Source organism: Lactuca sativa, chromosome 3, assembly GCF_002870075.4.
Source record: "Lactuca sativa cultivar Salinas chromosome 3, Lsat_Salinas_v11, whole genome shotgun sequence".
Taxonomy (NCBI): domain Eukaryota; kingdom Viridiplantae; phylum Streptophyta; class Magnoliopsida; order Asterales; family Asteraceae; genus Lactuca; species Lactuca sativa.
In genome coordinates, this window is record NC_056625.2 from 48,960,940 (window position 1) to 49,033,028 (window position 72,089).

Here is a 72,089-nt window from a genome sequence, read left to right on the forward strand (position 1 = left end):
TAACTCTGCTAAGTTTCTATTCTGAGATTCTTGATACATGATGTGACTGGGTCACATGGTGATGTTTTAAGAAACAAAGAAAAGTGAAGAAACTTAAAGAAAGAATATGCTGAATCTGATCGCGTAGATGGATTTCTATCGCGTAGTTTGTAGATCGGATTCTTGAGCTACTTCTTAGGAGTTATGAGATATTGCTTAGGAATAGATAACAACAAGTTTTCATATGGATTGTAAGGATAAGTTTTTCCGCAAAGTTTTAAAATAAAAGGAAATTTTTTGATTTTATTTATTTTAAAATATCCTTACAATGGCATTTGAGAAAAAATTGTTGCTTATATGATTCCATTAATAGCAAGAGTGGAAATATGAAATTGATTCTTTCAATTCGTTTGTGGTAATGTCTAAATTTACCAAATAAGGAAAGATTCTCATCACCCAAGTTTCAATAGGACCGGAACTTGGAATCATGCAAGTTGTATAGCATGATGAATGAGAACTTTCAAGTATTGGAAAATTAAGACTAATTACTTGTTCACATGGATGTGTGAGTCAAGTAAAGGACTAAGCGATCGAGTACACATCCTTGTGCACTGATTAAGTCCACCACAATAGATCAATAAGATTATTCGTCATAATTTACTAAAGCTCAGTAAATATGATTATACTTACAAGCTTAAGTGTAACTCTGAGACATTGAAAAAGGTTCCAATGTATGACAGAGAGAATAAGAAGAATCAAATTAGGCAGAAGGATAAAAGTTTCTCAAATCTGAAAAGATGGGAGAGTACTTTAGTATCAGTTTTTATGATCATCTTAATGATTAAGAAACCATATCAAAATTAGTTCTCTAAGGAAATCTTAGTGCATTCTAATGACTAAGAAGAGGAACTTGAATTGTTGAAATGGTTAAATCAAGAAGATGAGTCATACTTCGTTCTAAAACAATTCTTAGAGTCATACTCCAAGATTGTAACTTGAGTGACATGTCTTAAAGAAGGTTTAAAACACTTGTCAAATGTAAGAGTAAAAGTTTCCTACTCTTGTACATTTGAAATTGGTAAGTTGTGATGTTTTGGGTAAAACAAAGACCAACTTAGGCCAATTGTGTGAAGTGTTTGTCTTGATTAGAATCCACACTATCTTTTGAATATCTGACAAGAGAGTCTTATATGTCAAGAGGACAGTGGGAGTCTTAAAGGTCTTGAAAGTCTCAAGAACTAATCAAGAATAGAACCTGAAGTTCTTCACTAGCACACGAATTGAGGTTTATAACCTATCGTCTTGACATATTTTGTGCCCATTCCAGTTAAAGTTGGCTTTGCATATATCAGTTCTTAGAGTTCTCAATTTGTTGCACAACAACTTGGAAGCAATGGCAGGCCCTTGAGCTGCCAGGTGGCAAGAAATTAAGATTGAGTTCAATACCATATGAGTTTGGATTTGTCATTATCCTTGTCTTGTGACTATGGTTTTGACAATTCACATGGGTAAGAACACGTACACCATTAAATCTAAGTGTCATAAGGTTTCTCTCCGATTCATGAAAATGACGGTGAGGAAACACTTTCACTAAGTAGATTTTAGCTAGATAGCAATTGTGATATTTGCATTCTCAAAGTCGTTAGTGGAGCGTGTGTGGTTTACCGGCACACTAACCTGGACTTGTGAGAAGTGGCAAAAAGGTCTAACCATTATGATTACGGCATCCCTCTTCATAATTGTTTAGACACACAAGTGTGCTATCTAAGGGAAGGTGTATGATTTTGATAAAGTCTTATCAAAACAATCTAGTATCAGAAATCTGAACTTTGGTAAGAAAGTCAGCTGATTTCTGAATACATGTCAGAGCTAGTGGGAGCATAAGTGTTATGCTAATAATAATCATGTTAGTGGGAGCATGATAATTATGATAAGTATTGCAAGCTAGCAATGTTAATTATAGAAAACAAAAGTTTCAATTGGGAAAAAGTTATTTTGCTATAATTAAGGGAGAGGAAATTATACTTCATCTCAAATCTATAAGCTTAGAACGTGAGGTTTTAATCATTTAGTCAAGGAAATATATATGAATTTCATGTTGGAATGGCTCAACATAAGGAAATTTTGTATATGGGTCCATTTTTTGTGTTCTAAAATTCGATTATGATTACGGCATCCCTTTTCATAATCTGAATTATGAGAACTTGGCAAATTGAAATGGAAATATAGCAAAAGACTGGTTTAGTCTTTATGTGAGACATCATGAATCGTGTCTCATATGCTTCGGATATAGGATCGATTACATGTGCTATATTCATCCTTTCTAAAATTTTCCAAATGCCTGGGGCATTAAGAAGGGAAAAGGTTTAGAACTAGATATGACTAAAAGGATTAAACAATTGTCGAGGACAATCTAAGGTTTTCCAAAGATTGGTTGCTCAAGGACAGTTGGAAGTATAGTGATAATTCTGGAAGGACCATATTGACATAGTCTGTAAGGAGGCAACTCTTGTTCAGAAGTGATAGTCAAAATGGAATCTGGAAATGTTTCAAAGTTAGAATTTTCAATCTGTTTAAGATAAGGAAACTTAATGCAAGAAGGATGTTTCCAAGGAGCTGATCTCCTTTGGAATACTCTGTAATGGTTGTTGCCAAGTCTTTGTGACTTTGTGCATAATCATTACAAGAGGATCAATGCATATAAGTTTAGAATCTAACTGATTTCAGTAAATGGCATGAATTTGGAATTCTTGCATTTGCAGTAAGGATTTGGGAGTGTGAAAAGAGAATCATTGAAGTTATGTTCAATTGATCTAGTTCACAAAATAAAGATCATAGACAAACATAGTATGCATACTTGGTGTATGGCATGACTAGTGTTTAGAAAACATAGTATACATGCTTGGAGCATGAGACAACTATTGTTTTAAATTCAAGAATAAAGTTGATAGCTAAAACAGTATACAATGAATAATGTGTAATCATATGGTGATAAATAAAAGGTGTTTTATTTATGTTCATAGGTTTTGATACCATATTGGATTCAATTATTATTGTGTTTCACTTTGCATGTTTTGACTTCCCGAATAAACTAGGTTATTCTTCCGGAATGACTAAGTTATTCAAACCATCCACAGTCGGTCATATGTTGGAAGTAGATATGATTTAAGATTGTCATGGGTTGGATTGTAGAGGTCTAAGGTGTTGGACAAAGGGCTACAACACTCATGAGTGCTCATAAGTTCTGAGTATTGGATTCAACCCGCGCTCATTGGAATCACTTCATGGATTTTATCACGAGTGATCATGAGACGACAATATCTTATATTTTTCAAACCTAGAGATATGAGTTGTTACTATGAGTTGATAGTACATTGATTGCACGAAAACGCATTTGGTAACTCGGTGCTATAAAACGTGCCTTTGTGTATGATTCAACGAGTAGTAGAACAAGCCATATGAGTCGAAGTTTATCCATTCCTTTTACCTTCGGGATAAAAGCGATATCTTTGGGCCCCTCGATGATTTGATGATGACAAATGGAAGTGCTCGGCCGGGCCAGGACTGATTTGATTTGTTCAATTAGGCAGTCGTCATAAATTGGAAATCGGAAAACAACAAATGGACAAAGAGAATGATTATAATCCATGTCTCAGTCCATATGATATCTAGAATGGAGGAATGTATGATCCCTTATCTAATGGACAAGTCATTGACAAAGGTCAGAGTTCATCTACAAGGTCAGAGTTCGACAGAAGCTTTTGAGAGCTACGATTGCCAGTTGGTTCCTGAAGTCATACGCAATAATAGTTTTAGACTTATCCAAGTGGGAGACTGTTGGATTAATGTCTAAGTCCATAACTATAATTGGTAAGACTTGACCCGACCCGGCATGGTCCATTTGGGTTGCATACCATCATGCACTTGGATAGACTATAATGAGAGAAATAAGACACTTATGGTTATTAATATATTATAAGTTCTAATATATTAATAATAAGAATAATAAGATTATTTAATTAGTATTGATCAAGAATTAATCTAGGATTAATTAAGTGATCAAAAGAAGACTAACTAAATATATGGGTTGATTGTGTAAATCATCCATACTTGTATAGTGGGCTAATGCTCCATGGATAATCAAGTTGGGCTAAAACCCATAGGATGGTCCATGAATGCTCCATGGTGTATTTGTACCCATGGATCATGGAAATGAAAGGCCATGTCAATTAGGGTTTACATGGTGTAACCCTAACTATATAAGCATCTTATTCTTGACCAAAATCGGCCACTAGTGTGTGAAGTAAAAAGGGCTAGCGGATTTCATGAAATGTAGAATTATTTCAAGTTATTCTAAGTGTTTTGGTGAATTGTGATTCCATTTGAGGCTTCCACACTATTGGGGCTAGGCACTCAAGCTTCATGAAGACTTTCTACATCAAAGAGGTATGTATTCTATCTTGTTACACTCATTGTTTTGTATGCTAGATTAGGATTATACCTTGGATGTTCTTATTTGTATGTATAATAGAGAAAACATAGATCCAAGGTATTTAGGGTTGCATGTACACTTAGGAGTGTTAGAATGCTCAAAACCCAACACCTTCAACTCTCCGAGTCCAAGGCAAAATGCATTATTTTAAAAATATTAATTACAAGGAGTACGTACCAGGAACCAGGTGCTACAGCTCGGGTGGGCAAGGTAGCATATAGGCTGAATCTGTCAGCCGAGCTTAGCCAGATTCACAATACTTTTCACGTCTCCCAGCTACGGAAGTGTCTGGTCGATGACTCCGTGTTGGTGTCATTAGAGGACATTCAGGTGGATGATAGCCTGAACTACATTGAGCGATCAGTAGCTATCCTCGACAGGAAGTCAAAGGACTTGAGGAACAAGCGGGTGGAGCTGCTAAAGGTGCAATGGCAGCACCGCAAGGGCTCGGAATGTACTTGGGAGCTGGAGGACGAGATAAGAGAGCACTACCCCGAGCTTTTTCTGGATGCAGCAGCCGACTTCGAGGACGAAGTGTGAAATAAGTGGGAGAGTGTTGTAATACCCGGTTCCCGGTACGTATCTAAATTTAATTAATTGTATGTTTTTACACTGGGACTCGCACGGGTTTTAAGTAACCTACTCGACGAGTCGGAGAGCCCGACTCAACGAGTAGGACTGTTTGGATGAAACCTTAATATTTAGGGGTTTCACCCTATTTAAACACCTTATCTTGTGCCAACCCAGCCTCCATTGTCCCTCCCAGTCTAGAAAAGCCCTAACTCAAAACCCTAATCATTTATTGATTGTTCTTGAGCTTTTTGGTGCCATTTATGTGTATTTGAAGTTTAAGAAGGAGCAGGAAGCTTGGGAGATCAAGAGGAAGCAAGAAGATCCAGAGGTTTTGGCATATTTCCAGCTCATTTGAGGTATAAAGTTGAAACCTTCGCCATCTATCTCTTAGATCTTTATTTAGGGTTCATTTATACCATTTCTAACCCTTAGAAGTGCCATATTTGGGATTTTGTGATTATAAAGGGGTATGACTTCAGATCTGGAACCACTGAGGGTTCCTATGGCATAAAGGTGCCAACTTTATTGCCATAAGGGCCCCATGCATCTTGTAGACTCCATTTTAGGGCCATTTGAGACAAATACCCCATGCATGAATGTCAAGTTTGTAACTTTACATGTATTATGGACCTAGGAGGCTAGATCTATGTTTTGGATGTGTTAAATGTTGGATTAGTGTCTAAGTCCATAACTATTTTGGTATGTACTTGACCCGATGGTGCATGGTCCTTTTGGGTTGCCTTCACCAAAGCAACTTGATAGGATGAATTATGGAGAGAAAAGATTAAATCTGATTTATTAATATATTATGGGAATAATATATTAAAGGAGAAATCATATTGTTTAATTAATATTAGTCAAGAATTAATTGGTAATTAGTTTTGTGACTAAAAGAGATTAATTAAACTTAAGGAACTGGAATTATAAATATAAGATAATTGCAATTGGGCCATGGATTTCCTTATATTAAGGAATGGATGAATTATATGGGGAAGCCCATATGAAATCGTCCAAGGCCTTGAGGAAAGGGCTCCATGGGTTGCTTAGGGCTTAAGCATCCAAATTAGGGTTTCCTTGTTAGATAACCCTAATTGCCTCACTATATATATAGATCCCTTAAGGACCAAAAACGTGGATAAGCTTCTTGCTAGGGTTTCACACGAGTTTTGGTAGCCTCCATCCTCTCTCCTCTTCATCCTCTTGCTTATGGTGTTTGTGAACCATTAGAGGAGTGACACTTGTGACTCTAAGCCTTCCAAAGTCAATTCAAGGAGGAATTGGGATTGTTATTGCTACATAACAATCAAGGTAACATTATAAACTTATTCTCATGTTAATATGATTACTTGAATGCTAGAATTAGGGTTTATAGTCTTGGATAACTTGCATGTACAATAGAGAAACCTAGATCCAAGCATTAGGGTTTGTATGAGCTCATAGGATGTCTTATTACCAAAACCCATCAATGGTATCAGAGCCTAGACTGGTTTCTATTGTATTGATGCTTGATATGTTTGAAAAATTCGTTTTTTGGTTTCTGGAGGCTGGACTCGCCGAGTCCATAGCTGGACTCGCCGAATCCATGCAGACTCGACGAGTCCAAGCTTAACTCGACGAGTCAACTCGTCAGATGGAGCATATCTCGGGATTTCTTGCTGTTTTTGCTTTGGGATAGTTGCCTTATCATATTAGATCAATATAAATCCGATTTTATGATATATTTGACTATATTCTTGATCTAATTGAAGATATTTATCAATTAATAAGATAATTGTTTCTTTATGTGATAATTGATTAATTGTTTTGACTAAATTGATAAATTGTTTTGCAAGAAATCATTAAATAAATCAAATATGGATAATTATGTGATTAATTGTTAATTTAGATTATTTGTTATTTGATCCTTATGTTATGAAATGTTTCATATTTTCCCCTTTAGGTTTTATAGTTTAAATTTGAACCCAAAAGTTTTGTTGTTTTGAAATTTAAATAGTTAAAACCCTAATGTTTTGAAAAAGGTTTCAAAACTTGCCCTCAAGTTTTGGAATTTAAAATTTTGGATTAATAGTTTAATTTGATGTATATTTAAATTCTAAACCCTAATGTTTTGAAATGTTTCAAAACTTTCCCTCAAATTTTGGAATTTAAAAGTTGATTAAAAGTTTAATTAGAAATGTTAAATTCTAAAACCCTAGTATTGTTTTGAAAAGATTCAAATCACACCCTTATGGTTTCATTAATTAATTAAGGTGTATAATTAAAAGAAGTTTAATAAATCCATAAAAGTTTAGGTTTACAATTTAATTGAATTAAAGGTATAATTGTTAAATTTAACCACATAGTATTTTAAAAGTGTTAAAATACACCCTATACTATATATATATATATATATATATATATATATATATATATAGATATATATATATATATATATATATATATATATATATAACATTAAAAGTCTAACATTATATATATGTATGAGTAAAAGTCAATCTTACCGTTAGTAGGCCTCATTCACGAAGCTGGTCTATAAGGGGTGTTTAAGGAAATTGCCTATAAAATGGTGATTGAATGGGTATCCTGATGTGTGCAAACTCACTTAGTTTTAAACCTACTTTTAATTATCAAATAACACACAAAAGACAGTGAACCTATCAATTGTGGTATAGCTAAATAAGCAGGGTATCGAACACAGGGAACGGCAAATTAAACTAAAAACTAATTTAATCTAAGTTAATTAAGAAGTAGGGGTTTTTCTCTAGTTTTACAAGACTGGAAACTTACTAACTATTACTAATTTAAGACTAGAAAATAACGATTTAACTAGATTCAATAATTGGAAAGGAACTTCTGTTTAGTTCAACTTGGTTAACTTTATGGTTGATTTCAAGGTAATAGTGCAATGGATTAATTCTTTCGTTGGTTACCGATTCAAGTGATTAGATTCGTGTTCACTACCCTAATCCTTAGAAAATAAACTAACTCAAACAGTGGCCAATTGTCTAATTTAATTATATTCACTAGATTAATTATTCGGGTTAAGTTAGACTTGCAATAGTTAACTAATTTATTCTTTTTAATTAACCTCTTGTTTGATAGTCATCTTACAAGCTTGCACATGAATTTACTCAATTTTCTTATTAATTCTAGTTTCATATTCATTAATCCTAGACATATAGCATAGTGATCACATAGCATATGAGGTCAATAATCAATAGATGTTCATGCTAATCAATTATCTTCCTATTAACAGAAAATTAATTATTATTCACACACAAGGTTCTTTAGCAAGCTAAAATAACAAAAATTCACCAACTTGGAATTAATCCTACCAATCAATCAAGCCATATTGTCAACTTTGTATCCCCAAACAGAAGTCTAAAGGTTTTAGCTCATAATTAAAGTAAATAACAGCAAACATACAAAGTCAAGTTGCTTAATCATAATGAATAAACAAAAGAATAAGTGGAATGATGAAATTTTGCCTTAATTACTCTCCGGAATTGAATTCTAGCTTCCTTCGTCGTCTTCTAGGGTTTTTCTGGCTTCTCAATCGTAGCAAAGCACTTCTGAATCGTCCCAGAACTCCCCTCAATCGATCTGTGGAATTATCTTTAAATATACGAATCGACTCGTCGAGTCAAGTGGTGACTCGTCGAGTCCCTCTCACATTCCCCGTATTGCGATAACTCTCTGGGATCCCGAGTCATTATCTTCTCGATTCTTCGATTGGACTCGCTGAGTAGTCGATATGACTCACCGAGTAGGTGCCTTTTATAGTGTTTTTCATCTTTATTCCATTCTCGATCTTCTAACTGTTTCTCCCGCTTCCTTTCGCTTCTAAGCTTCATCTTTGGACTGAAAAACATAATTTAACACTTTCAAGTACCTTTTGTCCATAATATGCGATAATTAAGCTAATAAATGAATAAAAATGTATACTTAATATGAACTAATTATGCACATATCATATCCACTCTTACCCACCGCACTCTTGACTAGTGGAGGGTCGTTAGCCGAACGGGTAGGATGGGACAAAACCTTCCATTATAAGTATAATGAAGTATAAAAGTAACTAAATGTTTTCATAAAATTCCCAATCTTAGTTACTTAGGAAAAAGTGAATTGATGCAATTCCATGAAATTACACTTTGTGCCCTTGCGAAGACGTTAGTGGAGCGTGTGTGGTTTACCGGCACACTAAATGGTTCTAAGCAAAGGTAGCAAAGCGTGACTCAATGTTTGTCATAGTTCGGTGGAGCGTGTGTGGTTTACTGGCACATCGAATAGGTGACTGTAACATGTGGGGGCACCATGTAGTTTGCATGGTTATTCACACCCGCTTTATGATCCTCGACATCCCAGTCACAAACAAGAGGGACATATCGAGATTTAAACATGCTATTGAAAGTTCAATGAATCTCAAAGGATCTAGGAGTTTTCATAGATTTAAAACTTAAATTTCTTTTTCGTTTTTCGTGGTGGAAATTAGTGAATCGTCATTCACTTACCTTCAAATATTCTGCAATTAGGGTTACGGCATCCCTCTCCCGAGTTGTAGAATATTATGTTGGGTCCTAGCCTTAGTATTTCATTTGGGTGATTTACTAAGGACTCAATCTATCAACTAACTTGAATTCGTTTTTCTCCCATTTTGTAGATGTCAAAGTTCGACAACTATGGTTTTCCCAAATCCCGTGGAACAAGCTTTCCACATGAAGATGATATTCCACGATTCGATCGAGGAACAAGAAATCATGCTTCACTTCCTCCACCTCCTTCAATTATTCTCCCTAACCCACAAGTTCGAAGGCTTGAAAAGTTCAAGCTCACTCAAGCCCTTTTGGCAAGTAAACATAAAGAAGGAGAGTCGGTGTGTGCACACGTCCTAGGGATTAAGTCACACATTGATAGGTTAAGAATGTTGGGATCCGTTGTCTGTGAAGAGATGGCTGTTGATTGGGTTCTTCAGTCACTTCCTAACTCATATAGTGAGTTCGTAAGAGAGTACTATATGATGAACTGCGACGCGACCCTTATAGATCTAACCTATATGCTTATTGCTGTTGAATCAGCAATGGTTTGGCGCAATAGAAAAGCAAAGTTGATTGGTGAATCTGCCTTCAAGAGCTCTTTGGATATAGACAATGGCAACGAAAGACATGCTATGATCGAAAAGTTTGATCATAAAAGAATGGGAATGTCTGAAGTAGTTCCACGTCCTGTCCCAAAAGAGTCAATTTTCTTTTATTGCCAAGAGAAGGGGCATTGGAGACGAAGCTGCCATATTTACCTAAGAGATCTAAGAGATGGAAGAGTCAGAACGTATGGCTTTGCTTTAAGTAAAATCCATTGACTAGCTCTTTTAAGCTTCTATTCTAGATTCTTCATAAATAATGTGATAAGATTACAATTGATGTTTTGTAGGATCGAAGAAAAGAAAGGAAGCTTAAGGGAAGAAGTGAGCAGAATCTAACCGTGAAGAAATGGATTTCGATCGCATTACTTGAATATTAGATTCTCGAGCCACTACTTAGAGTTAGAACTAGATTGCTAAGAAAGATGTATTAGCATAGTTTTTCAATGAATTTCATTGTAAGGACAAAATTTTTCCGCAATAAAATAAATTTTGATTTTATTTATTTATCCTTACAATGGCGTATATGAAAAATTGATGTTTGAATGTCTCTATTATTAGCAATAATGGATTTGATTCTTATTATGTTATTTATGGAAAGTCGAGAATTTACCAAATAGGGAGAGTTTCTCATCGCCCAAGTTTCAATTGGACAGAAACTTGAAATCATGCAACTTGATTGCACGATGAATGAGAAATTTCATATTTGGAAATTAGACTAATTCATTGACAAAGTGTCAAGTGAAGTACTAGGAGATCGAGTACACAAAGTTGTGTGTTGATCAAAGTCCACCATAAGAGTAACAAAGATATTCGTCATGATTTACTAAAGGTTTAGTAAATATGATTATACTTATAAGATTAAGTGTAATTCTGAATTGATTGAAAAGGTTTAAATCAATAGCAGAACGAATAAGAAGAATCAAGAAGGTAGAAAGATAAAAGTTTCTCCATTCTAAGAAGAAGGGAGAGTAGCTTTTATGCTTTATGATAGGTCTTAATGATTAAGAACCATATCTCAATTGATCCTCTAAGTGAGTCTTAGTACAATTGTATGTTTAAGAAGAGGAATCAAGAATTGAAGAAATGGTTAAATCAAAAAGTCAATCATACTTCGTTCCAAAACAAGTCTCAGAGTTAAGATTGTGACATTGAGTGATAAGTATAAAGAAGGTTTATAACAATCATCAAATGTGGAAAGTTTTGATGTCTTGGATAAGACAAAGACCAACTAGGACCAATTTATGAAGTGTTTTGATAAAAGCTACACTATCTCTTGAATATTTGTTTGTCAAGAAATGGTTATTGACAAGAGAATCTTATATGTCAAGGAGTCAATGGGAGTCTTAATGGTCTTGAAATGTTTCAAGAACAAATCAAATAAACCTTATCGATCATCACTAGCACACGAGTTAAGGTTTACAACCTATCATGTTGACATTATTTTGTTTCTGTGCCAATCCAATCGAGTTAATTATGCATGTGAGTCCTATGAGTTCTTATTTGAATGCATAAAAGGCAAGGACCTTGATCAATGGAAAGTACATTGATAAGAAAATGTGAGCTGCTTAACTACTTGGAAGACATGGTGGGCAGCTGTGCTACCATAAGGCAAGAAATCGAGATTAAGAAAGTTCGATCCACATGAGTTTCAATTTGTCGTAAACTTTGGTTTTAACAAATTCACATGGATAGGAACACATACACCATTTAAATCTAAGTGTCATAAGATTTCCTCCTTCATGAAAATGATTGTGAGGAAATGCTTTCACTAAGAAAGATTTTAAGAAGATAGTGATTGTAAAATTGCATTCTCGAATTCGATTATGGTTACGGTATCCCTTTCCATGATTTGAATTGAGAGGTTTGGCAATTAGTCTTAATTGTTTAGACACACATATGAACTATCTAAGGCAAAGGTGTATAAGTTCAAGAAGCCTTGATAAAAGATTATCAAAGCACTAAGTATTAGAAACATGAACTTAAGAAATTCAATAACCATTGTTTTTCTGAAAGTTAAGCTGTTTCTGAATACATGTCAAAGCTAGTGGGAGCATAAGTGTTATGTTTATAATAATCATCATGATAGTGGGAGCATAAATGTTATGATTGTATGATTATTAAGGCACATATTGCAAGTTGGCAATATTAATTATAGAAAACAAGAGTTATACCTTGCAAAGTAGTAAGGGTTATAAAGTTGTTTTGCTATAATTAAGGGAGAGAATATTATGCTTCATTTCAAATCTAAAGGCTTAGGTTGAGAAATGTTAATAAATTTAGTCAAAGGTACATAGTGTGTTCTTAAAATTTTGATTATGTTACGGCATTCCTCTTCACAATTCGAATTTTGAGAACATAGCAAATAAAACATCATGCGTCGTGTCCCATACGCTTCGGGTATAGGATCGATTGCAAATGCCTTAATGTTTGACCATTCTAAAATTTTCCAAATGTCTAGCGCATTTAGAGGGAAAAAGGACTAGAATCGGTTTTGACTAAAATAATTAAACAACTATCAAAGGACAATCCAAAGTTCGACGAGGATTGGTCGCTTGTGAGTAGTTGGAAGTATAGTATTGGAAAATATGGAAATGTTTCCATATTGGATGGACCATATCGACATTATTATGAATAGATAAGATTCTATTAAGAATGAGTTGTCATATGGAAAATATGGAAACGTGTCCATATGGGGAATTGAATATTGAAAATCTATGCCTAGATTAGAAACTTTTATGCAAAAGGATGTTCAAAGGAATGTACTTTGAGTGAGAGACATCATATCTAATGAATTGTCTTGTAACAATCTCCGATAGAGGACTTTGTAATATCATTGGCAATAGTCTTTGTGACTTTGGTGCAGTGAAATTACGAAAGGATCATTGCATAAAATGTTAGAATCTAGCATATTCTATAAGTAGCAAGAATTTGATATTCTTTCACTTATGGAAAAAGGATTTGGGGTTGTGAAATGAGAATGATTGGAAATGTGCTCAATTTGGTCTATTTCACAAAGTAAGAACCATAGGAAAACATTGTGTGCATGCTAAGAGCATGGGACAAGTGTAATAATTCAAGTAAGAAGTTGATTACCCGAAACGACAAATAATGAATAATCGATATGGTGATAAATAAAAGGAGTTTTATTTATGCTCAAAGGTTTGAGGCCATATGTGATTAGTATTATTCTTGTGTTTCACCTTGCATGTTTTGACTTCCAGAATAATTGAGTTCATTAAGAATAATCGAATTATTCGAACGGGCCACAGTCGTTCATATGTTGGAAGTAGATATGAAAGAAGACGGTCGTGAATTGGTGTGTGGATTGTCTAAAGAGCATTAGACATAAGCAAATGTTTGCTGCAACGTTCATGAGTGCTTATGAATATGAATTTGAGCATTGGATTAAACCCACGCTCACTTGGATCACTCCATGAATTGTATCACGAGTGATTGGTGAGACGATAACATCTTATATTCTTGAAACCGAGATGTGTGAGTTGTATCTTGCAAATCGGTTGCACATTGATAATATGTAAACGCACTAGTAACTTGGTGTTATAAAACATATTGTTGTGTGTGATTCGGTGAGTGAGTGCAAGTAAGCATTGTATCAAAGTTTATCTGTTCCTTTTATCCAAAGTAGGATAAAAGCGATATCTTTGGGCCCCTCGATGATTTAGTGATGACAAACGTAAATGCTCAGTCGGGCTAGGGCTAATTTGATTTGTTCAATTAGTCAGTCGTCATAAATCAAAAATCGAGATATAGTACAAAGAGAATGATTTGAAATCATATCTCATACGATATCTAGAATGGAGGAATATATGATCCCTTATCTAAGGACATGCGTATCTGATATGATCAGAGTTGACAGCGGCTTTGGAAAGCTACGATTGCAGATCAGGATCTGAAGTCATACGCATAATAGTTATTAGACGTATCCAAGTGGGAGACTGTTGGATTAGTGTCTAAGTCCATAACTATTTTGGTATGTACTTGACCCGATGGTGCATGGTCCTTTTGGGTTGCCTTCACCAAAGCAACTTGATAGGATGAATTATGGAGAGAAAGGATTAAATATGATTTATTAATATATTATGGGAATAATATATTAAAGGAGAAATCATATTGTTTAATTAATATTAGTCAAGAATTAATTGGTAATTAGTTTTGTGACTAAAAGAGATTAATTAAACTTAAGGGACTGGAATTGTAATTATAAGATAATTGCAATTGGGCCATGGATTGCCTTATATTAAGGAATGGACGAATTCTATGGGGAAGCCCATATGAAATCGTCCAAGGCCTTGAGGAAAGGGCTCCATGGGTTGCTTAGGGCTTAAGCATCCAAATTAGGGTTTCCTTGTTAGATAACCCTAATTGCCTCACTATATATAGATCCCTTAAGGACAAAAAACGTGGCTAAGCTTCTTGCTAGGGTTTCACACGAGTTTTGGTAGCCTCCATCCTCTCTCCTCTTCATCCTCTTGCTTATGGTGTTTGTGAACCATTAGAGGAGTGACACTTGTGACTCTAAGCCTTCCAAAGTCAATTCCACTACTAGAAAAAAGGCCTTTTACGACGCTCATTGCGCGTCGTAAAATGCTCAGACGACGCGCAAATGCGTGTCAAGGAAGGCCCTGTCATAAAGAGAGACGACGCGCTTTTGCGCGTCGTCTATAGACGACGCGCATTTATGACGCGCATTTACGACGCGCGGTTATGACACGCAATGCGTATCAAGGAAGGCCCTGTCATAAAGGAAGACGACACACATTTGCGTGTCGTAACCTTACGACGCGCGTGTTTATGACACGCAATGCGTATCAAGGAAGCCCCTGTCAAGAAAGGCCATGTCATAAATGAAGATGACACACATTTTTGCGTATCATAATTTTAAATGTTCTAAAAAAATAGTTATATATTTATTAATTTTTAAATTAAATTTGCATTTAATGTCTCATAATAGAAATAAAATATCATATACAAAAAATACAATCCATTGCATAAAATTTAATGTCATACAATTCTATCTTTTACAATATCTAAATTTGCATCTAATCTACTCTCTACATCAAATTCCAACTAAGTAAAGTTGCATCTTGCCTTTCATAATTCTTTAAGACTAATGCTCCAAACAGATGTTATATGGATAAGAAGTTTACATTGGCCCATCTACTCTGTGTTTCATACTAACAATTGAAATGAAGAATGCAACACTTGCATTTGCAGCATCTTATCTCTTTCGGCTTGAGCTTTCTTTTCCTCTTTTCCTCTTGCAACAAAAAATTACCAAAATCAGAATCACATAGAAAAGGCATATTGTGATTTCTTGCATTAAACACCAAAATCATAACTTTTGTGTGCAAGTTACTTATTATATCAAAGATAAAACAAGATTTTTGATTTTTGACATACAGTAGAAGCAAGTTTAGTTTTAAAATAATTACCAGGAATTGCTTTGGTTTGTGCAGCAACAACTTCCATGGTGGTTCCAGCTTCTCGTTGCTCAAGAGTCTCCCCAACACAAGCAATAACCTTCAAACCTTGAGATAGTGCGTATGCAACCTTGTCTCCAACAAACTGAATGAAACATGAAAAAGAAAAAAAACTTTTTCAGTAACTTGCATACAACACTGATTAAGATGTTCACAAGGAAAAGTGTGAATTGATTTGAATAGGCTGAGTAAAATCTACACAAGGAAAAGGGTACCTCATTAGTTTCATTCAATAGGGCTCTCCTTTCAGAGTGACCTAGGATGACCCAAGGGACACCCAAATTGGCAAGCATCTCAGCACTGTAAATATAGAAAACCAACTTCAGTATTTAGAAAGAATCAAGAAGAAGAAATCAGACATAGGAAATTGAAAAGTTTTAGAAAAAAAAAGGATGGTAATTTGATAAATGACACTTTGAAACATACCTAACCTCACCGGTGAATGCACCACCCTTCTTAACCCAACAATTTTGAGCTGCAACTTGGATTTCAGGCCTCAATTCACTTTTAACAGAGGTAAGAAACACAAAAGGAGGGCTCACCACCACCTCTGGTATGAAAAGTACTCAAAGGGCATTTACGTAATTTCACTTATTTATGGTCTCTTTATTTTACCCTTTGAAATTATGATGATATTTCAGGAAGTCATAACAGGAGCTGGCCACTCCAGTGCTATTGATTGGTGGGCAGTGGGTAAGCTTATTAATTTTCATGAATTAAAATTTTTCTTTAAAATATACACCATTTATTTGAATTACCTTCTTTTACCCATTTCAATACTTTAACTAATTTTTTATTATATTCTTTTTTTTATTTCATGTATTTTATTATATGAGATGTTGTATGTGTTGGATTAATGTCTAAGTCCATAACTATATTTGGTAAGACTTGACCCGACCCGGCATGGTCCATTTGGGTTGCATACCATCATGCACTTGGATGAGAGAAATAAGACACTTATGGTTATTAATATATTATAAGTTCTAGTATATTAATAATAAGAATAATAAGATTATTTAATTAGTATTGATCAAGAATTAATCTAGGATTAATTAAGTGATCAAAAGAAGACTAATTAAATATATGGGTTGATTGTGTAAATCATCCATACTTGTATAGTGGGCTATTGCTCCATGGATAATCAAGTTGGGCTAAAACCCATAGGATGGTCCATGGATGCTCCATGGTGTATTTGTACCCATGGATCCAAGGAAATGGAAAGTCATGACAATTAGGGTTTGCCCTAATTGTAACACTATATAAGCATCATATTATTCACCAAAATCGGCACTAGTGGGTGTACTAGAAGGGCTAGCCGATTTCATGAAGTGTGGGTTTTCTCTCAAGTCATTCCATGTGTTTTGATGATTGTGATTCCATTTGAGGTGTCACACTTGGGGCACTAAGCACTCAAGCTTCATGAAGACTTTCTACATCAAAGAGGTATGTATTCTATCTTGCTATAGTTAGTGTTTTGTATGCTAGATTAGGATAATACCTTGGAAGTTCTTATTTGCATGTATAATAGAGAAAAACATAGATCCAAGGTATTTAGGGTTGCATGTACACTTAGGGGTGTTAGAATGCTCAAAACGCAACAGTGGTATCAGAGCCTAGGCTTGTTTTCTTGTTATACCTGCAATAGAAGCTGAAAAAACGAATCTGGTGCTGTCTGGCCATCAGACTCGGCGAGTCCATGCCTAAAAAGTGATGAATTCGATCCAACTCGCCGAGTTGGTTCATGCACTCGACGAGTTGGACCCCCAGACAGCATATTTTCGAGTTTTTTGGCTAGAAATGGACTAGGAACATTACCCTAAGTTGTTTTTGATCTTATAAACTTGTTTTTGATGTGGTAATGTTCATGCTAATCCATTTTCAAAGATAATTGTCAATAGATTCATGTTTTGTATTAGTTTAAGGTTTAGACTAATTACATGAAAAAGTTTGATTTGAATTATCTTGTTCTTATGAGTTGCTTAGATTAAAAGAAATGTTGAGTGAAATAGTTGTTTTCAATCCATTTTAATCTAAGAGTTGAGTATAAAATGTGTTTGTGTAACTTGTCCTCAAGTTACATGAAGAGTCACATTAAAGACTCATAAAACTCATAAAGGTTGGCAATGGTTACAAAATGAAGAGTCTTGTGTCATTGAATAACTTTTTATGACTCCATAACTTGTCCTCAAGTTATGGAAGTTCAAGAGTCACTTCATTAAAAGGAAAAAATATGTAACCATAATTAAATCCATAAGTTATAAAATAAAGAAAAAGTTAGTTCTTTTATTAGTTTAAAGTCTTCCATAACTTGTCCTCAAGTTATGGAACTTGAAGAGTTTTTGGATTAAAACTACTTTAAACACATAAGTTATGGAATTAATTAGTTTTGAATAGTTTCAAAACTTGCCCTCAAGTTTTGGAATTTGTAAAGTTTTCAAGTATGAATACTTTAATTCCAAGTTAGCCCTAAGAATTTTAAAAGTTAAAATTCAACCCTTATACTTTATAATATTATAAGTTAATAATATATATATGTATAAGAGTAAAGTCAGTCTTACCGCTAGTACGCCTCATTCACGAAGCCGGTCTATAAGGTGGGTATAAGGTTGTTGCCTATAAAATGGCAACTTAATGGGTGTCCACTCTCACCCACCGCTTGCTTGACTGGTGGAGGGTCGTTAGCCGAACGGGTTTGACAGGACTAGAATTCTCCCTTCATTAAAAGTATTAATGAAAAAATACTAAGTAACTAAACTCTTAATAATACCCAATCTTAGTTACTTAGGAAAAATGTGAATAAGGTGCTAATCCATGAAATTGCACTTTACACTTTGTCTAAGTCGTTAGTGGAGCGTGTGTGGTTAACCGACACACTAACTTGGACTTAACAAGGTAGGTAAAGGGTGACTTAATATTTATCATAGTATCGATGGAGCGTGTGTGGTTAACCGGCACATCGATTGAGGGGTAATTTATTAAGGGTACCAAGTGATTTGCATGGTTACTTCACACCTCGTTTTGTGATCCTCGGCATCCCAGTCACAAAACTTGGAGGGCACACTCGAGATTGAAACATGCCATTGAACAGTTCAATGAATCTCAAAGATCTAGGAGTTTCAAATCCAATTAAAACCTAATTATACATTTCGTTTATCTTGGTGGAAATTGGTGAATCGTCATTCACCTACCTTCAAATATTTTATAGCTTGGATTACGGCATACCTCTTCTAAGTTATAAAATAGTTTGTTGGGTCCTAGCCTTAATATTTCATATTGGGTGTCATATTAAGGACTTAAAATCAACTATCTTGAATATCTCCCAAAACATGTCTGGTTTAGACATTTATGATCTTCCCAAATCTCTTGAAACAAGCTTTCCTAATGAAGATGATGTCCCATGGATATCATACTTCTTTCTCCTCCTCGAATTATTCTCCCTAACCCACAAGCTCTTGAAAAGTTTAAGGTCACTCAAGCCCTATTGGCAAGGCAAGGTCTAGGTGTGATCACATATTGGAGATGTAGTCACATATTGACAAGCCGGGAGAGTTGGGTGTCAAAGTCTTAAGAAAGTTAGTGGTTCAACTACTTTCTAAGTCACATAGTGAGTTCTTTTGGAACACCTATGAAAAAGACTATGACAAGACCCTTAATGATCTTATCTATTTGTTAAGATTAACTTCCTAAAACTTTATGGACATTGACAATGATGACATTGGATATCCAGTAAAGCATTCTCTTCCCAATGGAAAGGGATCGGCTATAGTCAACTCGGTTGACCAAATGGTAAAGAGAAAAGCTAAGTCTGTGATAGTCCTGTGTACCATTATCAAAGGGTCCATATGTTTGTATTGCCAAAGAAAGGGCATTGGTTGCGAAGCTGCCAAATTTACCTAAGGATGTTAAAGTCAATAAGTTTGACTCTACTTCAGGTAAAATCCACTATCTAACTCTGTTAAGTTTCTATTCTGAGATTCCTGATACATGATGTGACTGGGTCACATGGTGATGTTTTAAGAATCAAAGAAAAGTGAAGAAACTTAAAGAAAGAATATGCTGAATCTGATGGCGTAGATGGATTTCTATCGCATAGTTTGAAGATCGGATTCTTGAGCAACTTCTTAGGAGTTATGAGATATTGCTTAGGAATAGATAACAACAAGTTTTCATATGGATTGTAAGGATAGTTTTTCCGCAAAGTTTTAAAATAAAAGGAAATTTTTGATTTTATTTATTTTAAAATATCCTTACAATGGCATCTGTGGAAATTTTTGTTGCTTATAAGATTCCATTAGTAGCAAGAGTGGAAGTATGAAATTGATTCTTTCATTTGTGGTAATGTCTAAATTTACCAAATAAGGAAAGATTCTCATCACCCAAGTTTCAATTGGACCGGAACTTGGAATCATGCAAGTTGTATAGCATGATGAATGAGAACTTTCAAGTTTTGGAAAATTAAGACTAATTACTTGTTCACATGGATGTGTGAGTCAAGTAAAGGACTTAGGGATCGAGTACACATTCTTGTGCACTGATTAAGTCCACCACTAAAGATCGATAAGAAGAATCAAATAAGGCAGAAGGATAAAAGTTTCTCAAATCTGAAAAGATGGGAGAGTACTTTAGTATCAGTTTTTGTGATCATCTTAATGATTAAGAAACCATAGCACAATTAGTTCTCTAAGGAAATCTTAGTGCATTCTTATGACTAAGAAGAGGGATCTTGAATTGTTGAAGTGGTTAAATCAAGAAGATGAGTCATACTTCGTTCCAATACAAGTCTTAGAGTCATACTCCAAGATTGTAATTTGAGTGACATGTCTTAAAGAAGGTTTAAAACACTTGTCAAATGTAAGAGTAAAAGTTTTCTACTCTTGTACATTTGAAATTGGTAAGTTGTGATGTTTTGGATAAAACAAAGACCAACTTAGGCCAATTGTGTGAAGTGTTTGTCTTGATTAGAATCCGCACTATCTCTTGGATATTTGACAAGGGAGTCTTATATGTCAAGAGGACAGTGGGAGTCTTAAAGGTCTTGAAAGTCTCAAGAAATAATCAAGAGTAAAACCTGAAGTTCTTCGCTAGCACACGACTTGAGGTTTATAACCTATTGTGTTGACATATCTGTGCCCATTCCAGTTAAAGTTGGCTTTGCATATGAGTTCTTAGAGTTCTCAGTTTGTTGCATAACAACTTGGAAGCAATGGCAGGCCCTTGAGCTGCCAGGTGGCAAGAAGTTAAGATTGAGTTCAATCCATATGGTTTTGGATTTGTCATTATCTTTGTCTTGTGATTATGGTTTGACAAATTCATATGGGTAGGAACTCATACACCATATAAATCTAAGTGTCATAAGGTTTCTCTCCGATTCATGAAAATGATGGTGAGGAAACACTTTCACTAAGTAGATTTTAGCTAGATAGCAATTGTGATATTTGCATTCTCAAAGTCGTTAGTGGAGCGCGTGTGGTTAACCGGCACACTAACCTGGACTTGTGAGAAGTGGCAAAAAGGTCTAAACATTATGATTACGGCATCCCTCTTCATAATTGTTTAGATACACAAGTGTGCTATCTAAGGGAAGGTGTATGATTTTGATAAAGACTTATCAAAACAATCTAGTATCAGAAATCTGAACTTTGGTAAGAAAGTCAATGAAGTATTGATTTCTAGAAGTCCAACTGATTTCTGAGAACATGTCAAAGCTAGTGGGAGCATAAGTGTTATGCTAATAATCATCATGTTAGTGGGAGCATGATAATTATGATAAGTATTGCAAGTTAGCAATGTTAATTATAGAAAACAAAAGTTTCAATTGGGAAAAAGTTGTTTTGCTATAATTAAGGGAGAGGAAATTATGCTTCATCTCAAATCTATAAGCTTAGATCGTGAGGTTTTATCATTTAGTCAAGGATATATATGAATTTCAAGTTGGAATGGCTCAACATAAGGAAATTTTGTATATGGGTCCATTATTTGCGTTCTAAAATTCGATTATGATTACGGCATCCCTTTTCATAATCTGAATTATGAGAACTTGGCAAATTGAAATGGACATATTATAGCAAAAGGCTGGTTTAGTCTTTATGTGAGACATCATGAATCGTGTCCCATATGCTTCGGATATAGGATCGATTACATGTGCTATAATCATCCGTTCTAAAATTTTTCAAATGCCTAGGGCATTAAGAAGGGAAAAGGTTTAGAACTGGATATGACTAAAAGGATTAAACAATTGTCGAGGACAATCTAAGGTTTACCAAAGATTGGTTGCTCAAGGACAGTTGGAAGTATAGTGATAATTCTGGAAGGACCATATTGACATAATCTGTAAGGAGGCAACTCTTGTTCAGAAGTGATAGTCAAAATGGAATCTGGAAATGTTTCAAAGTTAGAAATTATTCAATCTGTGTAAGATTAAGGAAACTTAATGCAAGAAGGATGTTTCCAAGGAGATGATCTCCTTTGGAATGCTCTGTAATGGTTGTTGTCAAGTCTTTATGACTTTGTGCATAATCATTACAAGAGGATCAATGCATATAAGTTTAGAATCTGACAGATTTCAGTAAATGGCATGAATTTGGAATTCTTGCATTTGCAGTAAGGATTTGGGAGTGTGAAAAGAGAATCATTGAAGTTATGTTCAATGGATCTAGTTCACAAAGTAAAGATCATAGACAAACATAGTATGCATACTTGGTGTATGGCATGACTAGTGTTTAGAAAACATAGTGTACATGCTTGGAGCATGGGACAACTATTGTTTTAAATTCAAGAATAAAGTTGATAGCTGAAACAGTATACAATGAATAATGTGTAATCATATGGTGATAAATAAAAGGTGTTTTATTTATGTTCAAAGGGTTGATACCATATTGGATTCTATTATTATTGTGTTTCACTTTGCATGTTTTGACTTCCCGAATAAACTGGGTTATTCTTCCGGAATGACTAAGTTATTCAAACCATCCACAGTCGGTCATATGTTGGAAGTAGATATGAATTAAGACTGTCATGGGTTGGCTTGTAGAGGTCTAAGGTGTTGGACAAGGCTACAACACTCATGAGTGCTCATAAGTTCTGAGTATTGGATTCAACCCGCGCTCATTGGAATCACTTCATGGATTTTATCACGAGTGATCATGAGACGATAATATCTTATATTCTTCAAACCTAGAGATATGAGTTGTTACTATGAGTTGATAGTACATTGATTGCACGAAACCGCATTTGGTAACTCTGTGCTATAAAACGTGCCTTTGTGTATGATTCAACAAGTAGTAGAACAAGCCATATGAGTCGAAGTTTATCCGTTCCTTTTACCTTCGGGATAAAAGCGATATCTGTGGGCCCCTCGATGATTTGATGATGACAAATGGAAGTGCTCGGCCGGGCCAGGACTGATTTGATTTGTTCAATTAGTCAGTTGTCATAAATCGGAAATCGGGAAACAACAAATGGACAGAGAGAATGATTATAATCCATGTCTCAGTCCATATGATATCTAGAATGGAGGAATATATGATCCCTTATCTAATGGACAAGTCACTGACAAAGGTCAGAGTTCATCGACAAGGTCAGAGTTCGACAGAAGCTTTTGAGAGCTACGATTGCCAGTTGGTTCCTGAAGTCATACGCAATAATAGTTTTAGACTTATCCAAGTGGGAGACTGTTGGATTAATGTCTAAGTCCATAACTATATTTGGTAAGACTTGACCCGACCCGGCATGGTCCATTTGGGTTGCATACCATCATGCACTTGGATGAGAGAAATAAGACACTTATGGTTATTAATATATTATAAGTTCTAGTATATTAATAATAAGAATAATAAGATTATTTAATTAGTATTGATCAAGAATTAATCTAGGATTAATTAAGTGATCAAAAGAAGACTAATTAAATATATGGGTTGATTGTGTAAATCATCCATACTTGTATAGTGGGCTATTGCTCCATGGATAATCAAGTTGGGCTAAAACCCATAGGATGGTCCATGGATGCTCCATGGTGTATTTGTACCCATGGATCCAAGGAAATGGAAAGTCATGACAATTAGGGTTTGCCCTAATTGTAACACTATATAAGCATCATATTATTCACCAAAATCGGCACTAGTGGGTGTACTAGAAGGGCTAGCCGATTTCATGAAGTGTGGGTTTTCTCTCAAGTCATTCCATGTGTTTTGATGATTGTGATTCCATTTGAGGTGTCACACTTGGGGCACTAAGCACTCAAGCTTCATGAAGACTTTCTACATCAAAGAGGTATGTATTCTATCTTGCTATAGTTAGTGTTTTGTATGCTAGATTAGGATAATACCTTGGAAGTTCTTATTTGCATGTATAATAGAGAAAAACATAGATCCAAGGTATTTAGGTTGCATGTACACTTAGGGGTGTTAGAATGCTCAAAACGCAACAGTATGGTGGTACACCATTTAGAGGAAAGAATAGGCAGAAGACATTTGCTGATGCAGTGGAATCCCCTCTATGTCCTGAATCTTTGACTTCACAGTATCCATGTTCTTTGAGCTCTCCACCTCCAACTTTATTGTCTTCCCTGTCAAAGTCTTAACAAAAACTTGCATATACGATTCAACAACTGACAATCAGCTAAATTTTCAGTCAATAAATAGGAATTTAGGAAAATACAGAGCTTAAGTTAATAGTGTGTAATATGAATGAACAAAACCTAAGAAACTCTGGTGTAAACTAATACGGACACACAAAGATCAGTCAATTATGTGTGATCAAATGAAAATCAAGCCAATTGACACATGTATTTGTGTAGAACAATTGAAATGAGAAGTGATCGAATAAGATTCGAATCATGATCGATGTAGATACCTGTAGGAGACATCGGCTTGGGACATGATAGGGTGATCGTACACAACAACTTTATGGTCCTCCCAAACTCACAACCAACTCCAATCTAGATCCAATTCAGATGTGATGATCTGCTAAAGTCTTACCATCCTCGAGGATCTTTCCATCAATGATCAAAATCTGTTGATGCCATGGAATCCCCTCTTTCTTCTGAATCTTTGCCTTCACATCACAAATGAAAGGTCATATATGATTCAACAACTGACAAATAGCTACAATCTGTTAAAAAGGGTTAGGTCGTATGTGTCTAAATTCCAAATTTTATCCCTGAACCATATTTCTTAGATGAGATAATATGAGATTCAGTTGTTAAGATCAAATGGCCAACATGGGGAATCAACAACGATGAATAACAAAAGCAGCCACAGCCAAAAGGTCACAAACATTTGGAAGAAGAAACTTGAGGAGTGGATTCATGGATGACGGCTTCTGATAATAGCACTTAACTTGAATTTAGATACAATAAGTGTTAGGTCAGAATGACATTGTGAGATTTTTCTGTCAACAACTCAACATCAATGGACAACATGCAGAGACAACAACCATGAATAACAAGGTAACACAGTAGTTAAGAATGAGGTGGCAACTTCTGATAACAGCAACTAAGCACAAAGAAGGAGCCACATCAACAAAGGATGCGATTACAGACAGTGAGATGAAATGATAGGAACCTACTGAACCATGAATTAAACAAAAGAAGGAGCCACATCAGCAATAGATGCAATTAAGGCTTACATGATCATACACATATACCATGAACTTGTATTTATCTCTTAAAACAAAGTATTATTGATTAATAAGACATAATAAGAAAAAGAGTAAATTAAAATACACAAGTACCTTTGGTGGAAGACTATTCTAGCCACTAATCCTACTCCCAAGAACATTTTTGACATAACATTTGAAGATGCCATGGGACTTGGACTTCATGGCGCAATCTATCAAGCTCATTAAACCCTTGATTTGGCAGCATACTTGAAACCCTCACAATATCTGAAAAAATAAAAGGATTTGAAGCAATTAGTTAAAAAGTGGTAGCATGAAATGATTTAAGTTTCATCTGATTCATGAAATACTTCATCAATTCAACTTCAATGATGAGGATGAAGAGGGTGACTTGTTCCAGATCTTGTGCAAAAGACATGATTGCCCTTGGGTTTAAGCCAGGAGCAGTTTCAGGGAAGGCAGCAGCTGCCTTTGCCTTTGGGTTGAAGGCAGAGGATGGAGGGTGACTTGTTCCAGATCCAAGCAAGAGAGACTCTACAGTTGCCATATAGCTCGCTGCTACAACTCATACACATAAAATCGTTGTCATATATGAATCCAATCGTTGGGTGATTGAAGGCGACGAGGCTGCGTTTGCTTCTTAGAGGGAGGGGGGAGAGAAAGTAAAAACAAATCTCACAAATTAGAGAGGTTATCGAAGCCAGTAAGGGGAACACCAATGAAAAATCCAAGGGATTATTGAGAGAAAAACTGAGTTTTTTTTTGTTTAAAAGCTATCGAAGTATCATTGAATTTCCAATATAGGAGAATTCAGAAAGCAGAGAGATAGGTACCTGATTTGACTGGAGAGATTATTAGGAACAAAGGGAAGCCAGCGCGTATACGGAGGTGATGACAATAAATCGATTGACTGATAATTTGAGAGAGAAAGAGAAGACCCACTTGCTAGCGATTTAGATGAATAGCTGGCTTAGACTAAGGTATTTGAGGCTGTCGATCAGTTTTAGGAGAGAGACTATGAACGATATCTATGGTATAGAAGAAGAAGAAGACGGCGACGACTTGACTTTCTTGTTCACAAGATCATGAAATTAAGTTTTACCTAGTATTTTTTGGAGAGAATCGCTTGAATGTGGGGTGAGAGAATCATGAAGGCGAACCTTCGGAGAAGATGGAGGAGTGTAGGAGAATGGGGGAGAGACGAAGCATCGAATGGCTGAAAACCATAGTAATAGTTATAATTCTTAGGGCACGCTATTAGGGAAATAAAGATGACCCAAGGGCAGAAATTTGTGGAGAAAAGAATGTTGACCTCCGTATGGCTGCCATCTAGTAACAACGCTATTGATGTCATTCCTTCCATTTTCGACTGTTCATCCTCCACTTCCTCTACTGCTACTTCTTCACCATCTTCTATTTTTTCTGTATTTAGACTTGAGAGTATAATTAGGGCTTTTTCTAACAATTTCAACATCGAGTGGGAGATATGGTGGTTCCAGTAGGTAGAAGTGAGGGAAGAAGTAGGCAGCAGTCAATGTCGGGAGGGGGAAGGAAGGAGCGTCCATAATTTGGGCAAGAGGGAAAGGAGAAAAAAAGGAAGGCAGGATTTTTAATTTTTTCAGAATTTCATTTCCCCCTACTGTTAAAGGATGGAACGCACGTTCCATTAAAAATTATAAAGCGACATCCTTAGACGACGCGCAATTTATTATAGGTGCCCTCCGTGTTTTTTTTTAGACACTAATTTAAGGGCGCGCAATAATGCGTGTCTTCTATCCTTAATTTTTTTGAAGAGATGACATTTTTCTAATGTCACTCTCCTTTGCGTAACATAGATCAATGAGCGTCGTATTTTGCGCGTCGTAAAAGGCCTTTTTTCTAGTAGTGTTCAAGGAGGAATTGGGATTATTATTGCTACATAACAATCAAGGTAACATTATAAACTTATTCTCATGTTAATATGATTACTTGAATGCTAGAATTAGGGTTTATAGTCTTGGATAACTTGCATGTACAATAGAGAAACCTAGATCCAAGCATTAGGGTTCGTATGAGCACATAGGATGTCTTATGACCAAAACCCATCATTAAACATGACTGAAATCACTGTATGGACATGGAATTTGAGGGACTTGGCGATTCGTTCAGGGGACTCGTCGAGTCAGGGTATGGTTCCCCATCCCTTTTTTGCTTTGATCAAACTGGTTGAGTCTAGAAGAGGACTCAACAAGATAGATGTGAAACTGGACCTGGAAACCATGGAGCTCGACAAGTTCAAGAACAGAACTCGGCGAGTTCAAGGCAAGTCCTAACTGCATGAAGACGAACTCGACGAGTTCATAAGGAACTCGAGGATTCCAAGGCTAAATGTGCCTTCTTGCATGAAGGAGGACTCGACGAGTTCAAGGATGAACTCGGCGAGTCAATTGAAGAATGTACCGACTTGGTATGAAGGAGAACTCGACGAGTGCGTGTAAGGCTCGACAAGTAGGGTCGAGGTTTTAGTGTTTTGAGGATTTGGGGACTCGCCGAGTTGTTGGCTCAACTCGGTGAGTCGAGTCAACCAGACGTTGACTTTGACCAAGGTGTTGACCTTGACTTTGGCTTTGACATAAGTAGCGCTTGTAAGGGTTAAGAGTGTGTAATGGTAAACTAAGGAAGATTGTTATGTGTAGGTGTTGAGAGGAGTTGATCCCGACATCAAGGACAGTTTAGTTCCTACACGATATTGAGGTTAGTTACCTTCCAGTAGAAAAGGCACCCACGCCGACTCATTAGTAAGAGAGTGTAGTAAAGATGATTGTCTTTGTGATAATTGTCTGGTATGTTGATATCTGTTATATTTATGTGCTAGGATGCTATGACATATGTGTTAGTAGTGGTAGGGGTTAAATAGTCCCCGGTTACCGGTTGAAAGATACCGAAGGGGTAGATAATACCCATGCATGCCTAGCAGTATGATCATGATATATTATTATGCGATAGTGGTAGGGGTGAAATAGTCCCCAGTTACCGGTTGAAAGATATCAAAGGGGAGGTTGGCTCCCGGTTACCGGTTGAAAGATACCGAATGGGAGGTTAGCTCCCAATTACCGGTTGAAAGATACTGAAGGGGGGTTAGCTCTTGGTTACCATTTGAAAGATACCGAAGGGTAGGTTATCTCCCGGTTACCCGTTGAAAGATACCGAAGGGGATGTTAGTTCCCGGTTAGCGGTTGAAAGATATCGGGGAATATGCATTATATGGTATGTGGTATGATGGGGGAACTCACTAAGCTTTATGCTTACAGTTTTCAGTTTTGGTTTCAGGTATCTCTTCATCGAAGGGGAAGGAGCCGACACGGTAGCAGTGCATCGCACACACATGATTCCACATTTTGATATTCATGGGATTGTACTCCGACACTATTTATTTTTGATGATACGATTTTTGAGACTTGTGATTATGGTTTTATGCCTGGATATGATGTCGATGATGTTCTTAAGTAAATTGTTTTATGAGTAACATAATTAAAAACAAAATTTTTGATCTCGAAAATTGGGATGTTACACTCAATCATCTCTTAGAGGTATAGAGTTTGAAATTGATGAGTTATTTGCTTAGATCTTGTTAACCATGATATTATATTCATTTTTGGTCCCTTTAGCTTGGTGTTCATGAGTATGGATTACTATAACCAGAAAATTTGTCCTTTCATACTTTTTTAGGTGTTATGAACCATTAAAATGTGACATTGGTCCTTCTATTCCTTTCATGCAAGGGCCATGATGTCTTAATGGATTAATAAGTTAGGGTTTTAGCTTTTAGACCTTTTCTAGCCATGGAAAGTCATAAAAGAGGATGCTTTATGACTTAGAATGATGTTTTGGGTATAGATCTGAAGTTTGGTGTTTTGGCTTAATGAAATAAGTGCTTAATAGCAAAATGGAGTTTTGGATCTAGTACATTGGGCATACCTGGAGGTACACTGCGTGTAACATGGTCTGAACCTATGTCTGGAAAGGAATCCTTTATGTTCGGCGTAAAGAGGAGTACGCAATGCATACTCATCCAGGTGGAATCTTTGATTTTTCAACTTTACTTTGACCAAGTTTGACTTAAGGGCATTTTGGGTATTTTGAGTTTAGGTCCTTGTTTGTTGTATAGGTGACCTATAGTGTTAACACTTTGAGCAACGTTCTCTTCTGTTATCTTCCAGACTGTGAGGTAAGTTCTTCACTGTATTTGTGGGTCGAAGCCACCAATGTCTGTCCGTTAAATTGTTATTATGGTTTAGGTTGTTGCTATGTGGTACTGATCTATGACGATATGCATGATTATACGATATGCATGATCTATTATGATATGCATGATTATATGTTCAGTGTTATATGTTTTATTTGTTGCATATGTCAACATAGCACAGTTTGGGTTAAGGCTTCACTGTTATATGCGTAAGCCAACAAGCTTGGGCATTCCAATCCAATGACTGATTGTGGCGAGGCAATATAGTCTAATGACTATCGGCTGAGGGTAATCCAGCCCGATGGTTATGGACCCGAGGGTAATCTAGTCCTGTGATTGTGGACCCAACATGCATGTTTATATATGATTTGTTACGTGAGGTATTTTAAGGAGACTCACTAATCTTTGACTTACAGTTTATGTGTTATGTTTTAGGTACTTCTGATGATCAGGGCAAAGCACCGATGTGATCGTGCATATCCTTCAGTTTTAATGAGATTTGATTTTGGGATACTCTGATTTGTGATTTTGACTTTTGAAAACTAAGTTTTGCAAACAATTTATGGTTTGTAGGTCGTTTTTGGAAGAAAAAAATTACCTAGATTTTTGGGATGTTACATGTTTATTGCTTAAGATCATTATAATACTCATAACTAAAGCTTACACACATGTATTCAACAAATGAATCACATAACCAAACAAATATACATGAGAAGGACATGATAAAGATTTCGGTTAAAGTTACCATTTGATTGGGACAGAACACAAGGGTGTGTGTCATCTAACATCTTATGTGTCTTTGAAATGTATGAGCTTGAGTTGGATAACATTGATTTAGTAGAAGAAAAAGCAATCACAAGAGAGGAAGAAGTCAGTCATTCATGAAAAAGCCCTAAAGCGATTTATAAAGGATGAATATATCAAATAATGTCATGTCATTAATTATTATGTCATGTCACAATAATTAGGTCAAGTCATCCTTTAACTTGCAAGAGTCGGTTACCAGTGGATAACGTTCGAACAAAAGGATAGTTTGTTGGTGTTTTTTTACATAGACTTTACTTGGATGATGTTTTCTAAAAGGGTTAATGTCATAAAACCCCTCAAGTTTTCAGGGTTTTGTCGGTTTTGCCCAAAGTTGAATTTTATGTTCGTTTTTACCCTAATATTTTCGAACAAATGTTCGGTTTTACCCTTTTATCGGTCATAACAGGTTTTCCAGGTTACCATTATATTAACTTAACAAAAAAACCCTTAAGTTTACCCTTTTTTGCGTTTTTACCCTTAAGTTTATAATTTTTTTACACTTTTACGCTAAATATTTTTTTCATAATATACGTATTCATGTAGAAAAATCGTATTTATTTACGAAAAAATGTTTAATTAAATATTGTATTTATATTTTTTAATGTTATATATATATATATATATATATACACACACACACACACACACACACATATATATATATATATATATATATATATATATGTGTGTGTGTGTGTGTGTGTGTGTGTGTGTGTGTTTGCAAGGTTATACGATTTAAAAAGATAAATAATATTTTTAGAATTATAAATACGTGTTTTATAGATATAGTTTTTAGAAGTATAAATACACATTTTTATATTTTTATATATAAATATGTATCTATACTTCTAAAAATATATTTATACTTTAAAAAAAACATATATCAAAATACATATTTACACTTCTAAAAATATATGTATATACTTATATAAACATGTTTATGACTCAACAAGTTTTTTTATTGATATGTATATTTTTAAATGTATAAAAATATGTACTTGTAGTTCTAAAAACATACTAATTTGTGTTTTTTTTTTACATCTTAAATGGTTTATCCAAGAACCCCCCCCCCCCCCCCCCCCACACACACACACACACACATACACACACACACACACACATATATATATATATATGTGTGTGTGTGTGTGTGTGTGTGTGAAGAAATAACGTTAAAAAATGTAAATACAATATTTAATTAAAAATTTTTTGTATATAAATATAATTTTTCTGCATGAATACATATAATATGAAAAAAATAATACAAAGGGTAAAAGTGTAAAAAAAAATATAAACTTAAGGGTAAAAACATAAAAGAAATATAAACATAAAAGTTTTTTTGCGAAGCTAATATAATGGTAACCTGTTATCACCGATAAAAGGGTAAAACCGAACATTTTTTGGAAAATGTTAGGGTAAAAACGGACATAAAATTAAACTTTTGGCAAAACCGACAAAACCCTGAAAACTTGAGGGTTTTTATCACATTATCCCTTTCTAAAAAGATCAAACTTTGATGGTGTTTTTTAATGATTTTGAAATATATTTATCCTCCTAAGTCACTTTCTCTTGTTTTTTTCATAATTAATTGTTACCGGTAAATGTCGTTTACCATAATGCAACATTTAAAAAAGTATGTAATTCGTTGGTGTTTTTCGTACAAAAGTCTTACGTGGATGATGTTTTTTGAACAAACCAAACTTTGATGATGTTTTTTGAACAATTTTGAAACATAGTTACCTTTATAAGTCATTTCCCAAAAAAAAAAAAAAACTACTCCATAATGTTCAATAAAATCTTATAATTATATAAATTTTATAAGTCATTTGTAAGGGTAACGAAGTATTAGACTTGTATAAAAAATATCATTGAACTTTTTTTTGTACACATATCACCAATCAACTATAGCTTTTGTACACATATGACCATTAAACTTCACCTTTGTTCAAAAAATACCATTATGTTACCGGTAATAATAGGTCACCAGTCACGTAACATGCCACGTGGCATGTCATGTGGCTGCTGACGTGGATTTTATTGTATATTATGTACACATTATACCGTTAAACTATTTTTTGTACACATTTTACCATTAATCTTATATAATTTATTCAAAAAATATCATTTTAAAAAATACATATTTTTACATAAAATGGGTTTTCCATCACCTATTGTGACTCTCTGATTTTGTAAGGTTTGGGGGAAAGGATTTGTTTTTTACAATGATACTAAGGACTTTCTTTTACAACTACATTGTGAATTTATGTTGGTCATACATCGATTGAAACCCACAATGTTTGAACTTGAGACTTCTATCTGGAGCGGCGAAGAAATACTCAATTATTCATTATTTTAGCTAATGTCTAATAAACATATTCTTATAAGTCATTTTCTTAGGAAACTACGTTTGAGGCACACTTATAAACTCATGAAACATTTTATACATGTTACCTTATTATAATCCCTCCCTCTTCTTAATTATGGTTGATGATTAAAAAAATGCATTGGAATTATGTCGTTGTTTACCGATAGGAAAATGACTTATAATGGTAAGTTTACTAAAATTTAGAAAATCAGTAAAATTCACATCAGGTGATGGGAAACCTATTTTTATGTAATAAATTGTATTTTTGAAATGATATTTTTGTCAATAAATTATATAACATTAATGGTAAAATGTGTACAAAAAAAGTTTAATGGTAAAATGTGTACAGTAAAAGTTTAATGTTATAATGTGTACAAAAAATAGTTTAATGGTATAATGTGTACATAATAAACAGTAAAATCCACATCAGCAGCCACGTGGTATGCTACGTGGCTGATGACCTATTATTACCGGTAATATAATGGTATTTTTTGAACAAATGTGAAGTTTAATGGTCATATATGTACAAAAGTTATAGTTGATTGGTGATGTATGTACAAAAAATAGTTCAATGGTATTTTTTTTGTACAAGGCTAATACTTTATTACCCTTACAAGTCATTTTCCCATATGTTTGTCATGGAAGAAGTAACTAGGACTCGCCTTTAATTGTATCTTAATTAATTCTAACCTCCAACTTATAGATAGAATGAATTATACCAATCGTCATGGTTTGGTTCAATTTGTATATTTTTTTTCTTTATGTTTTGTCTCTTTACTTGGTTCTTCTCTACTTAGTTTTATAATTGCATGTTCGTCTTTACAAATATGATAAAGACTATAATATCCAATATAATTGTATAATTATATAATGAATAAAAAAATGATAGAATGATCTTTTTAGCTCTGTCATGAATAAAATAAGGGATAATAACTTGAAAGGGTAACGGATTTTCGACTTTGTTCACATTTAGTCACTAAACTTTTTTTTCGTTATCTATTTGTCATTGAACTATTGAAACCGTTCACATTTTACCCTTATGACAGGTTGTTACCGTTCATAAGGGTAAAATGTGAACAGTTTCAATAGTTCAGTGACAAATAGATAATGAAAAAAAAAATTTAGTTACTAAATGTGAACAAAATTGAAAGTTCGTTTCCCTCTAAAAAAAGTTCAGTGACTAAATATGAACAAACTTCCTCTTGTATTATGTTTTAGCAAATTATTTATTTTTGTTAAATTGTAGCAACATTTGTTGATGAAGAAATCTATGAAAAAAAAAACAAAACCTCGAAAAATATATAAAAAAAAAACCAAAAACCAAAACCAAAATAAAAAACCAATGTCCGTGAATTAAGCTAAAAATTGAAGAATTTTTGGATTTTCCGGATTGATGCAAAATGTTTATGCCATATGTTAAGGGAGAGTTTTGAATAGAAAATTTCCGAATTGAGCGCTTTCTCATTCACTTTTTGGGTTTATAATCATTTATCAATTATAAAAAGGGGGAGAGATTTAGATATGAGATTTCGAAAGTTGAATTTTTCATATTATGCGGACTTGAAGACCGAAGTGACCTCGAGTATTTGAAGTTTATGAAATGATGATTTGATTGGAGATTCGGAATTGATTTCGATTCATAATGAGTTTGGACTTATTGAAGATTTTTGAAGTGTGCATAAATGCTCAAATTTTGGGTAATTTTTTGGAGAATGAGAAACTCCTAATTACCTTTTGATGCTTGGTTTGTATGGTCTCATATTCTAGAACCCTGATTGAAATGTCATAGAAGAATTGAAGATTTGATGTTCATCTCTACATGTGTTACGTTTGATGCTCAGTTCTTGAAGTTGCCCGAGTTTGGAAGATTTGAAGCGGGCCATCTATTCTTAACTTTAAGGGGAAGAATCTTGGGTACAAAGTTATCCATGTATGACTTTGTAAATGGTTTGACTTTTTTAGACTCATTTGCATTTGGTAAAGTAGCATTGTGACATGAGAGAGAGAGAGAGAGAGAGAGAGAGAGAGATTGGTTTTTTATTTCGGTTTCATTTTTTTGTTTTTTTTTTAATATATTTTTTGGGGTTTTGTTTTTTTTTTTTTATTTCATAGATTTATTTATCAACAAATGTTGTTAGAATTTAACAAAAATAAGTAATTTGCTAAAACATAATATAAGAAGAAGTTTGTTTAGGCCTGACAATAGTGTCGTGTTCGGGTTGGCGTGTCACAGGTTGGCGGGTCAAAATATGCCAACCCAAACACGACCCATTTAAATATACAGATCACAGGGTGGCAGGTTTGGAACATAAACCCATATATGACCCACCAACCCATTTATTTATACGGGTTCACAAGTTGGCGGGTTCGTGGGTCAGATTTGGGTTCGTGGGTCCAAATTTTAGATATTTAAGTCTTAAGGGCGTGTTTGGCACGAAGCTTTTGGAAGCGTTTGGGAGCTTCTAGCTTCTAGCTTTTAGCTTTTGACAAAACACTCTAATTTAAACAAAAAGCTTCGTTTGGCAGTACAAGCGTTTAATTTCTAGTTTTAACAAAACGCTCCGATTCTAAAAGCTACTTCATGTAGCTTTTAACAAAACGCTCCGAAACTTTTGAAATCAATTTCCATAATTACCTTTAAAAATATATTTATATATTTTTTTTATTTTTAATCAATTGTCCTTTTATGTAATTTTATATATTTCAAAAGCTTCCAGCTACTTTTGCCAAACATTCATATAACAAATAAAAGCTACAGCTTCTCGCTACCAGCTACCAGCTACCAGTTAACCGCTACTCGCTAACAGCTAACAACTACTTTTGCCAAACACACCCTAAATATCCAAATGAAAATTAAAAATATTCATAGAAACATGTTACAGACTTAGCCTTATAGGTTACGACTTATGACCTTAGACCATCCACCACGAGTAATAATGTCAAAACAATCAAATGGTCTTTGAATAAATGGTATATATTATATAATAATTATTAAATATTAATAATTGATACATAAATACATTTAAAAATATAATAATTTTTTTTATTAAGAATATAAACGGGTTGACGGGTCAACCCGTTTATTTTTTGAGAAACTCATATATGACCCGTTTAATAAATGGGTTGGCGGGTTGAAAAACTCAACCCAAACCCATTTATTTCGTGTTGTGTCGAAAATTGTCAGCCCTAAGTTTATTTACATTTAATCATTGAACTTTTGTTGACATTTAGTCACTAAATTTTTTTTCGTTATCTATTTGTCACTGAGCTATTGAAACTGTTCACATTTTACCCTTATGATAATAATGTGAACAATTTCAATAACTCAGTGACAAATAGATAACGAAAAAAAGAAAAAAAGTTCAGTAATTAAATATGAACAGTATAAAAAATTCATTAGCCTTTCAAATCATTATCCCGTAAAATAACCAGAGATGCAACTGACATACAAAACATAAAAAAATAACCAGAGATGCAACTGACATACAAAACATAAAACTACAAAGCCCGTATTAAAACAAACCGTACAGGATTCGTGTAATTTAGTCAAGTTCATAGAAACAATAAGTTGGGTAAACCCGCTGTAGGGTTTAGGGTTTAGTGGATAAAGTTTTGAAAACTATATAACGGTTAGGCCTAATCTCTTAAAAAAACTCTGTTCACCTTCAATCTCAGATACTCTCCTTCACCTATTTATGTAGCGATCGATGACTGTTTGTGTATGTTTGCTTGCCAGCAAAATTCGTTGGAAATTTTCAAGAACACCATCCTGCTATTGCCCTCAGGTAATTCTGTTTTCATCTATAAGCACTTTCAAGGATAAGGCTTTTGTGATTCTTTCAAGCTTACGTTGGCAAACAATGATTAAGCTAAATTCTCACTGTTCCGTGGAAAATATCTAATCTTTGTCAAATTTGATCACAAGATCAGTGAACGGAAGTGGAATTATTGTAATGTCCATCCCTACGCTTCTTCCACAAAAAAAATTTAAAGCTCCTACGATGTTTCGGCGGGACTAAAACCCTTGAGTTGGGCAAAGTAATTCACGCTCGTTCGATTGTGTGTAATCAGTGGTCTGGAGATAATATACCCAAGACTAATGCTTTGATTGCTCTTTACTCAGCAGTGGGATATGCACACTGTGTTTTTTGATCAAACAAATAAATGTAACATAGATTCATGGAGTGCTCTAATTTTCAAAATGGGTCTGCTTTTGAAGTTGTTAGATTGTTTAAATCAATGGTTTCAGAGTCGTGCTCGGCTAACAATTATATATCTTCATTGGTGCTTATGTCGTGTATAAAGGTTGGGTACTTTTTGTTAGGGTCATGGATACATGTTGAAATCTGGATCAGTGTTCCATCATTATGTGACTTGTATTGCATGATGTGGGACATGGTAGGGGCTGTGGAGGTTTTAGTTTCTGTCCCTCAAGTGGATAACTGTGCTTATAATCGGATCAAGGTTGGACCTGGAGAGAAAGCTTACTTGGATGAGGCATTATTATCTTAAAGAGAATGTTGGCTGAAGATATGGTGTGGAACAAAGCTGCTCAAGAGTGAAGTTGAGGTTGATGTGTCTGTATGCAATGCAGTGATCAATATGTATGGGAAAGCTGGAGATGTTAGAAATGCTTTAAATGTATTTGGCAGGTCTAAAGTTCCAAACGTGGTTTCATGGACACTAATTATGGCTGCTTTCTCAAAATGAGGGTTCCCTGAAGCGTAGATTACATTGTTTTATAATATGCAAATTGACGGGGTTGTTCCAAACAAATCTACCTTTTCTGTAATACTCAATGCTAGTGCTGAATTATTCTCTGTGAGATTAGGAAATGTATTGCATACACTAGCAGAGAAGACTGGATTCAAGGGTCATAAGAATGTCGAGGATGCCTTGATCATCATGTACTTGAGGACTGGCCACTTTAAAGCTGCTGAAAATGTGTTTTTAGGTATGACTTATCGTGATATTGGAACCTGGAATATAATGATATGTGGGTACTGCCTTCATGGTTTTGGTAGAAGTCGTTGACTTTGTTTAATGAAATGTTGAAATTAGGGGAAGATCCTAATGATGATACTTTTGTTGGTGTTCTCAATGCGTGTGGAGATTTGAGGCTTGTGGAAGAAGGGTTATACTATTTTTATGAGTTAATGAACCAGAAGGGTCTCTAACCTGGTTTAGAGCACTATAGGTGTATCATTAATATTCTAATCAAGGGTGGAAGACTAGAAGAAGCTTTTGATTTCATGGTATCAACACCACTCAAATGGGATGACAAGACTTGGAGTACCTTTCTCAGAGGATGTCATGCTCATGGAGAGTATCTTCTATATGTCCAAGCTGCAAAGTGGATCCCTGATGATGTGCTGGTTAGTGAGTACGGTGTATCCACGGACATCCGTGAACCGATAGAAATGGAGAATGATTGATCAGTAGAACCCTCAAGAATAAAACATATACGGTTAATTCGGTTGTCAAGGGAGATCCATGGTTTGTTGAGGGCCATAAAATCATCAAGTCTTTGTTTGCTAGTATTAAAGCATATGCTTACATACCTGATACTAGTGATGTACTACATGATGAGGTTGATCATATGAGGGGGAGGAGGAGGAGGACCAACTTGAAGGTAAATCCAGAATGAAAAATACGCATTAATTTGATTCCGAAAATAAATGGTTGCCTAAAATGGATAAAATTTGAAAAGTTGGTTGCTATTACAAGCAATTTGCCCAAACATATAATAAGATTTCATAGAGAGACTTGACAAGCAAATACAAACCATATCATTTTTACAACTGGAAATGAAGCATCAATATCACAAAAATTTAAGCTGATGCAGGTCAGGGGGTATCAAAACCAAATCACATGTTCTTAGACAAAAACACCAAACCAATCAAACCCCATTCCTACCCCAAAGAAACCCAAAAATAAAAAAGAACTTTTTTCCACCAAAAAAAAAAAAGAAAGAAAGCCATTGAAAATATATATAAAAACCAACCACAAATTAACTAATATCGTTTACCAAGAACTATACCAATAATCACCGAAACCAATGCTACTCCCACGATGAACTTAACACTTGTGCCAAAAGAATCATGATCAGTTGCTTGATTCTGTACTGTCTTTGATGAGGCTGATGCTTGATTATTCTGTACAGTGCTTGATGATTCCGCATTTTTCTTGCTCTTGCGCTTTGATGGTGTTGTCATTGTTGCTCCAAAGTCCCTTGATTTTATCTCACTTGAGTTATCAGTAACCTGTAATTACAATTTTTACATAAAATCAGACACCTAACACCAACACCAAAAATAAATTATTCATAAACGTATGTATACATGTACAGTGTTTGTTTGTTACCTGTTCTTTAGCTTTAGCATTGGCTGCCTGCAAGTCTTTGATTTGTTTCTCCAAATCTGAAATTGCTGCCTTCTTTGCTTCAACCTCCTTCAAAGCCGCATCTCTTTCCGACCCCTAACAAACCAAAAAATAAGATTCAGAATTCAGCACCAAATGTGGCAAATATAATAGAACGTGTGAGTGGAAAACAGTTTTAGGCTGACCTGTTGGTCAATGGTCTTTTGAGATGCTGCTAGTTTCTCTTCAAGGTTCTTTAAATTGTCGTATAATTTAGCATTCTCTTCGATCTGTGCCTTGAGACTTTCAAGCTCAGCTTTTACAGACGTTTCATTAGATGCATGTTCTTTCACTTGCTCTTCAAGTGTAGTGATATACGTCTGAAGCTCCTTTTTAGCGTTTTGATGTGTTTCATTCAACATGTTGTTCTCTTCCATCAATGATGATATCTGGAATTCGGTAAAAAAAAAAAAGTTAACATATACTTCTCTAATCCCACAAAGATTTAAAAAAAAAGGAGGTAAATTACCTGAGACTGGAGATTCTGCCCTTCAGAAGTGAACTTTTCTTTTAACTCTTCAATTTCTTTTTTGGAGATATGGAGGTGACTGAATGTCTCGTCTTTTTCAGTCAAAGCAGCAGTCAAACTTGTCTGCAGATCGTTCAATTTGGCTTCATAAGCAGCAAGTTCTTGAGTAAGTTTCAGATCTGCAAGCTCAGTGGCTTTAGAATGCTGTTCGGTTAAATCAGCAATAGTCTTGACATGAGAATCAATTGCTTGAGCTGCAGATTCCTTTTCACTGTGTACCCCACTTAGTGAAATTTCAAGCTCGTTGACTTTGTCTTTGAGCTCAATAATGGTTGCAACCAACATGTCGTTCTCATTGGTGGACTTGGTAACATTCTCTTCCGTTTCCAAAATCTTTCTTTTGAGGTCTTCGTTCTCGCTTTTTGTGTTGGCTTCTATCAGTAAAAGCTGATCTAATTCGTCTTTTAGCGATGCAGATCTTTCGTTTGCTTCAACTAACTGTGCTTCGTATGTCTTTAATTGTTCTTCAAAAGTGTTTAATTTCTCAAGTAACGATTTCGCCTCTGTGTCTCTGCTAGTGAAATTTGCAACTGTTTCTCCCAATGATCTTTCTTGCTCCTCAAGTTTTTCCTCAGCTGACTTAAGCTTAGATCCAAGATCAGTTTCGACTGTTTCTAGTTTCTCCTGAGAGACTTTGAGTTCATTTCTCAGTACTTCAACTAGGTTTTCTGCTTCAGCAACCTGCTCTGATAATTTCCTCGAGGTGTCTTCCAGTTGTTTTTTCTCAGTGGTTGCTAAATTCAAAGATTCGGTTAATTCTTGTTCATTTTTAGTGACAGATTCGAGTGCAGCCTCAAGAGCTGTTGCTTTTGTTCGGAAGGCGTCTAGTTCTGCTTCGAGTTCAGATACTTTATTGGAATGGACATTAGAACCTTCTTCTGTTTCCTTACATTTCTTCTCGAGTGTACTAATCTGCTCTTCAAGCTCCTGGATTCTGTACTTTTCTGCTTCTAGCAACAACTCCAATTCACTCGCCTTTTTACCTGAATTTTCGGCTCTTATGTTCAACGTTTGAATTATATCTTCAAGCTCAACGCTACGTTGATGGCTTGTGTTTGCTCTTCCTTCATGATCAGCAGCCTTTTCTAGAACATTCTTAAGCTCAGACTCAAGCTCCGTGTGACGCAAAGATGATTGAGTCAACTCAGATTCTAATTTCTGGATTATATCTTCAAGCTCAATACTACGTTGATGGCTCGTGTTTGCTCTTCCTTCATGATCAGCAGCCTTTTCTACAACATTTTTAAGCTCCGATTCAAGCTCTGTGGTACGTGAAGACGATTGAGTCAACTCAGATTCTAGCTGAGCTACCTTGTCTGTAAAATCTTTTACTTGCTGGTTTAGTTGATGCTTTTCTTCTTCGAGAGTGAACAGTGTTGAGGTAAGCTCGGATATTTTAGCAGAAAACTGTTGGAGTTCTGTTTCGGTTTCTTTCACTTTGAGTTCCAAGACAGCCGACTGTGATTTTGCCTTCTCTGTTTCAGCTTTGGATAAACGAACGAATTCCTCGAGCTCAAGATTCTTCTGTTCCAGTTCTTTACGTTCTGCCAAAGCTTGAGACAAAAGGGTGTCTGTATTGGTGATGTTTTCAGTCGACACCTGTAACTTTGCTTCAACATCAGTACAACGATCCTTGGTTTCTGCTAATTCGGTTTTCAAATCGACCACAACTACATCAAGAGCTTCCTTTTCGGTTGTTAGTTTCGTGAGTTCTTCTCGAATTGAAGCCACCTCATCTTGGACCACTACTTTTGCTTTCTCTTCCTCTTGAAGCTTCAGTTTGAGTTCTTCAAATTCGGATTCTTTTGCTTGAAGAGATTCCTTGGTTGATGAGAGAAGATTATCAAGGGACGAGATATTTTGTTCAAATTCTAAAATTTGTGATTTACAAACTTCCAACTCTTGTTGTGCTGCAGACAGCTCTACGGTTGTGTTCTTGAGTGTTTCTTCCACCTTTTCATGATCAGCGATTTTTGCGTATAAACCTTTGAGCTCTTCTTGGATTAAACCCATTTGATCTTCCATTTCTTTTGCACTCACTTGAGCCAACTGAAGCAATCGTTCAAACTCCATTGCTTTTTTAGTCTCCGATTCAGCATGTGAACCACTCTGTTTATGTAACTCTTCGAATTTTTGTGCATCATCTGCAGAACGACCTAGCTCTTGTTCTAGATCTTGCATTTTCTTTTTTGAGCTTTCAAGCTCAATGTTTAGGGTTTCAAATGATTCCTTTACCTTGACCAGTTCCTTTTGGTTAGCCTCTTGAGCTTGAAGTTCCTCTTGCAGATTAGTAACCTGTGAATGGTATCTCTCTTCAGCTTCTTTGAATTCTTCTTGTAGTTTCTTATGGCTGGCTTCGAGATCTTCATGTTTCTTTTCTTGTTGCTCAAGTTTCTCGTTTGCGACTGAGACTTGGTTTTTGAGATCGGTATTTTCGGACTCTGAATGTTTGAGGGCTGTGGTTAATTTTCCTAATTCGCTCTCAAGTTCACTTACTTTCTCCTGTGCCTCAAGTACTTCTCTGCTTTTTTCAACGATGGATGGTTTTTCATCTTCAACAGGCAATGCTCGAGATGTTGTATGGGATTCAACATCGTTTACTTCTACAGTTTCCTTTTCGACTTTTATAAATTCCCCATCTAAAGGCGCTTCTTCTTCCTTCTTGACCTCCTTATCTGCTGGGATTATGTCCTCCTTAGTTTCCTATATATTCACATAAATCAAATTCAGTATGAGCCATCTGAATTAGGGGTAGGCAATGGGACCAGTATACAACCAACTGTACAACTTACCTCAACAACCTTGGTGACTGGTACCTCCGAGCTTGCTACAGTCTCATCTTCCATCGCAGACTGATTGTAATAATATTAGAATTGTTGTGTAGACCCTGAAAACATGAAATTGTGATATTAGGCAACGAAAAATGAATCAGGATTTTGATCAGAGGCATCTGATAAAATAAAAAAAACTACTAGAACTAAATTATACCCTCCGTTATTTGTATATTTAATTCTACAGTTACACCAGAATTTATGTATGTGATCGTTTATGAATTTAATTCTGCGGGATATATCAGACTTCGGTTATAAATGACATTATTTTGAATATTTTTAAGATAGTTCTCAAAAGTCTAGAATAACTTTCAATAAGAAAAACAAAATAATAATCAGTGTGAACTAAAGTTTGTGCCAACACCTGATCATAATGATAATAACAAGCAAGCAAACATTTCAATAAGTACAACGTCAATTTAGTTGTAGGCTTTAAGCAAAAATAATGGGTAAGCAGATAGTTTAACTTTAAAGTTTAGAAAACAAATATTAAAACATTTATGTGGCATATCAATAAGAGGAAGTTCGAATCGTTACTCGAAAAAAATGAGAACACTCTATTTCTATTGAGGAGAGGAAAAACTTTTTTTCTTTTTTGTGTAAGCTTTTAGGGGGTGTTTGACTTAGCTTTTCATATGCCAAAAGTCCTTTTAGAAAAAGATCAAAGCTAAAAGATGTTTGGCAAATGACTTTTAAAAGCAACTTTTGGATTTTGGATAGAAGGAAAATCAACTTTTTGGAAAAGTGAGAAAAACCTGACTTTTTGTAACTTTTCCAAAAAGAACTTTTGCCTTCTAAAAAGCTAAGTCAAACACATAAGCATGGTTTACTCCTTTTTTTTTTGTTAATAGATATTGATGACCTTAAATGGCGTGCACGTTTTCACTATTTTATTTTCATTCGATCAAATTTAAAATTTTTAATCAATCCAAACATTGTTTAACACAAAAGCGTAAATGGATGGAGGTCAATTCAAGTAATTATCGCGACTTTCTCCACAAGAAGGAACCATCAAAGAATTTAAACACGACATCACAACCACAATTTAAATGACCAGAAAACCCATATAAAGCGACATCTTAAATATAAACAAGAAATGTCGCTGTTAATAATACAATATTAACAAATATAGACAATAAAATAGCTTTTGGTCATATTAAAATATAATAACAATTATTAAAAAGAGGCGATGAATATAAATGCAGATACATAATAAATCAAAAAGACGGAAGATTGTACTTCTTTTAGCTGTAGGACAAAAAGAAAAGGACGAGAAACCATTTTGTTACCCCATAGGCCATATATATATTTTAGAAAAAAGAAAGACAAATATAGTAAACTGTACAAGGAAACATGTGCCAACGTTTATTGGCCCAGAAAATAATTAAAAGACAATATTGGAAAGTTGCAATTGCATAGCTGGACGGGCAAACTGGCAAAATCATCGGCATCAACAAACAAATAGACGGGAGGTCCGGGAGGGAATGATGATATGTCAGCATCGGAAATACCGAGATAGAGACTTTACCGATAAAACTTAATAAAACCAACATAGCTGGAATTCTATCTTCTAATTCTTTATAAAAAAAAAAAGTGAGTGATGCAAAATCCATAGAAAAAAATGGAGAATATAATTTTATCATCAAATTTATAAAAAATTATATTTTAGAAAATATTTAAATCTAAGAACGTCAGTGTAGATTATTTGCTGAGTTTTTATTACAACAAAGCTATAAATAAAAAAAAATGAGTTGATTAATCCACAATAATTTTTTTTGTTATACACAATTTTAAAAAAAATACTTTATACGAATCAGTTCTTATAAAAAAACATAAAAAAAAATCATAGTTTTTTTATTAGTTTATCTATAGGACTCGTCAATTTGTTTTTATAGATTCCATTAAAATAATTGAAATAACTCTGTAATAAGCTTGTAAATTTGCAAATTGTAAGTAATTATAAAAAATACTATATTTGAAAAAACAGCCATATAATTTTTTTTGGATTAAAAAAAAAAAAAAAAAAAAAACCTTATGTTGGGATAATGTAACTGTATTTACACGGTTCCGATTTGCACCAATTTAGGAAATAAAGCATGCTAGAACCGCAAAATCAGCAACATCTAATTTGTGAAAGAAAAAAAAAATGGTACAATGTCCTGTCAGTCAAAATCATCATACGTCATCTTACACAACATTAAACTCTTGTATGTAAATTCTAAATAGTTGTAGTACTACAAATATATGCAATAATTGCTTTCATAGTCTAAATAATTATGTGGCTTTTATTTTAAGCAAAAGCTTGATAAATATCGATTCGATTTTATCTTTATTATAACTTTAAAAATTGTTAATTTGAGAATTTAGATAGGCTTGAACAAAACAAAATCAGTTTCATTGTCTTAAAGGCTGCTTTTTCTTTAAGATATTCATTTCACTTTATGGAATTATAATTTGAAATTAAATCAGGAATAAAACTCTTTTGTCTAAGCTTTTGCAAACTTTTGACCATTTTCTAAGGGCAATTGTTACAAAAGTGTTGTCATACTGATCGATATGATTTATGTTGACCATATCAGGAAAAATTTAATTCCTACCATCTCTTGTATTTCAAGAGAATGTTATAATGATTTTGATCAATTAAATTATTAGTAACGACGGTCGATGGCAGTTTTCGTAATTTTACAAGCACTATCATCCAACCAGAAGAAATCAAAACAGTTTATAGGAAATAGATCAAATCTCCCCAAACTCATGGTACCTCATATATATTGTTTTACTTTAAGAGATCGAGGTCCATATTTATGATGATTTAAATCTATTGCTTGGGTTTTAACTTTTAACTAATTCAAGACTATCATAACAACTGGCTTTTAATATGATCAGAAGCTGATTCAAACTAAGCAAAATGATAAAAGCTTGCTTCAGATAAACAAAACCATATTTAAAGTTCTATGATCAAATCAGGTAGAAAATCAGAGCATATCGATCTTAATATATCTAGAAAATTCTACATGATACGCCAAAGCAACAATACGAAAAAGCTGATCAACAAAAACTCAAGCTGTAAAAAGTACCATAAATCGATGCAAAACTTAAATAGTTAATAGCGCGATGATCAGTTAATAATTCGAAATTCGATCCCGAACTTTCAGATACTTCTAACAAAATTTAAGCTTCCAGATACCAAAACAGAATCTAACCAAATTTTCACATACTTCATCATACCAAAGTGATTCAAAATAAAAGTACTAGAAATTGATTCTAAGTAGTTCATTTATCAGATGCCGAATTCTCATATACTGTGTACAAAATTTGGAGTTCCAGATACAAAATCAGCCATATCTATTCCATATTTCAACATACTTTATACCAAATTTAAAGTAACCAAAAGTTCGATTCACAATAACACTTCTAAAAATCAATCGAAGCAATTCACGTATCGACTAACCTTAGATCTCTGAAACGATTCTTTCACCTTTACTGAAGCTCCTCCTTGAGAGAGAGAGAGAGAGAGAGAGAGAGAGAGAGAGAGAGAGAGAGAGAGACGAAGAGAATCTGGGTCGGTATAAGGGTATTAGTAGTAGCAATAGTTTTTCTTAAGTGGGGGTAAGACACGGTGTGGGGCCGTCTATAGTAATCGCCAGCCAATTAGGACATTGTTAAATACAAGACGGTGTCCTCGCCACCACTTGCCACTGCACATTTGCCACTAGATTGCTTACATAATTACAACACTACCCTATGTCTTAAACTCTTAATTACCAATAATTGCATAAAACAAACTTTTAAAATTTGTAAAAAGTAATCATTTATATGTCTATGTAAATTTCTTCAGCAACTCAACATTCTTTTTTAAATTAATACTCGATATAACGTAAATGATGTGTTGATTTTCATTAATATATGAATGCTTGTCAAGCGCCCATTGTGAGGTTTTTGTTACAGTTTAGGGATGAGAAGGGAACAACTTATCCGTTTTCATAATCAAAGCCGTTGGTTCCTGAATCACACCCATTTTAAGCTATTTTTTTCTCGTTTATATGGAAGTGCTATCCTCAAAAAAAAAATAGTGAATACTACAATGACAATTCTCTATCACCACTTCGTCAAGAACATAGACGTCTAACTCAATATTTGAATGTGACGCGTTCACATGCAATGCATGTACGTGGTAAATAAAACCGACTTGAGAATTTAATCGCGTGTGACGAACGTCTATGAAACGCCACTTCATTGGGTTTTATTATTTATTTTCGTTTTTTATTATTTTTTTAATTAAACATATATATATTCTCGATTTTTAGGTTTTTTATTTTATTTTTCGTTTTTATTTTATTTTATTTTTAGTTATTTTAATTTTTAAAAAAATATTTTAATTATATTTTTTAATGTTTTTACTATATATTTGAAGGTACTAGTGTTTTTGTTTACTTTTTTTTTTATTTTTTTTAAAACTAAATATTGGTTCGAGATTTTAATATTTAACAATTATAAAAGTTTTAAATAATAAAAATATTAGCGGTCAAAATATTTTCTGTTCATACTATTTTTGAATCATATTATTTTTAAATCGTAATATTTTGAATGAAATTATTTTTAATCACAGTATTTTTGATCATATCATTTTTGAATTTCAGAAAAAATAAATTGGTCATTATATATTTTGAATCATTTAATTTTAAATCATGAAATATATAATTAATGATCATAAAATATTTGAATCAAAATATTTTTAGATCATAAGAAACTTAAGACCATGACACGTTGAATCAAAAAAATTTGAATCATCTCATTTTGGAACATATCATGTTCAATATTTAAAAAAAAAAGTTATAATATTTTAAACTAAAGTTTGGTGTCTAAACAATTTTATTTATACAAATTTCTTTTCAAAAGAATTCATAATATATGATATATGATAAACCTTTTAAAAGGATTTTTAATTTGGAAAACAAAAATATACATGTCTTGTTTTTTATAAAAATTTAAAGTCATTTTTGAATCATTTACAGTATATACTTTTTAAAAATTCTTTTATAAACTGATTAAAATAGTAATACGAAGAGCAATATCATTTATTTTGAATTTGGATAAAAAAAATTTCGTTATATTTTATAAAAAAAATATCTCTTAAAATTAAAAAATAAACACCTCAAAAACTTACTTTTAAATTTTTTTTTAGAAAAGAACAAATTACACGAATGGTCCTTAATGTTTTTTTTTCCCTAAAGTAGTCCCTACGAAACTTTTTCCCCTCATATGGTACCTACGGAGCAAACCTTGCACACAAAAGACCCCTGTGACTAACTTTGCTAACAGATTCTATTAAATTTCGTTAAATGACAAAAATACCCTTTGTTTTATGCACACAAATGGTACTCTCTCTCTCTCTCTCTCTCTCTCTCTCTCTCTCTCTCTCTCTCTCTCTCTCAGAACACATATACATACAGTAAAAACAATACTCCTTACAACCAAAATAATTGTTTGCGATCCACCCCACCCTACCAGTTCCCTTTCTCTTCTTCTTTTCTGAATCTATGAAATCAAGATGCTCTAAGCATACCTGCAATTGAGAAAAGGAAATCAAATTGAGCAGATGAAATGAAAAACCCTCACCCCCACTCTCTTCCATTTACAGAAACGAAATCAAGATCAAGCAATCAGAATATCTAGTCTCGAGCAACAAGTAACAAGTAAAAATAAAGAATTTTCTCTAATCTAATATGATCACGACTAGAAAAGGTTCCAATTAATAAAAAAAATCATGAGATTATGATCTTTAACCGGTAGAAACCTAACAAAAACAAGAGTTCAAGTACATAAAATGGAGTTTGAGGAATTATTGAAATGAAAAGAAGATCGGAGAGAAGATGATGGAGATCGAAAGAAGCAGAAGTTGATATGGGAAAATGACGTCAGGGAAGTTGAACCCTAGCCTCAATTCACTTTTGCTCTAATGGATACGCCACCACCATTGATCTTATTTGTTCTCTTCAAGCCACCGTCTGCAGCATCAACCATTCAACAACAAAATCGAATCAAGCCACATTCAGCGGAGACAACAATTTTGTGGTTCAGGACTGCCGCCGGAGAAGATGGATCTGTGGTTCAACATTCGACGCCACTATCTTCACCCACCACTTCAATGATCGCTGGTGGAGCAGGTTCTGAACTCTAGGTTTTGATTTCCACAAAGAAATCAAGAAAGAACAAACACAAATCAATTGTTTTTCAATTTTGATTTTCAGGTTTAGATTTTAACAATCAAGCAAGAACAAACCTCAATATGAGATGGGATAAAAGGGGTAAATGGATGAGATCTATAGGAGAGAGAGAGAGAGAGAGAGAGAGAGAGAGAGAGACTTTTTTTAATTTCTAATTAACAAAATATTAAAAATAAATAAATAAATAAAAACAAAGGGCATTTTCATCTTTTAACATACTCTTAACAGAATCTGTTAACAAAAGTTAGTCATAAAGATCATTTGTGTGCAATGTTTGCTGTGTAGGTACCATCTGAGGGAAAAAAGTTTCGTAATGACTACTTTAGGGAAAAAAAAACAAAACATTAAGGATCATTCATGTAATTTGTTCTTTAGAAAATCACTAATATAATGAGTATAAATGTTCCAAAAAGTTTCATGATTTTTGGAGATTTTTATTTTTATTTTCTATAAAAAAATAAAAAATGTATTTTTTTTCAAATTTTAATGATTGTTCTCATTTTGTAGATAATTAAAATTTAAAAACTATGGGTTTTTTTCAATTTTTTTCAAAGAAAAAAGTTATGACTGAAAAACAAAATTTATAGAAAAAAAAAATGTTGAGCCAATGGGAGGTTGACATGTGGCTGAAGTGGGGGAGCGTCGGGCAAGGGGGTGTGATGGCAGACTTAGAGGGTCGAAATTCTATTTTTTTGGTGTGATGGTAGATTAGAGGGCCATAATTCTATTTTTTTTCCTTTTCCATTTTATCCCCCCTGTAACACCCAAAAAATTTACGCCAAATTTAAACTTTTAATACTAACAAAAGAGTCAAATAGTAATTGTTTTTACAAAACGTTTCCAATTCTTTTGTCATCAGAGTGTCCCAAAATAGATCATGAGGATGAGGAGCGGTACGGTCACGCATTCGCCTTCCCTCGCTGTAACACCCGTAGATCAGGGCTAGTCAATTTAAAGACGATAAGCGTCAAAAATGAGTTTCTGATAGAAGATTATTTAGAATGAATAATCTTAACTAGGTTATAGTATATGTTACAAGGATTCCGTACATATAAAGAACGTCGAAATCCGAATTATAACGAAGAAGTTATGACCTGTCGAAGTTTCGTGACAGAACCGGCACGACGCTGAATGACGTAAAAAGTGAATTTATGTTAGAGCGATATTTAGCCTTAGCGATCTAAACGAAAGTCGTAGATTTCGTTAAACCGAGAGCGTGCATAAAAGGAACGCCCAAATCTTACTTCGTATGAGGAAGTTATGATTTTTCTAAGTTTCAACTTAGCGGTATGCAGCCCGAATACTCGATTTGAGATCGAGCGGTTTTTAGCCGAAACAATCTAAATGAGAATCGAAGATCTCGTTGTTAGTAGCGAAACGATGAAAAGTTAGGCGAGAACGGACGTCAAACGAAGAAGTTATGAATTTATAACGAAGTTTTTCTGTCCCAGCCTTCTAAAAATAAATAATAAAAATAAAAGTCAAAATTAGCCGACGGAGTCTAAATGAAAGTTATAGAGTATGGTCTGACCTTCGCGTGGATATAAAGAACGTCGAAAACGGAGCTCGTATGCGAAAGTTACGCAATTTAGAAGTTCGACGAGTCAATTACGCCCCGCGTAATTTGAGTACGCCCCGCGTACTCAGGCGGATGCAAGTTGCCTGACCGATACTCGAGTGCCACAGATCGACGCATGCAGTGACGTCAAAGTACGCCCCGCGTAACCGAGTACGCCCTGCGTAATTTGAGATTACGCCCCGCGTAATCCCAGACCCTCAGCCTATAAATAGAACTCGAAATCGGCCATTTTCTCTTGTTCAAACTCTTCCCTCTCTCTAAGTTTTGCCTCGATTTGCGTGCCAATCATATCCCGAAGCCCCGGTATCATTCCCGAGCCCCGAAGCAAGATCCGAAGCCACGAGAATCCCGAAGAGCGTTATTCCCGAGCCGAAGCCCTGCCCGCGAGGAGCCGGTTTTTGTGAAGATCTTCCAGATCTACAAAGAGACACTACTTCTGCAAGACGTAGTGCTGTCAGATCATCTTCTGATCAAGTGAGTGTATAGTCACTTTCATCTTACACATAAATATGAAGTATTTTATAAAATACGTGTTATGTGTATATTTATCTATATTGTTGTTTAGATGCATGAGTGCATAGTTACTTTCTTCTAACGCATAATTATTAAGTATTTTCTATGAAATACGTGCTACGTGTATAATATGAGGTTGTTTATATGTGTGGGTGTATAGTCCCTTTCATAAACACGGGTATAATACAAGTATTGTTTGAATGTATTAAGTGTATGTTTGGGAGAGTGTATGGTTACTTTCTTCTAACACATAAATATGAAGTATTTGGTATAAAATACGTGCTATGTGTTTATATATTGTTGTTTATTTGAGATGAGTATGGAATGAATGTTTTATATAGTTTTAAAAGAGATAAACTGTATGTGTATTCTATATCTACAAATATGTTGGGTAGAACATGGGTAGATGAGATAGTTGGTATGTGATAAAGTGATGAGGTATGAAAGATAATTAAGAATGATATTGGTAGACGCACCAATTAAAGAATGTCATAAAGCTAGCAGATGTGCTGGAGAATAATATCGGTAGATGCACCAAGTAGCGAATGTCATAATCCTGGCAGATGCGCTTATAGGATAATGTCGGCAGATGCGCCAAATAGAGATTGTCATAATAATAGCAGATGCGCTTATAGGATAATCTTGGCAGATGCGCTTATGAGATAATGTCGGCAGATGTGCCTAAAAGAGAATGTCATAAACCTGGCAGTCGCGCCTCATAGTGTATGACGTAATCCTGGCAGAGGCGCTTAAAGGATAATGTTGGCAGATACGCCTTATGTTGCAATGGAAGTTTGTGTAAATTCCTTAGGTCAATCCTTAGGAATGAAGGAATGACGAGTAGTTGAATTCCTAGGGTAAAATCCTAAGAAACATAATAGGGATGAGTAATTGAGTTGATTGTTTGATGGTTGAATATAATAATTGTATTATTGTGGGTTGAAAACCCTATATGCTCACCAGGCTCCCAAGCCTGACCCACTCAATTTTCTTTGCATTACAGGTAATGACACAAGAGTATAAGTTGGTGGACTTGACGAGAGATTTTGGATTATAGATCAGTAGTTGAATAACTATTGTAAGGTCTATTTTATATTGTTTATGCTTTTGGTCTGTATCGGAACATGACATCCCGAGGTTTTATTATTTAATGGAAATACATTCTCTTTGAGAAATGTTTTGATAAATGGTTATCATATTTTATTTTGGGAACAAATTCCGCAACCGTTTTCTTTAAACGATCACTCTGATTTATAAAACAAAGCATAAGCAAATCGGTCTTTTCTGGCCGTGAAAATGGGGATGTCACACTTGCTCTCTTGATGTACCTGAAACAATAAACTAAAAACTGTAAGCCCGAGGGCTTAGTGAGCTACCTCCAAAATACCAATACCACACTGGCAAAAGCCATAGCCATAAAGATCAATCAAACAGCATACATACTGGGCCATCGGCCGAACTGGTCCGCCTACTGGGCCTACAGTCTATCTGAATCTATCCCGAGCCTTCGGCATGACTGGTCCGTCGCGTGGGCCTACAGTCTCCCCGGACCGCTCAGAGGGTGTGTTGGCCTTCAACACAAAGCAAGTAACCATGTACGCATACTATCATATACTGGCACATACACATTGCAAACATATCTATCTCAATTACCATAAATCATAGAGTTTCACTTGTAACTAGAGCATTGATCTAATAGGTCACTATCATACCAATCCTTACGGATCATAAATGCATATCATGCTATCTATCCTGATTTCGATCTAACAGATTAGAATCGTATGTAGCATACTATGACAACCGATCTAACCGATCTCTAGCATAACAACCATCCTAAACAGGATGAATTCTAACATGGAAATCACATAACACCCATCCTAAACCAGGATGAATCTAACATGACAATAGCAAAGCAACCATCCTAGACCAGGATGAATCTAACATGACAATAACAAAGCAACCATCCTAGACCAAGATGTGAATCATAAAGGGCCGGCCTTGGTGCCGTAGACCTTATCGATATAGTGAGGATAACTCACCTCGTAAATGTCGATTGAAATGCAAACCCCAACTATCGAATCACTTAACACCGGCTCCACCACCTATAACCATAGCACCATATACTCACAAGTTCTTACTCTTATGAGACACCCCAGAACCCCTTAGTAATTCCTGATCAAGGTCAGAGTCCTCAGTCAAGATCAACAGTCCATGTTGACCTCAACTCGCCGAGTCCATGGAGTACATTCCAACTCACCGAGTCATCAGAGTGGCTCGTCGATTTCCTTCGAATCCCGATCAATCCTTAAGGGCCACCCGTCAAGTTTCCTCCTTGCAACTCGACGGGTACACATGCATGCCTACCCAAGGGAAAAGCCATCTGACTCGCCAAGTTGTTCTTCAACTCGTCGAGTTTTATGGTAATCTTCATCGGACTCGCCGAGTTGTTCATCCAACTCGCCGAGTTCAATGACCATCTTCATGTGACTCGCCGAGTTCACTCTTGCGACTCGTCGAGTCCATCCAGTCCTCTTTCCATACAGACTTGATTTGAGCCATGCAGCGGCTCCAAATCACAGATCCAAGCTTCTAGGGCATACTTACCACGTAAAGTTGCAAACTTTACGTGCATGCATGGTTATAAAGGCTCCAAATGTCTATTTTAAGTTCTTAATGGAGCTTCTAGTCCAAGAGGGACTCCAACCACAACCAATACAACAACTTTATGACTCTAGCATCGAAGGAGGGTCCAGATCTGAAGTTACAACTTCAGATCTAGCCCATAGCTCAACATCCCAACTTGAAAATCCATAAAAGCCCTAGAATCAACCAAAGGGAAGAAAAGGAAGTAAGAATGGTACTTTGATACCTTCAAACGATGCTATCTGAGGCAAAACCCGCTTCCCACTCCATTCTTGCTTCAATTTCCTTTGCACTCTTAGCTTCCTTCCTCCAAGATCCTCTATCCCAAGCTTCAAACCCACACCAAAGCACACACACATGAATTAGGGTTTCAAGGGCTCTTAAAGACTGTAAGGAGGCCCAAAGGAGGATGAGGCTCCTTTAAATAGGGGTGCAAACCCCGAGATTTAGGGTTTCATCTGCCAGCTCCTACTTGCCGAGTCCCAATAGTGGACTCGCCAAGTAGGTCACTAAACGCGTGTTCTCACCCCGCTGCTACTCGACGAGTAGGTCGACCAACTCGTCGAGTAGAGCCTCATCCCTAAATTCTTAATTAATTAACACCTGAGGATCGGGGCGTTACAATTCTCCCCCACTTGAACTAGACTTCGTACTCGAAGTCTGCTGAAGAAAATAATGTCAGGTAATGCTCGCGCATTTCCGCTTCCGGCTCCCACGTCCACTCGGATCCCCTCCGATGTTCCCACTGCACCTTTACTAAAGGTATTTCCTTGTTCCGCAGAATCTTCTTCTTCTTTTCCAAGATAGCTACAGGCCTCTCCACATAGTTCAGGCGCTCATCGACCTGAATGTCATCCAACGATACCAATGCCTCCTGGTCCATGACGCACTTTCGCAATTGAGAAACATGAAATGTGTTGTGGATCCGGCTAAGTTCCTCCGGAAGCTCTAGCCTATAAGCCATCTTGCCAACCCTGGCAACAATCCTGAACGGCCCGATGAATCGGGGACCCAATTTTCCCCTCTTCCTGAAACGGATCACACCCTTCCAGGGTGAGACCTTCAGGAGAACCATGTCACCTACCTGAAATTCCAACTCAAATCAACGTCGATCGGCAAAACTCTTCTGTCGACTCTGAGCGGTCTGCAGTTTCTGTCTAATCTGTTGTATCATCTCGATAGTTTGTAGAACTGCCTCTGTCCGACCCATCACCCAGTGTCCAACCTCGCCCCAACAGACTGGGGTCCTACACTTCCGCCCATACAATAGCTCGAAAGGCGGGGCATCAATACTGGAATGATAGTTGTTATTGTAGGAAAACTCTACAAGCGGTAGGTGGGAATCCCAACTCCCACCGAAATCAATGACACACGCCCTCAACATATCTTCAAGGGTCTGAATGGTCCGCTCACTCTGCCCATCAGTCTGCGGATGGAACGCTGTACTAAAATGCAGCCTCGTGCCTAGTTCCTCATGGAACTTCTGCCAAAAACGGGAAGTGAATCAGACATCCTGATCGGAAACTATGGAAACTGGAACCCCATGGCGAGAGACAATCTCGCGGACGTATAGGTCGGCCAACTTCTCCGCCAACGAACTCTCCCGTATAGCTAGAAAATGGGCACTCTTGGTCAATCGATCCATGATGACCCATATAGCGTCGAAACCCTTTGCCGTCTTCGGCAACCTTGTGAAGAAATCCATCGTAATACGTTCCCATTTCCACATGGGAATCTCCAGGGACTGCAATTTACCATGCGGCCTCTGGTGCTCGGCCTTGACCATTCTGTAGGTCAAGCACCTTTCAACATACCAAGCGATATCTCGCTTCATACCAAGCCACCAATAACTCAAACTCAAATCTCATTACATCTTGGTAGCCCTCGGGTGAATAGAAAAACGGGACTTATGAGCCTCCTCCATCACTGTTTGCTAACTCCTCCGGTCCTCGGAACCCAAACCCGACCATATCGGGTCAATAGCCTGCGGCTATCCTGAACAAACCGGGCGCTTTTGCCCTTAATCCTTTCCAATTTCTCGTTCTCCGGTTTCATACCCTTGATCTGAGCATCTCTGACCAAACCCACCAGCGGGGAATCCATCGCTATCCTCATACATCTGACTGGGGTAGAAGACCCAACTGACTTGCGGCTCAGGGCGTCCGCGACCACATTCGATTTACCAGGATGGTAAAGGATCTCACAATCATAGTCCTTGACTACATCCAGCCACCTGCGCTGCCTCATATTCAAGTTCGGCTGATCCATAATGTGCCTCAAACTCTTGTGATCTGTGTATATGGTACAACGGACCCCATACAGATAGTGCCTCCAAATCTTTAGAGCGAAGACCACCGCTCCCAACTCAAGATCGTATGTGGGGTATCTCGTCTCATGCGGCTTCAACTGTCGTGATGCATATGCTATCACTCCCCCCCCCCCTCTGCATTAGGACTGCCCCTAAGCCTGTGATGGACGCATCACAATATACCATGAAATCCTCCACTCCCTCGGGGAGTGTCAACACTGGCGCCTTGCATAACCGTTGCTGGAGGGTCTCAAACGCCCTCTGCTGCTCCGGGCCTCACCAAGATATCATCTATAAACACAATGACTGAGCGATCGAGCATCGGTCTGCAGACTCGGTTCATCAGATCCATGAACACTGCTGGCGCGTTGGTGAGTCCAAATGGCATCACCACGAACTCGTAATGACCATAACGAGTCCGGAACACGGTCTTCTCCACATCTCCCTCCCTCACCCTGACCTGGTGGTAACCTGATCTCAAATCAATCTTGGAAAACCAAATGCACCCTGCAGCTGGTCGAAAAGATCATCTATCCTCGGGAGCAGATAACGGTTCTTCACCGTTAACTTATTCAACTCCCTATAGTCAATGCACATCCTGTGCGAACCATCCTTCTTCCCGACGAAGAGGATCGGTGCTCCCCAGGGTGAGCTACTCGGACGAATAAACTGCTTACCCAGCAGTTCCTGCAACTAAGATGACAACTCTTGCATCTCTGGCGGTGCCAAACGGTACGGTGCCTTGGCGATAGGGGACGCATCTGGCACTAGATCAATCCTAAACTCAATCTACCTCACCGGAGGCACTCCGGGTAACTCTTCCGGAAATACATCAGGAAACTCTCTAACCACAAGGACCTCTGAAACTGAGAGCTTCTATATAACTCGCGTATCTACCACATACGCCAAATAACCGGCACATCCATGCTGAAAATACTGTCGAGCCCTGGCCGCTGAACAGAACCCTGATCCCAACCTGGTGCCCTAACCATATACCACCAGTTCTCCCCCACTCGGGGTTCGAACCACCACCAACTGTCCCTCACAATCGATCATGGCGCCAAAACGGCTAATCCAATCCATTCCTACAATCACGCATACATCCCCCATGGGGATAGGAATCAAATATATCAGGAAAGACACCCCGAAAATCTCCAACTCGCATCCTCGGTAGACCGAAGAAGCAGAAACCCCGTGCTGGTTGGCGACCGAAACTCGCAACGGACACTCAAGATCATCTATCAGCACACTGAACCCCCTAGAAAAGGTCTGAGATACGAACGAACGACTCGCCCCCGAGTCAAATAAAACCAAAGCAGGCAAAGAATTTACTAAGAATGTACCTGATCATAAGCACGACCAATAAGCATAGAACAAATACAATAACTGAGATAGAGAATAGGAACATACCAGCAACCACATTCGGTGCTGCCCTGACTCCTCGGTCGTGAGCTGGAAGGCGCGACCCTGAGCCTTCGAAGGCTCCATCTTGACTGACCTCCCATCTCCAATCCTCACGGTAGCTAGCGCGGAACCCTGCGCCAGCTTTGTGGCGACCTGCGGGCAGTTGGTCTTCACATGACCAACCTTATGACAATGGTAACAAATCCTCATATCTGCTGGAGGGCGGACTGATAGCAGTCCCTGGTATAGTGCCCCTCCTTGCCACATTTGTGGAACCCACCTCCTGCTCGACAAACCCCTGAATGAGCCTTGCCACACCTTCCACAAGTGCGGCTCTAATGACCCCCGGACCGTGTATCAGCGGTCTTAGACCGTTTAGGCTCCGAATGAGATTGTGCCTGTGCCTGACGCTGCTCCTTCAACTGCAACTCTATCTCCAACTCACGCCGCCGCGCGGCTTCCTATAGGTCCAGGAGGGCATCATATCGATGAGTAGACACAAACTGTCGAATATTCGTCTTGAGCATACTCAGATAACGAGTCATCTGAGACTGCTCTGAAGCAAACTCCGGGCAAAACATAGCCCTCTCCGTGAACATACGGGTAATCTCCATCACAGACTCCCCATCCTGTCTCAAGGTCAAAAACTCATGAGCAAGCCGCTCCTGTTCCACGCGCGGAACGTAGCGGGTGCGAAACATATCCCGAAACTGCTCCCAAGTAATAGCAGCCCCCTGATCATCAGTATACAACCCAGTCGTCAGCCTCCACCAGTCCTTTGCCCCAAGCCTCAGCAGGTTCAGGGCACACCTGAACTTCTGGTCAATAGGGCATGAACACGTGAAGAAACACCCCCTCCACGTCAGATAACCACCTCATAGCCTGCAGAGCATCCTGTATACCATCAAATGTTGGGGGCTTCGTATTGTCGAAGTCCCGGTACTGGAAAGCCCTGCCGGCTCCTCCTCCTCCAACCCCTTCAGCAGTTACAGCAGAAGTGGTTGCAGCGGCAGCAGTCTCTGCTGGAGCGACATATTGCTCATCAAAATACTCGACCATCGCGGTCTTAATTGACCCAAACATCTCTGGTAGCTGCGCTCAGAACGCAGCAGCAATCTCATCGTGCATGATCTCCCGAATCCGGGCATCCAACTCCTTAGTCCCTATCTGAACCACGGGCTCAGGTGCTACCGGCACCTCCAATCCTCCGTCTCCTAACCCTGAACCTGACCCTGATCCTGATCCGGACCCCGAAGCAACACTTCTTGTCACCACCATACTGCAAACACACTCAATGTCTCAAATAGATCATATAATGACGGAAGACCAATTACCCTCAATCCCTAGGGGTTGTGACTTCCTTGATACGCGTATGGGTCTTGTGCTTCCAGTAGTATGGGCCCCTACTACCTTCCACACCTACCCATATTTGTCTCAAGTATCACCACAATGCCCTAAACTGCATTTAACATAATATGCACTCAACCCTAACTAACAGGGGACATCACCTAACTAATAACTGATCCTGCAGTTCCTCACCACTCACACATCCATGAAACTTCCATCATCCCCTGCAGCGCTAGTGTACACTGGTTGCACATAGCTCTGGACCCAATAGACTTTCGAATATACGATCCTACACTAAGGTCAAATCGTACATTCTCAGGCTATAAGATCTTGACTATCCACAGTCGTGGTGCATACACTAAACATATACAGTTATGATGTCAATCCCATATACAAGAAACCCTAGCCTAATAGGTATCATACAATCAGGCCAATCTATCATGCGATTCCTGAAAATACCTAGCCTAACACTAGCATGTTGTTCTAACATATCAGAATATCAAATAACTGTATGGTATTTTGGGGCTTACTTACAGGCTCCGGCTGATCGTACCCTCTGCATCCTCCATCCTTTATTTTGAAAACCATTTTAAAAATTATTTTCCGAAAATCTCCTTGGTTTGAGACTGGATTCACACGAGTATTCCTCCAATTCACTCAAACCAAAGCTCTGATACCAACTTGTAACACCCATAAAATTTACGCCAAATTTAAACTTTTAATTCTAACAAAAGAGTCAAATAGTAATTGTTTTTACAAAACGTTTCCAATTCTTTTATCATCAGAGTGTCCCAAAATAGATCATGAGGATGAGGAGCGGTACGATCATGCCTTTGCCTTCCCTCGCTCTCTTGAAGTACCTGAAACAATAAACTGAAAACTGTAAGCCCGAGGGCTTAGTGAGTTCCCCCAAAAATACCAATACCACACTGGCAGAATCCATAGCCATAACGATCAATCAAACAGCATACATAATGGGCCATCGGCCGGACTGGTCCACCCTACTAGGCCTACAGTCTATCTGAATCTATCCCGAGCCTTCGGCATGACTGGTCCACCGCGTGGGCCTACAGACTCCCCGGACCGCTCAGAGGGTGTGTTGGCCTTCAGCACAAAGCAGGACCGCCTCAACCCATCCAACCAGCAACTAACTGATGGGCTTTAGCCATAAGAACATCATATGTGGTCATGCAACCCTAATGCTTGGATCAAGGTTTCTCTATTGTACATGCAATTCATCCAAGACTTTAAACCCTAGTTCTAGCATACAATTAATCATATTAACATGTGAAAGGGTTTTTAGATCTTACCTTGATTGTTATGTAGCAATAACAATCTCAAATCCTCCTTGTAATGACTTTAGAAATCTTAGAGTCACAATTGTCACTCCTCTAATGGTTCACAAACACCAAGAGCAAGAGGATGAAGAATAAGGAGAGAGGAGACTGCCCAAAACGTCCAGAAACCCTAGTGGAACTCTTAGCCACGTTTTCGGGGCTTAAGGGTACTATATATACATGTAGGTTATTAGGGTTTTCAACTACGAAACCCTAATTTGATTGCTTAAGCCCTAAGCAGCCCATGGACCCTTTTAGAATATCCCTTGGACGATTTCTAATGGGTTTCCCCATAGAATTCGTCCAACCCATTATTCCAAGGTGATCCATAGCCCAAATGTAATTATCTTATAATTACAGTTCCAGTCCCTTAAGTTTAATTAATCTCTTTTAGTTACAAAAGTAATTATCAATTAATTTTTGACTCATATTAATTAAACAATATGATTTCTCCTTTAATATATTATTCTCATAATATATTAATAAATCATAATTAATCTTCCCTCTCTATAATTCATCCTATCAAGTTGCTTTGGTGAAGGCAACCCAAAAGGACCATGCACCATCAGGTCAAGTACATACCAAAAATAGTTATGGACTTAGACACTAATCCAACACTAACCATGTACGCATACTATCATATACTGGCACATACACTTAGCAAACATATCTATCTCAATTACCATAAATCATAGAGTTTCACTAGTAACTAGAGCATTGACCTAACAGGTCACTATCATACCAATCCTTACGGATCATAAAAGCATATCATGCTATCTATCCTGATTTCGATCTAACAGATTAGAATCGTATGTAGCATACTATGACAACCGATTTAACCGATCTCTAGCATAACAACCATCCTAAACAGGATGAATCCTAACATGGCAATCACATGACACCCATCCTAAACCAAGATGAATCTAACATGACAATAAAAAGCAACCATCCTAGACCAGGATGAATCTAACATGACAATAACAAAGCAACCATCCTAGACCGGATGTGAATCATAAAGGGCCGGCCTTGGTGTCGTAGACCCTATTGATATAGTGAGGATAACTCACCTCGCAGATGTCGATTGATATGCAAACCCCAACTATCGGATCACTTGACACCGGCTCCACCACCTATAACCATAGCACCATATACTCATAAGTTCTTACTCTTATGAGACACCCCAGAACCCCTTAGTAATTCCTGATCAAGGTTAGAGTCCTCAGTCAATGTCAACAGTCCATGTTGACCTCAACTCGCCGAGTGCACTCGGCCACTCGTCGAGTCCATGGAGCACATTCCAACTCGCTGAGTCATCAGAGTGACTCGTCGAGTTCCTTCGAATCCCGATCAATCCTTAAGGGCCACCCGTCGAGTTTCCTCCTTGCAACTCGACGGGTACACACGCATGCCTACCCAAGGGAAAAGCATCCGACTCGCCGAGTTGTTCTTCAACTAGTCGAGTTTTATGGTGATCTTCATCGGACTCTCCGAGTTGTTCATCCAACTCGCAGAGTTCAATGACCATCTTCATGTGACTCGCCGAGTCCATCCAGTCCTCTTTCCATACAAACTTGATTTGAGCCATGTAGCGGCTCCAAATCACAGATCCAAGCTTCTAGGGCATACTTACCACGTAAAGTTGCAAACTTTATGTGCATGCATGGTTATAAAGGCTCCAAATGTCTATTTAAGTTCTTAATGGAGCTTCTAGTCCAAGAGGGACTCCAACCACAACCAATACAGCAACTTTATGACTCTAGCATCCAAGGAGGGTCCAGATATGAAGTTACAACTTTAGATCTAGCCCATAGCTCAACATCCCAACTTGAAAATCCATAAAAAGCCCTAGAATCAACCAAAGGGAAGAAAAGGAAGTAAGAATGGTACTTTGATACCTTCAAACGATGCTAGCTGAGGCAAAACCCGCTTCCTACTCCCTTCTTGCTTCAATTTCCTTTGCACTCTTAGATTCCTTCCTCCAAGATCCTCTTTCCCAAGCTTTAAACCCACACCAAAGCACACACACTCACAAATTAGGGTTTCAAGGGCTTTCAAAGACTGTAAGGAGGCCCAAAGGAGGCTGAGGTTCTTTTAAATAGGGGTGCAAACCCCGGGATTTAGGGTTTCATCTGCCAGCTCCTACTCGCCGAGTCCCAATAGTGGACTCGCCGAGTAGGTCACTAAACGCGTGTTCTCACCCCATTGCTACTCGACGAGTAGGTCGACCAACTCGTCGAGTAGAGCCTCATCCCTAAATTCTTCATTAATCAACACCTGAGGATCGGGGCGTTACACCCCCAATCTTTTAACCTTTGTCGAAAATTATCAATATTTTTCACACAATTATCAAAACGACATATCCCCTAACGAGATATTGACGATAAATAAAATTAAACCTTCATATATTTTTTTTTCAATCTTACAGCAAAGATTTGTCCTCGCAGTCCTCACCGGTTTTTGAGTCTTCACTTGATCCTATGTATGTATGTATATATATATATATATATATATATATATATATATATATATATATATATATATATATATGTATGTATGTATGTATATATATGGATGAGTTATTGTGAGAGCCAAAAGATTTGCGAGAACTTGAGAACTTCTAATCCGCTCATCATTTTTCAAAACAGAAAACACCAATTTTCTACAAATGATACATCTAAGCCATATCTAGGATAAAAAAATATTTGACAACTTTTTATTTCATTTTGGAAATGTTCATGTATGCGCACAATCAACAATTATATGGACTGCTAATTGTGCATTTTGGACATTTGCAGTATATATAACTGCTGATTGTGAAAAAATCCACATTTCCAAAAAACAAAAACAAAAAAAGTTCGTCAAATCTTTTTTTTTTGGACCATGGATCTATCATAATCGCTAGTTTAGGAGTTTGTTGATAGTTTTGGTTTTGAAAAATGATAAGTGAATTAGGAGTTATCAGGTTCTCACAAATCTTTTGGTTCTCAAAAGAACTTGTATATATATATATATATATATATATATATATATATATATATATATATATATATATATATATATATATATATATAGAGAGAGAGAGAGAGAGAGAGAGAGAGAATAAGGTGAGGACTCGAAGTTTGAAGATGACCACAAGGACAAATATTACTCCCTTATTAGAAAACTAGTTTATAACCCGTGGAAACCATGGGTATATAATTAATTGAAAATTTATAGTAAAACCTCAAAATTAATAATTAATTATTTTAAATAAATTATTAAGCACGATATATTTTTATTAGTTTTGTGAAATTATAATCATTGATTCAAATAAATATATATAATTAATTTTTAATATATATTAGACATTTTTTATTTGTGAATTAATGGAAACAATAATATAAAATTTAAAATTTAAAAATGAGAATAAATAGATTGACAAATAACATCACATTAATTAGGAGGTCTAATAAAATTTAAAATTGAGAACTAATAGAATGCCAAGTGACATCATATTAATTAAGATGTCTAATATAATGACACATGGCAAAATGACTACTCTTTTATTAGTATAGGGATTTCAATGGTTGAGATCTAATATAAAATGTTGGAAAAAAATCTAAAATTCATGGTGGCATTTATGTAAAGATATTACATATTTCTGAAATTTCATCCAAACAGCGAAATACATAAGGCTAAAATCGTAAATTTATAAATATGTTGCATCTTCACGTGTGGTAGAGTCCAGACACAAAACACAGGCACAACCCAATCCCAGAACGCATGTCAAGTTGTAGTCAAGTGGGGTTTTTTTTTCTGGTTTCACTAATTGTTTTTGCGATACTTTTTTTTAATCTGAAAAAATCAAAGTTGTTAAAATTTAATTCTCTACGAAATAAACACAAACATGAAAATTTGAAAAATATATTTGTTTTAATTTTTATTCTCCTAAAGTTATGAAAATTTAAGGGATACTTCTACTCATTATCTAGTGACTTTCTAAAAAGAATTTTCCAAAAATAAGTTTTTGATGTGTTTATTTTTTAATTTTAAAAATATTTGTTTTTATAAAGTATAACATATAATTTTTTTACCTAAATTCAAAAAACTAAATGATAAAGTTCTTTGTAAAACCATTTTATTAAGTTATATATATATATATATATATATATATATATATATATATATATATATATATATATATATATATATATATATATATATAAATGTTTTGTTTAAATGATTTTAAATTTTTATAAAAAATACGACATGAAAATTTTCGTTTTCCAAATTCAAAATTATTTTAAAGGTTTATCATATATCATATATTATGATTTTTCTTAAAAGAAATTCTAAAAAATGAGGTTGTTTAAATACCAAACTTTATTTTAAAAGATTATAAGTTTTTTTTAATATTGAACATAATATGATAAAAAATGAGATAATTCAAAAAAAAAGTTTTGATTCAATATGTTATGCTCCTTAATTTGTTATGATTTAAAAATATTTTGTTTCAAATATTTTATAATATTTAATTATATCTTTTAAAATTCAAAGTTAGATGATTCAATATATATAATGATCCAAAATTTGTTTTCTTAATAAAAACTTTATTTAATTGAATGTATTATTGATCCAAAATCATATTGTGAGATCTACAATTTTATGGTCAGTTAAAACTTTTTCTTTGCTTATTTAAAATACAGTATTATTTTATTTTTGCGAAAATTGTCCAAAAACGCTATTAATATCAAAGCATTTATGAAAAGATATTTTTCATTAATATTTAAAACTTCGAATGTCATAACTGATACCGATTATCTAGCTCTTATGGTCAAATTACTAGGCCTATCGATTTATGAATGACAAGGCAATGGTCATGCTCAAGTTAAACACTAGATTGATAATAGCACAATTGAACTATGAATGATATTAGTTACTCTTCTATGGTCAAGTTGAGCAATCAAGCACAAATTAATACTAATTATTCTCCCTAACACAGTTAAAATTACTAGCTTAAATTATTGCAACAACATAAATTTTCAAACAATTTTTCATTTTTCAAACAAAACATGTCTCATACAATTCATGTCACAACTCGAGTATAGCAAATGTCATCATGATAAAACATAACCCATAATCCCAAACACTATCCACTACCAATGTGTACAATCATGTCGACACCTTCCCGCGATCCTCGTTGGTACCAGAAACACATGTCACATAACACAGTAAGCATAAATGCTTAGTGAGTTCCCCAAAATACCACATACAACACATAAGCCACTCGAGGCTATAACTCGGTAAAACCCTCTGGTCAATGTGTCTCAGCGGAACACTCCAGTCCCGTAGCTCGTTGGACCATTCTGGCCTCATAAGTCGTTGGACCCTCCGGTCCAGTCTATCACATAGCATACATAAATCACAAAGTACATAATCTCAAACAAGCGCATAACACGTAAGACCCTCCAGACTGCACATAGATACCACTCTAAGTAATGTATAGTGAGAAGACTCACCTCGCTAGATGTCTAGAAAAATCTCGTGTTTGAATCCCCAATTTAGCCTCCTCCTATCAAAATGATAATATCTCAACTCAATACTCTCATATGTTCTCATCTTTAAAGAATGGGTAGAAGACCATTATACCCTTCCATGGCCTCTCATGAATCCGTTTGACCAAAACCCTAAGGTCAACGGTAGTTAACTCCAGTCAACGGTCCAACTCTGACCAGACTCGTCGAATGCACTCGGGTGACTCGGCGAATCCATGCATGTCCTCTGAATCCTCCTAAGGCCTCACTCGACTCGTCAAGTTAACCTTACACTCGACGGGTTACCACTGAATCACGGGGCAACTCGATCCGACTTGTCGAGTCCTCTTATGGACTCGGAGAGTTTCCTCCATGGCAACACTCATTTGAACTTCTGAGGTTAGATATGTTTCTCTAACTTATAGATCTAGCCTTTTAGCACCCAAAAGTCACGTAAAGGTGAAATCTTTATGCCCATGCACCACACATTTAGCTCTATTTTATAAAATAACCCTTATAATGGTGTCTTAGGCTTAATCCTCTTATGTGACTGCATAAAGCTTGACTCATGGGACTCTCTGGACCTCTCAAGGTCCAGATCTGAAGTCTAAGCCTCAAGGGGACCTCATATACTCAATATCTTACACTAAAAGAGGTTAAAGAAACCCTAATTTCATGAGGTCTAAAAATCATACGAAATAGGTACAGATTCGAACCTTAAACAATAGCCTAGAATGGAATAGAAGTAGATATGAGCTCCTCTGGTTGATTTAGCTTGAACAACCTTATCCTTCCTTACAAAGATGCACCAAAATGAAGAAAATGGCTTCCTCTTTCACTCTAAACTCTCTGGATCGATAAGGGTCTCTCAAAGGGAAAGGTGGCCACAAATGAAGGCCATAAGGGCCTTTAAATAGGTCTCAGGTCCAAAGATTTAGGGTTTCTGTCCACAGTGTAAACTCGTCGAGTCGACTCTCCGAATCGTCGAGTCCCCTCATTAATCCGAGTGATCAGTCGCGATCCTACTCGACGCGTTTAGGCATCAATTCGTCGAGCCCCCTGTCTTAACTCAAAATAAATACTTAAATTATGATACCTGGAAATCCGGATGTTACAATTCTCCCCCACTAGAATCAGACTTCGCCCTCGAAGTCTCACTCTGCAAACAACTTTGGATGCTACTCACGCATCTCTGCCTCCGGATCCCAAGTCGGCTCGGACCCTCTCTGATGTTCCCATTGGACCTGAACCAGGGGCACCTCTTTGTTCCTCAGAACCTTGATATTCCGATCCAAGATCACGATCGGCCTCTCAATGTAATTCAGGCTCGCATCTACCTGAATATCCTCTAGCGGCACCACCGCCGTCTCATCGGCTATACACTTCCTCAACTAGGATACATGGAAGGTGTCATGGATCTGACCCGACTCCTCGGGTAGCTCTAAACGACATGCTACCTTGCCCACTCTGGCGATCACCCTGAAAGGATCAATATATCGTGGCCCTAGCTTGCCCCTCTTCCTGAACCGGATCACTCCTTTCTAAGGAGATACCCTCATGAGTACAAAGTCTCCAACCTGAAGCACGAGCTCGGACTGCCGCCTATCCGCATAACTCTTCTGGTGGCTTTGGGCTGTCAGTAACCTCTGTCTGACCTACTGTATCTGCTCAATCGTCTTAAGCACTATCTCAATGCTACCCATCACTCGTTGCCCTACCCCTCCCCAACAGATGGGAGTCCGAAACCTCCTCCCATATAAAAGCTCAAAGGGAGGCATACCAATACTCAAATTGTGGCTGTTATTGTAAGAAAACTCAGCCAAAGGTAGGTATGTCTCCCAACTTCCACCGAAGTCAGTAACACATGCTCGAAGCATGTCCTCGAGCATCTGAATTGTCCGTTCACTCTGCCCGTCTGTCTGAGGGTGATAGGTGGTACTGAAGTGAAATCTCGTACCCAACTCCTCTTGGAACTTCTTCTAGAACATGGAAGTGAAACGTACATCTCGGTCTGACACAATCGAGATCGGCACTCCATGTCGCGACGCCACCTCTCTCACATATATCTCTGCCAGCCTCTCCGCAGATGAGCTCTCACTGATAGCAAGGAAGTGAGCGCTCTTCGTCAGCCGATCTACAATCACCCAAATTGCATCAACACCCCTCGCAGTCCTTGGCAATTTGGTGATGAAGTCCATAGAAATATGTTCCCACTTCCACTGGGGAACCTCTAGTTGCTGCAACTTGCCATGCGGACGCTGGTGCTCGGCCTTAACCCGACGACAGGTCAAGCACCTCTCCACTACCCACACAACACCCCTCTTCAAACAGGGCCACCAATAATCCCTCTTCAGGTCCAAATACATCTTAGTGGCCCCGGGATGGATCGAAAATCTCGATCTATGCGCTTCCTCCATCAGCATGCTACGTGCCCCGCCTATAAACGACACCCAAATCCGACCCTGAAAGGTCATAAGCCCTCGACTATCGGTAACAAACTCGGATACCTGCCCAATCACCCGCTCTCTCTTAAGGTTCTCCGGTCTCACAGCCTCTGCCTAGGCCTCTCGAATGGTATCGAACATCGGAGTCATCACCGTCATCCTCATACATATATCTCGAATCGGTGCACTCTCCGCCCTGCAGCTCAGAGCATCTGCTACCACATTAGCCTTTCCCGGGTGGTACAGGATCTCACAGTCGTAATCCTTTACCACATCCAACCATCCCCTCTGGTGCATATTCAGGTTGGGCTGATCCATCAGATACTTCAAACTCTTGTGGTCCATGTATATGGTACACCGAACCCCATACAAATAATGGTGCCATATCTTGAGGGCGAACACCACTGCCCCCAACTCCAAATTGTGAGTAGGATATCTCGTCTCATGAGGCTCCAGCTGCCTCGATGCGTATGCTATCACGTTCCCTCTCTGCATAAGCACCGCACACAACCCCGATATCGACGCATCACAATATACCACAAAATCCTCTATTCCCTCCGGAAGGGCTAACACCGGGGCATCGCATAATCTCTGGCGAAGAGTCTCAAACGAGGTCTGCTGCTCGGGATCCCAAGTAAAAACAACGCCCTTCTGGGTCAACCTGGTGAGGGGAACAACAATCATGGAGAAATCTCTGATAAATCTCCGATAGTAGCCGGCCAATCCCAGAAAACTCCTGATCTTGGTGGGGGATCTCGGCATCTCCCAACTCATAATCGCCTCAATCTTGGCCGGATCGACCAATATCTCATTCTGATTAACGAGGTGGCCCAAGAACTGGACCTCTCGTAACCAGAAGTCACACATGGAGAATTTGGCATAAAGCCTCTCCGATCTCAACACTCCAAGGATCTCTCTCAAGTGCTCCTCATGCTGCTCTCTGGATCTCAAATACACTAGAATATCGTCAATGAACATGATCACTGATCGATCTAACATCGGTCTGCACACTCGGTTCATGAGATCCATGAACGCTGTCGGTGCATTGGTGAGCCCAAAAGGCATCACCACGAAATCATAATGCCCATAACGAGTCCTAAACGCCGTCTTCGGGATATCCTCATCACGCACACTCATCTGATGATATCCCGACCTCAAGTCTATCTTGGAGTACCAAGATGCACCCTGCAACCGATCGAACAGATCGTCGATCCTCGGTAGCAGATAACGGTTCTTGACCGTCAACATGTTCAACTCTCGGTAGTCAATGCACATCCGGTGTGAACCATCCTTTTTCTTGACAAAAAGGATCGTCGCTCCTCATGGCGAGCTACTCGGTCGGATGAATCCCTTTCCCAGCAGCTCTTGAAGGTGCGAGGATAACTCCTGCATCAATGGTGGCCCAAGGTGATAGGGTGCCTTGGCAATAGGCGCCGCTCCCGGAACTAAATCCATATAGAACTCCACCTGCCTCTCCGGAGGTACTCCTGCAAACTCCTTACAGCCCTGTTGTAGACTCAGTCTCGCTCTGGTAGCCGAACAAAATGCTGACCCAGATCGGGTACCCTCACCATACACCATAAGTACTCCCCCACTAGGGTCTCGTATGGTCACCAACTGTCGCTCACAGTCTATAACAGCTCTAAATCGGCTCAACCAGTCCATGCCTATGATGACACAGACATCCCCCATCGCAATCAGTACCAGATCTATCGGGAAATCAACACCGAAAATCTCGAGTACACATCCTCGAATCACATCAGTACGTCAGCTATGGAAACTCGTAAAGGGCAACTCAACGCCTCTCGTCGGATACTGATGTGTTGGCTAAACGCAAATGACACAAAAGATCGACTCGCACCCGAGTCAAATAACACCAAAGCAGGTACAGAACTCACAAGGAAAGTACCTATGCATATCACAATATAAGCACAATATCTCAAACTCAGAATAAATAAATAAAAGAATACAAACCAGCCATGACATCGGGTGCTGTGCGGACCTCCTCCGTTGTTAACTGAAACTCTCTCCCGTGAGCCTTCGGTGCCTCAGCCTTCACTGGTCGGGCCTCAGTAGCTCTAGCTGCAGCAAGTGTAGATCCTTGAAGTAGCTGTGGGCACTCGGCCTTCCGATGGCCAGTCTGGTTGCAGTGAAAGAAATTGCAAAACCCTTAGGGCAATCCCTCTCGAAATGCCCCTACTTGCCACACTTGTAGCTCACCCCTGCTCTGCACACTCCCTCATGGCTCTTGCCGCACTTCCCACAGATGCGGCCCTTCTGTCCCCTAAATCTCGAATCAGCGGGCTTTGCCCGCTTGGCTGCCGGTTATGACTGAACCGGTCGCATGTCCCCCCTTTGAGACTCGGCCTCCTCCCTGGCCTGAGTCTCTAGCTCAATCTCCCTCTTCCAGGAATTTTCCTGGAGCCCGGAAAACATTAAAAACATGGAAAAATGTAGGGGTATGAACTCACCTTGAGCGAGTGGTTTGATTGAAGGATCGATACGGGAAACGGAATGTTCAAGTGAAACCCTGAACACAATTTGATCCTAAACAACACATAGTGACACATAAATAAGTCAAATAAGGGTATTTCACTACTAGATGTGATGGAAAACCACTCTAGGGACTTGAAACTACTTGCACTAAGTTATATGACCTTGTAGGATTGTATGAAGGGAGTGTATGGCCACCTTAAAGGCGTGTGCGGCCATGGGTGTGCGGCCCAATGGTTGTGTGGCCGCACACTCATGATGAGTGATGACTTTGCGGTGTTTTCAAGGTCCATACTTGCATCCATGATGTGTTCTGGGTCTATACTCGATTGTAGTGTAAGTTAAGGGTCCTAGAAGTGGGCTTGCGACCCTAGGATGAGTGTGTGGTCACACACAGGAGTGTGATGCCGCACACTAGGAGTGTGCAGCCGCACAAGGGTGTGTGCGGTCGTACACTCCACAAGATGATGTCCAAATTGTCCATTCCAAGGTGCAACAAGGCTATGGGCATGTCTATCTCGAGTACGGAAGTCAAACTCTCACTTTGGAGGGTGTTTTAAGGGTGTGCGGCCACCTTAAAGGGGTGTGCGGCCGCACTCACTTCCAACATGAAGAACATGACGAATATTGCACATTTAAGGCTTATATAGAGGGGTCTTTCATGGATACGAAGTTAGAGGATGAGTTACTCACGTTCTTGAAGCTTTGGAAGGTTCACAGTTGAAGAAACTTGAGAGAATCGTGTAGTGTGCGGCCAAGGAGTGAAAGGAATGAAAGGAAAGGGGTCTACCCTTTATATAGGGGAGAGAGTACTGCCAAAAAGTGAGTGTGCGGCCAAGAGGTGAGTGTGCGGCCGCACACCCATATGTACGACCGTACACTCCCCCTAAGGGTGTGTATGGCCCACTTTTCTCACTCTAAGGCTTACCGACTCATTCCTAAACTCAACCTTAGTCATTCTCAAGCTTAGAACACTTAAATAAACTCTTAAACAGGGCTAGAAGTTAATAGAACATGTTTAACATTGATTGTATTGGCTAGGTGTACAAGATGAAATTTTCGGGTTGTCACATCCAAAGATTTAGGGTTTTTGTCCACAACGCGGACTTGTCGAGTCATCAGTCACGATCCTAATCGACGAGTTTAGGCGTCAACTCGTTGAGTCCTCCTTCTTAACTCAAAATAAATACTTAAATTATGATACTTGGAAATCCGGATGTTACAATTACTCTTAACTAAAGTGAAATCGAAACCAAGCACAAATTAATCCTATCTCTAACTATTTAGTAGTCATAAAAAATTAGAAGATAGATCCATGCAATTAATATTATCAAATAACACATAAAATCTTATTTATAAGTAATATAAACTAGAAGCAAAACATGCTAGAGTTTATCTATTTATTAAACACAAGTAAAACCAATAATAATCATCCAATATTGAAATCAACACATAAGTATCACGCTCATCTTCACCAAACAGAAGTAAAGGTTATTAGCCTCTCATTATAGCAGGAAAACACATTAAATTTAAGTAGAATAAGCTAGACATAAGTTGAAATAGCAAACCAACTACATCAATGTTGAATAACTTCAAAATCTTCTTTAATCCTTGAGCTTCTCTTGAATTTCGACTTCCTCTGGGTTTCTAAGGGTTAAGTAATCGCAAATAACCCCAGGGAACTGAATGCAACCTCCTCCATTCAACCTAATGACCGAGATTTTATATTTGTGGAAATCTGACCACCACATCGTGGTAGACTGCCACCATGACATGGTCTTTGAGTAAATCTCGTAATTGC

General features: G+C 37.0%; 2 protein-coding genes and 1 long non-coding RNA gene across 3 annotated transcripts; 1 reads left to right on the plus strand and 2 right to left on the minus strand.

Moving 5' to 3' along the window:
• Window positions 1-15,557: 15,557 nt before the first annotated feature.
• LOC128132752 (triosephosphate isomerase, cytosolic-like) lies at window positions 15,558-16,460 on the minus strand. Its single transcript, XM_052769687.1, has 4 exons — window positions 16,457-16,460; window positions 16,115-16,238; window positions 15,904-15,988; window positions 15,558-15,773 (listed from the first exon to the last, which is right to left on the minus strand). The coding sequence occupies exons 1-4, from the start codon at window positions 16,458-16,460 to the stop codon at window positions 15,573-15,575; spliced, it is 414 nt and encodes a 137-aa protein (XP_052625647.1). The 3' UTR covers window positions 15,558-15,572.
• A 19,733-nt stretch (window positions 16,461-36,193) lies between these two features.
• LOC122196852 (uncharacterized) lies at window positions 36,194-38,668 on the plus strand. The gene is made up of 2 exons (XR_006189079.1): window positions 36,194-36,485; window positions 36,631-38,668. It is a non-coding gene; the product is annotated as an uncharacterized LOC122196852 (long non-coding RNA).
• Window positions 38,431-46,082, minus strand: LOC111884443 (COP1-interactive protein 1). The gene is made up of 6 exons (XM_023880767.2): window positions 45,932-46,082; window positions 42,442-42,536; window positions 39,590-42,352; window positions 39,267-39,509; window positions 39,064-39,177; window positions 38,431-38,963 (listed from the first exon to the last, which is right to left on the minus strand). The coding sequence occupies exons 2-6, from the start codon at window positions 42,493-42,495 to the stop codon at window positions 38,715-38,717; spliced, it is 3,423 nt and encodes a 1,140-aa protein (XP_023736535.1). The 5' UTR covers window positions 42,496-42,536; window positions 45,932-46,082; the 3' UTR covers window positions 38,431-38,714.
• Window positions 46,083-72,089: the final 26,007 nt, after the last annotated feature.

Coding starts and splice junctions, on each gene's coding strand:
- LOC128132752 (XM_052769687.1), bottom strand. Junction 15,989..16,114: donor GCATTCACCGGTGAGGTTAG/GTATGTTTCAAA, acceptor CTATATTTACAG/TGCTGAGATGCTTGCCAATT. Junction 15,774..15,903: donor TATTGAATGAAACTAATGAG/GTACCCTTTTCC, acceptor TGTTTCATTCAG/TTTGTTGGAGACAAGGTTGC.
- LOC111884443 (XM_023880767.2), bottom strand. CDS start 42,495: ATGGAAGATGAGACTGTAGCAAGCTCGGAGGTACCAGTCACCAAGGTT. Junction 39,510..39,589: donor GGCAGAATCTCCAGTCTCAG/GTAATTTACCTC, acceptor ACCGAATTCCAG/ATATCATCATTGATGGAAGA. Junction 38,964..39,063: donor ATGCTAAAGCTAAAGAACAG/GTAACAAACAAA, acceptor TTGTAATTACAG/GTTACTGATAACTCAAGTGA.